The sequence below is a fragment of the Phoca vitulina genome, unplaced genomic scaffold (genome assembly GCF_004348235.1).
Source record: "Phoca vitulina isolate PV1807 unplaced genomic scaffold, GSC_HSeal_1.0 scaffold8, whole genome shotgun sequence".
Lineage (NCBI taxonomy): Eukaryota > Metazoa > Chordata > Mammalia > Carnivora > Phocidae > Phoca > Phoca vitulina.
Genome location: NW_022589711.1, coordinates 56,789,702 through 56,861,076, shown reverse-complemented (window position 1 = coordinate 56,861,076; position 71,375 = coordinate 56,789,702). Strand labels below are relative to the sequence as shown.

The 71,375-nt window shown below is 41.0% G+C and overlaps 3 protein-coding genes across 7 annotated transcripts; all 3 read left to right on the top strand.

The window, feature by feature from the left end:
- Positions 1-11,207: 11,207 nt before the first annotated feature.
- FETUB (fetuin B) lies at positions 11,208-31,222 on the top strand. Of its 3 annotated transcripts, XM_032406178.1 has the most exons (7): positions 11,208-11,710; positions 12,036-12,146; positions 13,645-13,732; positions 15,626-15,789; positions 16,518-16,619; positions 29,786-29,869; positions 30,715-31,222. In XM_032406178.1, the coding sequence occupies exons 1-7, from the start codon at positions 11,480-11,482 to the stop codon at positions 31,096-31,098; spliced, it is 1,164 nt and encodes a 387-aa protein (XP_032262069.1). In that variant the 5' UTR covers positions 11,208-11,479; the 3' UTR covers positions 31,099-31,222. The 3 variants fall into 3 exon arrangements, with proteins under 3 accessions (XP_032262069.1, XP_032262070.1, XP_032262071.1); XM_032406179.1 differs by lacking the exon at positions 12,036-12,146 and having other exon boundaries at positions 11,479-11,710; XM_032406180.1 differs by lacking the exons at positions 12,036-12,146; positions 13,645-13,732 and having other exon boundaries at positions 11,479-11,714.
- A 3,458-nt stretch (positions 31,223-34,680) lies between these two features.
- On the top strand, positions 34,681-44,012 carry HRG (histidine rich glycoprotein). The gene is made up of 7 exons (XM_032406177.1): positions 34,681-34,872; positions 36,548-36,664; positions 37,507-37,597; positions 38,745-38,911; positions 39,875-39,958; positions 41,703-41,804; positions 43,127-44,012. Exons 1-7 carry the CDS (start codon positions 34,681-34,683, stop codon positions 43,970-43,972), a joined length of 1,599 nt encoding a protein of 532 aa, XP_032262068.1. The 3' UTR covers positions 43,973-44,012.
- A 2,196-nt stretch (positions 44,013-46,208) lies between these two features.
- On the top strand, positions 46,209-70,430 carry KNG1 (kininogen 1). 3 transcript variants are annotated; one of them, XM_032406175.1, is made up of 11 exons: positions 46,209-46,400; positions 50,305-50,415; positions 51,389-51,473; positions 52,992-53,164; positions 54,031-54,138; positions 60,230-60,314; positions 61,385-61,557; positions 66,332-66,439; positions 66,557-66,643; positions 68,115-68,192; positions 70,227-70,430. In XM_032406175.1, the coding sequence occupies exons 1-11, from the start codon at positions 46,209-46,211 to the stop codon at positions 70,305-70,307; spliced, it is 1,281 nt and encodes a 426-aa protein (XP_032262066.1). In that variant the 3' UTR covers positions 70,308-70,430. The 3 variants fall into 3 exon arrangements, with proteins under 3 accessions (XP_032262066.1, XP_032262067.1, XP_032262065.1); XM_032406176.1 differs by lacking the exon at positions 54,031-54,138 and having other exon boundaries at positions 70,227-70,307; XM_032406174.1 differs by lacking the exon at positions 70,227-70,430 and having other exon boundaries at positions 68,115-69,267.
- The last annotated feature ends 945 nt before the right edge of the window (positions 70,431-71,375 follow it).

The following is a 71,375-nucleotide window of genomic DNA, read 5'->3' as shown; positions in this document are numbered from 1 at the left end:
GCTGAGATTCAGAGACGGTGAGGAACCCACATTTCCTCACATGACCGATGAGTGGTAGAGCTGGGATTCCAATGCAGGCTTGCTCCAGCCCAGAGTCTGTCCTCTTGGCTACAACACCATATGGGTTCTTAGAAGAAATCCCACTCGCGATACTATAAAGCAGGTTTGCCCTAAGAATATTTTTGATGCTGAAAAATGTGCCTAAACATTCTGAATTTTCTCAAACATGGCCTAAATATGATTGATAAAAGTAAGGGAGAGAAAGAGGCTCCAGATGTAGAGTACTTTAGGAGACAAACCACCAAAAGTTAACAGAGGCCAGTGGGTAGGTTGAGAGGACAAATACCATTCGGTTTATAGAGGAGACAGCTGGAAGGACATGGAAGAGAAACTATGTAATCCACATTTTTAAATTTTTGCTGATTCCTGATCCTACTTCCTTGGGCTCCCTTCCTATCGGGAATACTTTTACTCATCCTTCAAGCCCCAGACAGAATGTCACCTCCTTCGAGAAGCCTTTCTTGACTTCCCCAGCAGAGCTAGTTTCTCCTCCAGTTGCTTTCCTAGTACCCACTCAAGAGGGCCTTCCTTTCCGAAGCCATACAGGCTAGATGCAAACCCTAGCTGTAAGACTTTGGGCAACCTACTTCACCTCTCTGTTCCTCAGTTTTCCCTGTCTGAACCATGAGAAGAATAGCAGCACTTACAGACCTGGGTTGGTTGTGGCCTTGAAATGAGAGAAGGAGCCCACAGTGTTTAGCACACGGCGGGACACATACTGAGAACTCATTAGTGTTGTTTATTATTTATAATGCTGGGCGTTGGCAGCATATGGAACAAACATTCATTCAGTATTTGTGGAAGGAAGAAAAGATACAGGGAGGGAAAGAGAGGAGAGAGAAGAGACCAAGTGGCCACAGAGACCATCTTCAACCAGGGCAGTGCCGGCCTGGCATTTGGAGGCGTGGGCGCCTCCCAGTTACCCTCCGTGCACACCCTGCCCTCTCAGGGCAAGGCTTGGTACCTGTATTTCTAACTCCCCCAGAGACCTAATCCCATGAACTGCGCCTCTCCCAGCTCTGAGCAAACAATGCCTCACCTGTCTGACCTCTTCCTACTCTAGAACAATCACGAATCACACCTGTGTCGGGGGCGGGCGGGCCGGGACGCCTGGTACTGGCCCCTCCTAGCTCAAGGAAAACCAGCCCTGTTTCTCCTAGCCTGGCCTGCTTGGGGGTGACTCTATTCAGGCTGACCGGAACAAGGCGACCAGCAGAGTGGCACGGGATCTGCAGTGCATGAGACGAGGTGAGGACCCCGGGGAGCACCCCAGCACTGATAGCAGACACGGTCTCTGTGCTTCCTAGGGCCCCGGGCTGCACCAAGCACCCTGCACGCACCGGCCCTGCGTCCGCTCCTGACCACAGCCTCAGGAGGTGGGTGCTCCTGCCACCTGCCCTTGACAGGGAGCAGCTCGCACGGCCTAATCAAGGGGCCACAACTGACCATTGAGGCCCTTAACTGAGGTCTGCTGCAGTGTGAAACTGTGGCCACCGGCTCATTCCCAGTTTTTATATTAGTTGCAGATTGAAATGATAGTGTTTTGAATACACTGGGTTGAGCACAATACTAAAATGAATTGTATCTATTTCTTCTTACTTTTTAATTAAAATGTGGCTGCCAGAAAATGTAAACTGAAACGTGGGAGTGGCGGGTTAGGTGATGACCCTAAGCCACAGCCAAGATGCAGACCCAAGTCGAATGTGTCCACGGCCTCGCTCTTCACTCTGATGCTGAAACCAAACTCCTACGCTGATGCTCAGATCATCCCCGCACATGACGGGGACCAAACAGAAGTGTCACCCGGGGTGCGGTTCCTGGGGAGATGAAATATGTTCCCCTCTCTCTCCAAGCGGGTGCGTGTGCGCGTGTGTGCATGGAGTGCTGCTCTTTTATGGAGAAAGAAACTAGATGTTAGGGCATGCCCACAGCATGTGAGGCCCTCCGCCATGCCAAGGGCAGAAGTGGAACTTAAATCCAGGTCTGCTTGCCTCCAAAGACTGGCCTCTTCCCCGCGGCCTCTGCCAGGGCTCCTAGACTCCACAACCTAGAAGGAGGCTGGGCCCAGGTTGTTTGACATGGAGTCGAAACCCAGATGCCATGGAAATGCAATGGCGTCAGGTACAGAGAAAGGCAGGAAGGCCTTCCTGCAGCTGGAAGGGCTCCAGGCGATCCCGTGGCCCCCAAACCCAGTTTCACAGATGAGGAACCCGGGCCTCAGAAAGCTGTGCCCCTCCCTCTTGGTCACACAGCTAAGGGCTGCACCAGGACATCTGGGTCAGAGCCTGCTTTACTCTCTGGTCAGTGCGGCCTCGGATTTTAATCTGGTTCTTGGAGCCCTGCTTTTCATTCGGGTTGCGGTGACGGCCTTCAGCCATGCCCATCTGATGCATTTCCTCAGGCCACGGACTGTCTCCTCCTGTCCTGCGTCCTCCGTCCTTCCCGACCTCTGTCCACACACGGCTCAAGCCCCGTGAATGTTTGTGCACTCGCTGGCTGGAAATCTTTGTTGGACCCCGGAACCTGAGTGTCTAGTTTCCATGCCATCTCCTAGTTTCCTAGTGTTGCTCCTATTTGAAAACAATGCCTAATGCCCAGCTCTAAGGAGCAGGGATCTTTAGATTTGGGTTTGTAAATCAAGCCTCAAAAACTGTTTACTTGCCTGCAGAAATCCGCGAGGGGCTGTATTTTATTAATCTAATTAGTCTGATTAACTCTTGGTTCCAGAAAGCCTCTCACAGTCCCTGGTGTTGTAGAGGTGCTCAGTAAATGCTTGTGAATTTCAAGGAACTATCATGCCCATACTGACAGCGATCGCTCCCACTCTGTGCCAAGTGTGGGTCTAGGCTTCGGTGTGTTTGTAATCTCCTATGAGGGAGAGGTATGATTAGCCCATTTTATAGATTTGGCTACTGAGGCTAACGGGTTAAGTGGCTTTTCAAGTTCATTTAGTTGGTAATTAAAAGAGTTACAGTTAGGCTATTGCTATGTTTGGTCTGATGAAAAGAATTCTATTTTTTTTTTAAGATTTTATTTATTTATTTGACAGAGAGAGAGAGACAGCGAGAGAGGGAACACAAGCAGTGGGAGTGGGAGAGGGAGAAGCAGGCTTCCTGCGGAGCCATGTCTCCTGAGGCGAGGGAAACAAAAGCAAAAATAAGCCATTGAAATTTCATTAAAAAGCTTCTGCACAGCAAAGGAATAATTAACAAAACTAAAAGGCAACCTACACAATGGGGGATGATATTTGGAATGATATATCCAATAAAGGCTTTAGTATCCAAAATACACAAAGAACTTAAAAAAAAAAAAACCTCAACACCCAAAAAATAAATAATCCAATTAAAAAGTGGACAGAAGACATGAACAGATATTTCTCCAGAGAAGACATTCAGATGGCCAACAGACACATGACAAGTGCTCAACATCACTCATCATCAGGGAAGTACAAATCTACAATGACATATCACCTCACATCTGTCAGAATGGCTAAAATCGATAACACAGGAAACAACAGGTGTTGGCAAGGCTATGGAGAAAAAGGAACACTCATGCACTGCTGGTGGGAATGCAAATTGGTGCAGCCACAATGGAAAACAGTATTGGAGGTTCCTCAAAAAGTTAATAGTAGAACTACGTTGTGATCCAGCAATCTCACTACTGGATGTTTACCCACAGAATACAAGAACATTAATTCAAAGGAATACATGCAACCCTGTGTTTATAGCAACATTATTTACAATAGCCAAGATATGGAAGCAGCCCAAGTGTCCATGGACTGATGATGAATGGATAAAGAAGATATGGAATATCACTCAGCCATAAAAAAATAAAATCTTGCCATTTGCAACAACATGGATAGAGCTAGAGTGTATCACGATAAGTGAAAAAAGCCAATCAGAGAAAGACAAATACCGTATGATTTCACTCATATGTGGAACTTAAGAAACAAAATAAAGAAGCAAAAGGAAAAAAAATAAGAGAGAGACCAACCAAGAAACAGACTCTTAATTACAGAGAACAAACTGATGGTTACCAGAGGGGGTGGGCAGGGGATGGGTTAAACAGGTGATGGCTTCCGCAGGAAGCCCGATGTGGGGCTCGATCCCAGGACCCTGGGATCATGACCCGAGCTGAAGGCAGACGCTTAACAACTGAGCCACCCGGGTGCCCCTGATAAAAAGAATTCTGAACTAGAAGATTTCTGTACCACCAATTCGTTTATGATTTTTGTTTAGGCACACCACGTTCCTAAGCCTCAATCGTCTCACCTAAGAAGCGTGCTGGTTAGATTCACTCAATTTCCATTCTGGGCACTTTTCAGTGAGGCTGGATACTACCACCAGGTGACCTACAGTGCCATGATTTAGCTAAGAGCATGGTTATCAAATAAGAAAAAAACTTTTCCATTCAACCTTTAAATAAAAGTTTAAATTTGATCACAATAGCTAATTACAATAATTCTAACCGGCAACACAAATCATTATATTTAAGTTTCACACGAAATTAAAGTTTTAAAATAAACCTAGGTCAATTTAAATGCCTTGCTCACATTTAGTTTGTTGTTATCAGACATGGCTGACCATATCCTGAATTTTGGTTCGGGCCAGAGGGACATTCTTTCAATCCATTTGAAATATCTCCCCTTCTAGTCAAAATCTTCACACCTCTCACCAGTTTCTTAACAGAAAAACTCAGAGATAGCTATCCCTATCTATACATACAGCAATTCCAAACGTGCATTTTGTGAATTATCACTAAGGATTACAAAAACCTCTCTTACAGTCAAGTAAGTATAGGAAACTGGAAAAATAGATTTCTTCACCTCAAAGCTCTGGAGAGCTTTTCACAGGCTAATGTGTGTTTGAGACTCTATGAGACCGAGCTGCTGTGGGTGCAGCAGTTCCTAAAGGTATCTGAGCACAGAATATTGAGGACAGGGGCAGGGGTGGGGACACATTTCAGGCACTAGCTTTCTATGGAATACCTTCTTGTGAAATCCTAATCTAGAAGCTTCCTTCCAGTTTTGGTTCTTTTCTCTTGTAACAAGCTACCTCTAATGTGTGTGGGAGGTTTTTTAATAGAAAGTTTAAAATGATATTTGTGTTTTGTACAGTTTCAATCCGTAGAAACTTCCTGAACCCCAAGCAGAAGCTGCAAGAAACAAAGCAAGAAACAGTGTATTACTGGCTTTCCAGCCCACCTACTAATCATTAGCTGTCTCTTCTTTATTGTTTTATGCTTGTACATGTAAGTTTATTTTTTTTTAATTTAAGTGTTTATTTTAATTCCAGTTTACAGTATAATATTAATTTCAGGTGTACAATATAGTGATTCAACACTTCCATATAACACCCGGTGCTCATCAGGACAAGTGCACTCCTTAATCCCCATCACCTGTTTAACCCATCCCCTGCCCACCCCCTCTGGTAACCATCAGTTTGTTCTCTGTAATTAAGAGTCTGTTTCTTGGTTGGTCTCTCTCTTATTTTTTTTCCTTTTGCTTCTTTATTTTGTTTCTTAAGTTCCACATATGAGTGAAATCATACGGTATTTGTCTTTCTCTGATTGGCTTTTTTCACTTATCGTGATACACTCTAGCTCTATCCATGTTGTTGCAAATGGCAAGATTTTATTTTTTTATGGCTGAGTGATATTCCATATCTTCTTTATCCATTCATCATCAGTCCATGGACACTTGGGCTGCTTCCATATCTTGGCTATTGTAAATAATGTTGCTATAAACACAGGGTTGCATGTATTCCTTTGAATTAATGTTCTTGTATTCTGTGGGTAAACATCCAGTAGTGAGATTGCTGGATCACAACGTAGTTCTACTATTAACTTTTTGAGGAACCTCCAATACTGTTTTCCATTGTGGCTGCACCAATTTGCATTCCCACCAGCAGTGCATGAGTGTTCCTTTTTCTCCATAGCCTTGCCAACACCTGTTGTTTCCTGTGTTTTCGATTTTAGCCATTCTGACAGATGTGAGGTGATATGTCATTGTAGATTTGTACTTCCCTGATGATGAGTGATGTTGAGCACTTGTCATGTGTCTGTTGGCCATCTGAATGTCTTCTCTGGAGAAATATCTGTTCATGTCTTCTGTCCACTTTTTAATTGGATTATTTATTTTTTGGGTGTTGAGGTTTTTTTTTTTTTTAAGTTCTTTGTGTATTTTGGATACTAAAGCCTTTATTGGATATATCATTCCAAATATCATCCCCCATTGTGTAGGTTGCCTTTTAGTTTTGTTAATTATTCCTTTGCTGTGCAGAAGCTTTTTAATGAAATTTCAAGGCTTATTTTTGCTTTTGTTTCCCTCGCCTCAGGAGGCATGGCTAGAAAGAAGTTGCTATGGCCAATGTCAATGAAGTTACTGCCTGTGCTCTCTTCTAGGATTTATGGTTTCAGGTCTCACATTTAGGTCTTTAATCCATTTTGAATTTATTTTTGTGTGTGGTGTAAGAAAGTTGTCCAGTTTCATTCTTTTGCATGTAACTGTCCAGTTTTCCCAACACCATTTGTTGAAGAGACTGTCCTTTTCCCATTGGATAGGCTTTCCTGCTTTGTTGAAGATTAATTGACCATATAATTGTGGGTTTATTTCTGGGTTTCCTATTCTGTTCCATTGACCTGTGTCTATTTTTCTGCCAGTACCATACTGTTTTGATTACTATAGCTTTGTAATATCACTTGAAGTCCAGAATTGTGATGCCTCCAGCTTTGCTTTTCTTTTTCAAGATTGCTTTGGCTATTCAGGGTCCTTTGTGTTTCCATACAAATTTTGGGATTGTTCTAGCTCTGTGAAAAATGCTGTTGGTATTTTGATAGGGATTGCATTAAATGTGTAGATTGCTGTGGGTAGTATGGACATTTTAACAATATATGTTTTTCCAATCCATGAGCATGGGATGTTTTTCCATTTTTTTGTGCCATCTTCAGTTTCTTTCATCAATGTTTGCAGTTTTCAGAGTACAGGTCTTTCACCTCTTTGGTTAAGTTCATTCCTAGGTATCTTATTATTTTTGGTGCAATTGTAAATGGGATTGTTTTCTTAATTTCACTTTATACTGCTTCATTATTGGTGTATAGAAATGCAACAGATTTCTATACATTGATTTTGTATCCTACAATTTTACTGAATTCATTTATCAGTTCTAGCAGTTTTTTGGTGGAGTCTTTCAGGGTTTTCTATATAGAGTATCATGTCATCTGCAAATAGTGAAAAGTTTTACTTCTTCCTTACTGATTTGGTTCCTTTTATTTTTTGTTGTTGTCTGATTTCTGTGGCTAGGACTTCCAGTACTATGTGAAGTACAGTGGTGAGAGTGGACATCCTTGTCTTATTCCTGACCTTAGGGAAAAAGCTCTGTGTTTCCGCATTAAGGATAATGTTAGCTGTGGGTTTTTCATAGATGGCTTTTGTTATGTTGAGGTATGTTCCCTCTAAACCTGCTTTGTTGAGGGTTCTTATCATGAATGGATGTTGTACTTGGCCAAATGCTTTTTCTGCATCTATCAAAATGATCATATGGTTCTTATCCTTTCTCTTATTGATGTGATGTATCATATTGATTGATTTGGGAATATTGAACCACCCTTGCATCCCGGGAATAAACCCCACTTGATCCTGGTGAATGATTTTTTAAAATGTATTGTTGAATTCAGTTTGCTAGCATTTTGTTGAGTTGTTTTTTTTTTTTTTTTTTTTTTTTTTTTTTTTTCTGGATTGTTGTTTTTTTTTTTTTTTTTTTTTTTTTTTTTTGGTGTCTTTATCTAGTTTCGATATCAGGGTAATGTTGGCCTCATAGAATAAATTTGGAAGTTTTCCTTCCTTTTCTATTTGTTGGAATAGTTTGAGAAGAATAGATATTAACTCTTCTTTATTTTTTTTAAGGATTTTATTTATTTATTTGACAGAGAGAGACACAGCGAGAAAGGGAACACAAGCAGGGGGAGTAGGAGAGGGAGAAGCAGGCTTCCCGCTGAGCAGGGAGCCTGATGTGGGGCTTGATCCCAGGACCCTGGGATCATGACCTGAGCCTAAGGCAGACACTTAAGGACTGAGCCACCCAGGCGCCCCATTAACTCTTCTTAAATTTTTGTTAGAACTTGCCTGTGAACCCATCTGGTCCTAGACTTCTGTTTGTTGAGAGTCTTTTGTTTACTGATTCAATTTCTTTGCTAGCAATTGGTCTGTTCACATTTTCTATTTCTTCTGATTTCAGTTTTAGTAGTTTATGTGTTTCTAGGAATTTATCCATTTTTTCCAGATTGTCCAATATGTTGGCATATAGTTTTTCATAATATTCTCTTATAATTGTTTGTATTTCTATGGTGTTGGTTGTTATTTCTCACTGTCATTTGTGACTTTATTTTGGGGGTCCTTTCTCTTTTCTTTTTGATAAGCCTGGTTAGGGGTTTATCAATTTAATTAATTTTTTCAAAGAACCAGCTTCTGGTTTCATTGATCAGTTCTATTGGTTTTTTTAGCTTCTGTATCACATATTTCTGCTCTAATCTCTATTATTTCCTTCCTTCTGCTGGGTTTAGGCTTCATTTGTTCTTCTTTTTCTAACTCTTTTAGGTGTAAGGTTAGGTTGTTTAGGTTGTTTGAGATTTTTCCTGCTTCTTGAGGTAGGCCTGTATTGCTATGAACTTTCCTCTTAGGACCACTTTTGCTGCATCCCAGAGGTTTTGGACTGCTGTGTTTTCATTTTCATTTGTTTCCATGTACTTTATGTCATCTTTTATTTCCTGGTGGCCCATTCGTTGTTTAGTACCATGCTGTTTAACCTCCATTTGTGGTCTTTCCAGATTTTTTCTTGTGGTTGAGTTCTAGTTTCATAGCATTTTGGTCAGAAAATATGCATGGTATGATTTCAATCTTCTTGAATTTGTTGAGGTTTATTTTGTGGACAACTATGTGATCTATTCTGGAGAATGTTCCATGTGCACTTGAAAAGAATGTGTATTGTGCTGGTTTAGGCTAGAATATTCTGAATATATCTGTTAAATCCATCTGGTCCAGTGTGTCATTCAAAGCCATTGTTTCTTTGTTGATTTTCTGTTTAGATGATCTGTCCATTGATGTAAGTAGGGTGTTAGAGTTCTCTACTATTATTGCACTATTATTGGTTAGTTCCTTTCTGTTTGTTATTAACTGTTTTACAATTTTGGGTGCTCCTATGTTGGATGCATAAATATTTACAATTATTGTGTCTTCTTGTTGGATTGTCCCCTTTATTATTATATAGTGTCCTTCTTTGTCTCTTGTTACAGTCTTTGTTTTAAAGTCTATTTTGTCTGATGTAAGTATTGCTACACCAGCTTTCTTTCCACAGACATCTATTTGCATAATAAATGTTTCTCCATCCCCTTACTTTCAACCTGCACGTGTCTTTAGGTCTAAAATGAGTCTCTTGTAGGCAGCATATAGATGGGTCTTTTTTTTTTACCCACTCTGTCACCCCATTTCTTTTGATTGGAGCATTTAGTACATTTACATTCAAAATTATTATTGATAGGGATGCCTGGGTGGCTCAGTCAGTTAAGCGTCTGCCTTCAGCTCAGGTCATGATCCCAGGGTCCTGGGATCAAGTACTGCATTGGGCTCCTTGCTCAGCGGGGAGTCTGCTTCTCCCTCTGCCTGCCGCTCCCCCTACTCCCCCAGCTTGTGCTCTCTCTCTCTCTCTCTGACAAATAAAGTCTTTAAAATAAAAAAACAAAATTATTGATAGATATGTATTTATTGCCATTTTATTACTTGTTTTCTGGTTGTTTCTGAAGATTTTCTCTGATCCTTTCTTGTCTTTCTCTCATGTCTTGCTGATTTTCTTTAGTGATATATTTGGATTTTGTTCTCTTTATTCTTTGCGTGTTTATTAGTGGTTTTAGATAAACAGTTACCATTAGGTTTGTATATAACCTCTTCTTCAAATGGCAGTCTATATTAAGTTGATGGTTGTTCAAGTTTGAACCCATTCTTTTCTCCTCTCCTCCCCACATTTTAGGTATATGCTACTATATTTTATATCCTTTTTTCCCCAAGATTTTATTTATTTGAGAGAGATAGAGAGCATAAGCAGAGGGGAGGGTTGGAGGGAGAGGGAGAAGCAGACTCCCTACTAAGCAGGGAGTGGGGCTTGATTCCAGGACCCCAGGATCATGACCTGAGCCAAAGGTAGACACTTAACCGACTGAGCCACCCAGATACCCCTATATTTTATATCCTTTTTCTCATGTAAGTTCCTTCACTGATTTTTTACAGAAATACTTGTTTTTACTGCTTTTGTGTTTCCTACCTTTATACTGTCATTTTTGGTCTCCTTTCCATTCAGAGAGTCCCCTTTAATATTTCTTGCAGGGCTGGTTTAATGGTCATGAACTCCTTTAGTGTTTAGTCTGAGAAACTCCATCTGTCCTTCTATTCTGAATGATTAGCAATCTCTTCTTAACCATAGTGTTTAACGAGTTTGCTTCCATACAGATCCACAGAAAGAGAAGTAGACTTGGAGTATGATGCAAGAACTATTGATGTATCATTCACTTCTTTTTAAAAAAAATTAAATGAGGCTAAATAGAACACTTTCTAGCCACGTCCCAAAGTGCATTAGGAATGTCACTGATGCTTTATGCAGGTGATGTGAGGTTAGAGCCTTTTCCTGATCTAACAAGAATAATGAACACAGAAAGTCAGGCAGGAAATCTGAACTCACTGAACACCGTTGGGACCGAACACTGGGTTCCAAACTATTAGTGTGGCCCAGTTCATCGGCTGGAGGGCAGGTGCCAGGGGAGAAGGAAAAAGGTGACAGCCCACATATTCTGATTCGTGTAGAGCCCTGGACACAAACCAGAATCCAGTCCTGACCTCCTAGGAGCCTTGACCCACGTGTTTATTATGGTTTCTTAGGAAAAGTTTAGGAGGGGCACCTGGGTGGCTCAGTCGTTAAGCGTCTGCCTTCGGCTCAGGTCGTGATCCCAGGGTCCTGGCATCAAGCCCCACATCGGGCTCTCTGCTCGGCGGGGGGCCTCCTTCTCACTCTCCCACTCCCCCCTGCTTGTGTTCCTGCTCTCCCTATCTCTCTCTGTCAAATAAATAAATAAAATCTTTAAAAAGAAAAAAAAGAAAAGGTTAGGAAACAAATTTGTTTACATGACATGTGAATATGAGATTGCTCCAGGGTCCAAGGTTAGAAACATTGGCAAATCCCATCCAAAGTACTGACTCAGGGAAATCCACATTTAGAATTCAAGGAGATAAAATGGGACATCGTGTTTCAAAACCTGGTTACCGGTTCAGATTGTGATTATAAAACTGTGCACATTAACTTTACAGAGAGAGCACTGTGAGCAGCCTGATCCCTATACCTCTATATCCTGACTCATCCTGGAACTTGTTGCCCACAGAATGGGTCTGCTCCTACCCCTGGTGCTCTGCACACTGGCTGCATGCTGCAGGGCTAGATCTCCACCTATGCCACCTATGCCACCCCTCCCCTTATCTGTCCTCCCCCGTGGCTGCAATGACTCAGATGTTCTGACAGCCGCAGACTTTGCCCTTCAGGACATCAACAGGGACCGAAAGGATGGCTACATGCTGAGACTCAACCGAGTGAGCGATGTCCGCGAACACAGACAGGCAAGTGACGGTCCCTTATCTTGGGCAGGTGCTTACACAAGCTGAGGAGGCCAACCAGGGGATGGGACCCCAGAGACATGTGTTGGCAGATGCTTTCCAAATTGGAAACCCTGCTAAGAACGTTCCTCTCTTCCCTGCCAGGGTGTGCTACGTGCTCTTGTTATTGTGCTAATAGTTACCCTACTCTGACACTTTGTCTAGTGTCCAACAGGTTATCCAAAATCTTCACAAACATCACAGACTTTGGCTCTGCCATAAACCAGAGACTTTTTGGCCAGTCTTTAGGGGTTTCTGCTTCATGTGGGATGTCAACCCCCTCTCACAGGTTGACCTGGGATCTCTGTTCTATCTCACACTGGACGTGTTGGAGACCGGCTGCCATGTACTCACCAGGAAGGCATGGAAGGACTGTGAGATGAGGGAGCTTCATAGATCGGTAAGTGCTTGTGTCCAGGCACTCTGGAGAAGCTAGGTGTTCTCTGACCTGGGTGAGGATTGCTCAATGTGTACCATCTCTTCATTATAATCTCTCGGGCATGGTGCCCATGTGATTATTCCGATACTGTAGAGTTTAGTTTTAAAAGTTTAATCAAAGGAGTTTCTGAGCGTCCCACGGGGAGTCATGACCCCAGAACTGAAAAGTTGCCCCCAAATTGTTTTCTACCTCCAAGACCCTCCTATAGGCTCTGAGCTAGTGTCTGAATTGTGAGAAAAAAGATTTGAGATGTAGTGCTCTGGATGTGTGTCTAAGGAAGACTATAGAAGCAATGGAGAGAGGGCTTCTTTCTTGGTTTTATTTTGCTTTGTTTCAGTGAACACTGATACGGAATGTGAGGCTGGGGAGAGGGAAGGCTTACAGCATGGGAGCTCCCAGAGGTGCCATAGAAGGATTTCCTGGAATCATAGAACCTAAAAGGCCTCAGAATTCAAGCTTTTAAAGGCGACTATTGAAGAAGCTCAAAAATAACATAGTCAGCTGTGTTTTGATTCTCAATTATCCCGAGGTTATGTCCATTCATCAATATGAAACTTTATATTTTGAGTGCAGAACTGTGTTTAGAAATAAACTATGTGATCAAGATATCTTTTCTATCATTTAACCAAATTTGTCAAATTGCACCTATCTGGTTTTGAAGAGCAAAGAGTACTTTGCTCTTTATATTTGTTACAGTGATGCTATAGCTGTGATGATATATACCCTAAGAAGTGTATGCTGATTCCAACATGATAGAAGTTTATTTCTTACTCATGTAAAGTTCAAAATAGAAACTCCTGATCAAGAGGGGGCTTTCCTCCAGAAGTGACTTGGAGCCCCACATTCCTTCCACGTTGTGGTTCTCGACAGCCACCTTCAACTCGTGGTTTCTATGACTGCCATGCTTATTTGCATCAGGCTATGGCAAGAGAAAGAGCGTGGTGGACAGCTCACGTGGAGAAAACTTCATGGGCCACCTGGAAATGGTTACAATCACTTCTCACCTCCCTGTGGTTGCAACTCAATTATACCCACTCACACCTAATCTGGAAGGAGGCCGGGGAATGTAGACTCGCTGTGTCTCAGAAGAAGGTTGACTATTTGTTGATTTGCTGGCAGTTTCTCATACCCCAAACCGCCAAAACTGACTTTAGTTTTTCATTATTTAAAAATAAAGTGTCCAGGGGCACCTGAGTGACACAGTCAGTTAAGTGTCCGGCTCTTGGTTTCGGCTCAGGTCTGTGATCTCAGGGTCGTGAGATTGAGCCCCGTGTCAGACTCTGCACTCAGCGTGGAGTCTGCTGGAGATTCTCTCTCTCCCTCGCCCTCTGCCCCTCCTCTCTCTCTCTCTCAAATAAATAAATCTTAAAAAATAAAATGTCCAATCTAATTTTGGGGATATTTTTAAAAGTCAGAGTTTTTGTTCCACCATTTCATAAAATGTGTGTGTTTGTTCCAGGTTTATGGTCAATGCAAAGCAATATTTTATGTAAACATGCCAGCAAGGATTCTCTACTTACCTGCTTATAACTGTACTCTTCGCCCAGGTAAGAGAGCCTCTGATTTTGTTCATTTTAATAAAATATGGAAAAAGAACATTAAATAGGGCTATGCCTAGCGTATATGGGGTTCTCCCATCCTTACTTCCTATTCATACTAAGGCCATGTTCTTCTATCCAGTATTTGCCTCTCCTATGAAGTTCAACTTGTACCACTCCTCTTCCCACAAGCAATCTTCTTAAATAATCTGCTTAAATCCTTTATTATAGAGGGCTGCATTAAATCCTAAATGTTTAGTCTGATGGAAATGGCTTCATCTCTACTCTGGTCCCCAGGCTCCCTTTCTAGCTCTCTCTGACATTATTTCCCTGACTACACCAACTCTGCACTTTCTGCAACTGGATGGATGCTTCGCTATTTTCTGAGCACACACTGTACTTTCCGATGTCCACATCTACTGTTTGTCTCCTCCTCTGCTAAGGATGCCCTCACCCGACACCCTCTGCCCTTAGAACTTACATTCTTTGAGGACCCTGCCAATGTTGCTTCTTCCATCATGTTCTCTATTCCAGAAAGGAAAGGTGCTCACCTGTTCTCATTCCTATACACATTTAGCCTAACCACAGAACAGAGACAACGCGCTGCCTTGATTTGGGTCTCCTATCTTCTATCGAGCAGAACATGTATTCCTTCTTCTTGCCTGCCAAAGCCCTCCCTCCATTCCTATTAAGTGTAAGGAGTCCGTAGTACTGTTGAATAAATGAACTAAGAATGAGGCTGAAACTAATGGCATTTCAAATAGGCACGTGCATTCGTTCTGGATCCTTATTCGGAAAGCAAATATCCAAGGCATGGGAAAATAGGACGTGGCTGCTTGTCAAACTATACGTGAATGTGACTCCCCTGGTGGATCTTGTTCAAGTGCAGATTCTGATTCTAGAGGTGTGGGGTGTTGCCTGAAAGTCTGCATTTTTAATAAGATCCAGGAGATAACAATGTTGCTGGATCCTTTGGGAGATAAAGCAACAGAGCAAATATTAGCCACCGTTTAAGCTTCCTGGTTGCGAAGATGAGTCTTCATAAATGAACCAGAGAACAACCAACAAGACAGATTGGGATTTAAATGGAAGTCATAGGTAACAGAGGTATGGGAGGTCGGGAAGTGACCTGTGGGGACGATGGTGCCAGGAGTGATAAGCTATGGAAACTGCCTCACAGTATGCCCAAAAACATGCAAATAAACATGCAATTGATCAAAACAATGTATTTGCTCTACAGAAATAACTTCCAGAAAAGTTCCCTGGCCTGACTTTCACAGGACTTTTGCCACCCCCAGCTCCTCCCAATCAGAAATGCTCGCTACACGTTTAGCATAATTATTCTATCCAGTCACACAGTGATTTGACCAATATTTGCTTTCTGGCCCGCCTGTATTTTCTAACTGGGGAGGGTGTGCTTACCTGCTGTATGTCATTCAATAAGCATTTGCTAAGTGCTTACAATGCATTAGACGTTAATGTTATGTGTTGGAAACTAAAAGGTGAATAAGACATGACACTAATGAAATCCCAACATTTTAAGACACTCAGTCCTCCGGACAGAGGCATTGATGGCAGCAGATACTGAGCTAACTGGGGGAAAGGTTTTATATCAATATAACACACAGATATTTTTGGATGCAATTCCTGGGGTAAATACCTTTGTGTGAGGTGAAAAAATCTTGCTTTGATTTTTTTTTTTTTGAATTATGAAAGTAGTACACACTCATTGCAGAAAACTCTCTGCTGACAGCTTTCTTTCTAGATAATGTCTTTTCCATTCATTCCATCCTTGCCAAAATGATTTTTTTCGATCTCTGCCTCTGTTGTGGACGTATGATTTCTGGGATTAAAAATCATTAAGGAGTTTCATTTTTAAACTTCTCTCTTTGGCGTCAACAGTTTCTCAAAGAAGGATTCACAGCATGTGCCCTGACTGCCCCACAGCCACTGACCTGTCAAATCCCAAGGTTCTGGAAGCTGCCCTTGAGTCTCTTGCAAAATACAACAGTGAGAGCACCTCAAAGCAGTATTCTCTCGTCCAAGTCACCCACGCTTCTAGCCAGGTGAGGCTGAAGTGTCATTACACCAACAATGTGTCTCATAACTGTTACTGTCAGTTCCTAAGCTGAGAGGTGAATATCAAGGCATTCCTTTTAATTTGAACAGAAAAGCCTTTTCTTTATTCCCTACTTGGGTAGACCTGATATACATTCAGTCATGTTTCAGTGTCTGAGTTATGCCATGGGATTTCCACCAGAGTTGCGGGACTCCATTTTACTTCATTGGCCTTAAGGTGAGAAGGGAAATAGACTCATAGTCTCCTTGGTTATTCACTATTTGCTGCTACATTCTCATATTTAATTGACCATGGACCATTTAGCAAGTCAATTTCTGCTTCATCTTAAGGCCTGGAATGGATTGTGAGTTTTACAGATTAGGGAAAATGGAGGCTCATTTGTATTTGGATGATGTTGAATCTATTATATAGAGAAAAGCTAATCTAAAAACTAATCTACGGGAGGAAAAATCAGCTCACCCAAGGGAAGGTTTTTAGAGCTCTTTCAAATCCTTAAGAAGGGAAGAAAAGTATGGTGATTATGTTTTTCAAATGACAGAATCACAGTGCATGCTTTGATCTTCGTGGGGAGTATAGGGACAGTAGGAGACCTGTGTTGACAATGACTTTGACTGAGGACGTTTGGTTCTCCTAAATAAAATGCTGCCAAACCTGAATCATTTCTCCATATAGTAAGATTTGATTTTTTATTTCTCAACTCTCATCTCATACCAGTGGGTGTTTGGCCCTTCCTACTTTGTGGAATACTTAATCAGAGAGTTACCATGTACCAAATCCCAAGCCAGCAGCTGTGCCCTTCAGCCCCATGACTCTGAGGTAAGTATTCCTGAATGTCTTCGTAATTTAAGATTTGTGTTCACAAGTCATCTATCGATACTTATTGAGCATAAATTATTACATGAGGTGTTATAATGCATGAGATGCTTTTCTTCCCCTTAAGGAACAACTGACTAAATAGAGATTGTGCGGGCTCAGATGCAATTATAAAGGATTTTATTTTATCATAACTGTAATTTTCATCAGCAATATGATGGCTTTGCAAAAAAAAATTAATCATAGGACACTGTAAAACATAGACGAATCTTCTCAGTGGTTTGTGATGGGTCCTGCTTCTATCTGAACAAATCCAGTTACATTTGGAATACAGCATGGTATTCCATTCCTTGGACCACTCTGTAAGAAGGACAAAGAATTCAAAGAGGCCTTCTTTCAAAGAATGCATTCAAGATGCGCAGGGCACCTTGAAACCATTTGAAACACACCTGGTGGGAAATGTCAATTGACACAATGTCTTGTAGCCCAATTGGGCAAAATGAATCAAAAAGCTTTTTTCTCCTTATTTACTTACTTATACTAACAGCTTCATTAAGTATAATTCACACATCATAAAATTCACCATTTAAGGTATACAATCCAGTGTTTTTTTTCTTTTTCCTTTTAGTAGATTCACAGAGTTGTGCCACCATCACCACTCTGTAATTTTAGAATATTTTCATCAGCCCAAAAAGAAACCCCTCACCCAAGCCCCTGGAGAATGCTAATCTATTTATTGTCTTTATGACTTTGTCTTCTTTTAGACATTCCATATAATGGAATCATGCTGTGTATGGCCTTTTGTGTCTGCTTTTTTCACTTAAGATAATGTTTTCAAGGTTTATCTGTGTTGTAGCATGGATCAGAGCTTCATTCCTTTTTATGGCCAAATAATATTTCATTGCATGGATGCACCATGTACTGTTTACTCATCCATTAGTCAATGGATATTTGGGTTGCTTCCCCCTTTGCGTTATTATAAATGATGGTGCTGGGAGCGTTTGTATACAAGTTTTTATGTATACTGTGTTTTCATTTCTCCTGTATATATAGTTTGAAGTGGGATTGCTGGGTCACACTTTATGTTTAACCTTTTGACTAACTGCCAAACTGTTTTCCAAAGTGACTGCACCAGTTTTATAATCCCATCTGCAACATATGAGGGTTTAGATTTCTCCACATTTTTGCTCATACTTATTATTATCGTTAGCTGTCTTTTTATTATACCTATCTTATTGAGTATGAAGTGGTATCTCATTTTGGTTGTTACTTGCATTTTCCTCATGGCTAATGATGTTAAGCATTTTTAATGTACTTATTGGCCATTATCGTGTATACATTCTTTGGAGAAATGTCTCTTCAGATCCTTTGACTATTTCAAAATTGGACTATTTGTTTTCTTATTGTTGAATTGTAGGAGTTCTTTACATATTCTAGAGACAATCCCTTAATCACATATATGACTGCAAATATTTTCTCTCATTCTCTGGGTTGTCTATTTGTTTTCTTTTCTTTTCTTTTCTTTTTTTTAAGATTTTTATTTATTTGCCAGAGAAAGACACACAGAGAGAGGGAACACAAGCAGGGGGAGTGGGAGAGGGAGAAGCAGGCTTCCCACTGAGCAGGGAGCCCGATGCGGGGCTCGATCCCAGGACCCTGGGATCATGACCTGAGCTAAGGCAGGCGCTTAATAACTGAGCCACCAGGGCGCCCCATCTATTCATTTTCTTAATGATGTTCTTTGAAGTATAAAAGTTGTACATTCAAATGTACATTGTATATTCTACTACATATATTTTTAAAAATTGAAATACATGTTTTTCTAGTTTTCTTAATAATTACACACTTTAAAAATAATTAAATACTTAATAATTACATACTTTAAAGATCTAATACCAACCTGCAACAAAAAAATTACATTTTTAGTAAAAAAAAAAAAAAAGTTTTTAATTTCCATGAAGTCCCTCTTATTTATTTTTGTTCTCATTGAATGTGCATTTGGAGCCATCTCTAAGAAATCGTTGCCTAATCCAAGATCACTAAGATTTACTCCTATGTATTCTTCGAAGAGTTTTGTAGTTTTAGCTCTTATGTTTAGGTTTGTGACCCATACTGAGTCAATTTTTGTATATTGTGTGAGGTAGGAGGTTCAGCTTCATTCTTTTGCATGTGGATGTCCATTTGTCCTGGAATTATTTGTTGAAAAAAACAATCATTTTTCCCCATTTGAGTGTCTTGGCATACTTCTTGAAGATCACTTGACCATAAATGTCAAGGTTTATTTCTGTACTCTCAATTTTATTCCATGGATCTATATAGCTCTCCTTATACCACTACTTCACTATCTTGAATACTATAGCTTTGTGGCAAATTTTGAAATTGGGACGTGTGAGTCCTCCTATTTCGTTCTTTTTATTCAAAATTATTTGGGTATTCTGGATCTCTTGCATTTTCATAATAATCTTAGGATCAGCTTGTCATTTTCTATATCTATTTTAAAAAGGTAGTTAGAAATGTGATAAGAATTGCACTGAATCTGTAGACCAATGTGAGACATATTGTCATCCTAACAATATTAAGTCTTTCAGTCCATGAATATGGATGGTCTTTCCTTTTGTTTAGGACTCATTCAATTTCCTTCAACAATGTTTTGTAGTTTTCAATGTTCAATACTCAGTTATTTGTATATCTAAATATCTTATTCTCTTTGATGCTAAAATAATGTATTTGTTTCCTTAATTTTATTTTTGAATTGTTTCCTGCAAGTGTATAGAAATACAATTGATTTTTGCATATTGATCTTGTATCCTGTAACCTTGCTGGACTCATTTACTCTTTCTAATAGTTTTCTAGTAGATTCCTTAGGACTTTCTACATACAAGATCATGTCATCTGCAATCAGAGATAGCTTTACTTCTTCCTTTCCAATCTGCATGCCTTTTAATTCTTTTTCTTGCCGAATTTCCCTGGCTAGGACTTCCAGTACAATATTGAACAGAGGTGGGAAGAGTAGACATCCTTATCTTATTCCTGGGGAAAACATTGAGTATTTCATCATTGAATATGATGTTAACTGTAGGTTTTTCATGGATGCCCTCTATTAAATTGAAAAAGTTCTATTCCTAATTTCTGAACGATTTTTAATCAAGAAACAGTGTTAATCAAATGCTTTTTCTGAGTTAATGAGATAACCATGGTTTTTTTTTCTCCTTTAACTATTATTATTTTATATAACAATGATTGACTCTTGTATGTTAAAATAATATTGGGGGCACCTGGGTGGCTCAGTCAGTTAAGCATCTGCCTTTGGCTCAGGTCATGATCCCAGGGTCCTGGGATCAAGCCCCATGTCAGGCTCTCTGCTCAGCAGGAACCTGCTTCTCCTTTTGCCTGCCGCTCCCCCCCACCACCCCCGCTTGTACTCTCTCTCTGTCAAATAAATAAATAAAATCTTTTTAAAAAATAAATAAAAATAAAATAATCTTGCACTTTGGAGATGAATCCCAATTGGTCACGGTATGTAATCCTTTTTATGAGTTGCTGAATTCAATTTGCCAGTATTTTTTTATAAGATTTTTCATTTATATTCATGAGATATTAATCTATAGTTTTCTTGTATTGTCTCTGCTTGATTTTCATATGAGTTTAATACTGGCCTCACAGAATGAGTTGGGAAAATTTCCCTCCTCTTCTATTTTATTTTGGGAGAGTTTGCTAAGGATTGGTGTTCATTTTCCTTTAAATGTTTGGTAGAATTCACCAGTGGGCCTGAGCTTGTCTTTGTGAGAAGTTTGGGGTTTTCAAAAAATTATTATTAACAATTCAATCTTTTTACTTGTTATAGTTCTATTCAGATTTTCTGTTTCTTCTTAAGTTTTGGTAGTTTGTGTCTTCCTAGGAATCTGGCCATTTTATCCAAGTTACCTAATTTCTCAGCATACAGGAAGATGTTCATAGTATTCCCTTCTTATTTCTGAAAGATTGGAAGTGATGTCCCCTCTTTAATTCCAATTTTAGTAATATGAGTCATTTTTTTCTTGGTCAGTCTAGCTAAAGTTTTATCATTTTTGTTGATCTTTTCAAATAATCAACTTGCAGTTTTATTTTCCATTTTTGTAATCATCTAGTTCATTTATTTACTCTCTGCTCTTTATTATGGCCTTCTTTTTGCTTGCTTTGGGATGAGGTTTTTTTTCTCCCTGTTTCTTAAGGTAGAAGGTTATGTAAATGATATGCAATTTTTTTTTCTTTTTTAACAATAGCATTTACATCTACAAATTTCCTTCTAAGCAGTGCTTTAGCTAATCTCATAAGTTGTGCATGTTTTGTTTTGGTTTCATTCATCTCAAAGTATTTTCTAATTTTCTTTGTGATTACTTCTTTGACCACTTGGCTATATAGGAGTATGTCATCTAATATTTGCAAAATTCCCCAATTTTTTTTTTATCCATTTCCAATTTCATTCCATTGTGGTTGGAGAATATGCTCCATATGATCTCAAGTCTTCTAAATCTATTGAAGTTTGTTTTAAAATTTAACATAAGGTATATCCTAGAAAATGTTCCATGTACACTTGAGAAGAGTGTATATTCTACTATCGTTAGGTGGAGCATTCTGTAATGATTGGTTTATAGGGTCTTCTGTTTCCTTGTTGATGTTATGCATAGTTGTTCTATCCATTACTGAAAGTGAGGTTTCCAACTATTATTGTTGACTTGTCTTTATCTCCTTCGAATTCTGTCAGTTTTGCTTATGTTCTTTGGGGCTCTGTTGTTAGGTACATATATATTTATAGTTGTTGTGTCTTCCTAATAAATTGGCCTTTTTATCATTATAAAGTGTTTTTCGTTGTCTCTACCAACAATTTTTTCTTAGAGTCAATTTTGTTTGGTATTTGTATAGCCATTCCAGCTTTCTTTTGGTTACTGTTTGCATTATATATTTTTTTCCATCTTTTTACTTTCAACCTATGTGCGTCTTTGAATCTAAAGTGTGTGTCTCAAAAGCCTTGTATAATTATTCAAGTGAATTTTCTCAAGGAATAATTGGGAAACCATTTTCACCCTATTCTGTAGGATCTCTTCTTCTTGCTTATCAATAACATCGTGGGCAGATCCCATAGCTTTCTGGTCATTTTCAATAATAAGAACAATTTCACTTAGGTAATTAAGATTCACTTGCAGGTCTGAAAAAAATCTGTTCAATCAATTCTGAATCAAAACTTGTTTCTTATATCCAATGCAAAGCTTTTCTCTCTCTCCATAGCTTCAACCTAACTCAAAGTTTAGGACTTCCTGTGAGAAAGGGGGTCAAGGTCTAGTCTTTCACTCTTTCTCCCCCTTCTGTAATCTTTTGCTTAATTCTTGCTCTTCCAAGTTCCAAGAAGAATGAAAGAGGAGAAGAAAGAAGAGTACAAAGTCTGTTTTATATAACTGCAGTTGTAGTTTTCTCTTGGTCTACCCTGGCCCTCCATAAGACAGGTTCCAGTGCTGGTTCTCTCAAGTGGTACAGGTGTTGGTTCATCCAGGGGTCCTTTCCTGGCAGGATGATGTATTCTCTAGCTGAGTCCTTGCAACCACTCCTTCTCAGATTCAGCCCCCACAGATTTTCACTATCACATGCCCCTTCTCTGGAAGATTGTCCATTGGGTAGGTACTTTCAAAAAAGCCTTACCTATGGCATTTGCTTGTCCCAAGGAATTCACACATTTTTACTATTCCAAACAGTGGAAACAGTGTTCCCTTTCCTGCCCTTTCTCCTTACCCTACCATAGTAGACCCTTTTAGCCAAGACACTGCCTTCAGAATGCTCTGAGAGAGAAGCAGATACCAATCTTCATAGCCCATACATCCCCAAACTCTAGGGTTCACATGTTAAGCTTGCTCACAAACTCCCTCTTCGTGGTTCACCCTAGATTCAGCATGAATTAGAGTAGCTCAGCAAATCCTAGTCAGAGTGGGAGTAGCCAGGCTCTACTTGGTACAGGTAACTGCAGTCTCTCCAGAAGGTTCTCTTAGAGAGTGTCCCCTATATGATTTGGTGAAGAATTGGAGAAGGAAGAGGCTGAAGCCCCATTCTCCAAGGACTTTCCAATTGGACATGGATGATACAGTAATATTCAGGCAGTCTGTTTAGCCACATTTTAGTAAATTCCATGTGAATATTCTTAAGAGTTCTTCTTTAGAAATTGAGGCAGCATTTTATTACAATATTCTATTTGCACTTGAATATATGTACACTCTATGACTCTAAAATTCCTCTTCTAGGAATTTACTCTGAGAAAGTAACTAAGAACTTGTTAAATAATGCAGAGGAATATTAGTTAGTGATTATAAAGAAGATCACAGAAGACTAATGCCATTAAAGGATTTTCACAATAGATTATTAAGTGATGAGAGAGTTATAAAATAATATATGTAATATAAGCCTATTTATCTAGAAGAAAAATATATATGCATAGGAAAAAAGGTTAGAAGAAAAGAAATCAAATCATTGTGGGAAACAGTTACCTTTCATGCAAGTACAGGTCTTTTTATTTTCTTTTTGTTTATCCATATTCTAAATACTTATATTTGTATTAAGAAAACAAAATTATTTTATTTCTAAATAAAGAGAAGTTGAAGGAACTGAGAGGAATTTTGTCTGAGAAAGGAAAACTCAGGTGGAACATACACAAAAGGCCACTACTATGTGAGAGATGAGAACAGGTTTTCAAAATGACCCAAAGGAAGAAGTAAGACCAAGAGGTAGATGTTCTATAGACACAGATTTCTGCTCAATACAAAGAATTTTCTAATGGTTTGTTCCTCAAGAAATCCTGAGTTTAGGGGCCCCTGAGTGGCTCAGTTGGTTAAGTGTCCAACTCTTGATCTCAGCTCAGGTTTTGATCTCATGGTTGTGAGTTCAACCCTGGCATTGGGCTCTGCACTGGGCATGGAGCCTACTTAAAAAATAAAAATAAGTTTAAGAAGTAAATCCTGGGGAGGGGGGAGGAAAGATGGTGGAGGAGTAGGGGACCCTATTTCAACTGGTCCCTGGAATTGAGCTGGATACCCACCAGACCACTCTGAGCACCCACAAAACCAGCCTGAGATGTAAGAAGATCTGGATCTCTACAAACAGAATATCGCAGGCAGTTGGTTTTGAGGTACGAAGCGGGGAGCCGTGATTCCGCGGGCAGATATTGGAAGATAAACGGCAGCGGGAGGGTGCCTGGCCATGGGGATCCTACACCGCCAGTGAGTGACAGCCTCGCGCGCTGCGGACGGGCACAGACTCGCAGACCGGTAGCGTCGGGGAAAGGACTTTAGGGCAGTCCCCGGGGTGGAGGACCAGACCGGCGGGTCGCGCCTGCGAACTGCAGCCCCCAGGGTGGAAACCCGGAGCGACCGGTCCCGCGCCCGAACTGGGAGCAGCTGGCGGTTTTAGAAGCACAAAGGGCAGAGACGTGCCCCGACCTGGAGGCAGGACTGGGAGCGCTGCGGAGGGGCGCACAACCCAGGACGTTGCAGTTTATAGTAGCACGGACAGAAACGGAGACGGTGTGGCCTGGAGAGCTCACTGAAGAACAGACTGCGATCTCTCTGCTCTGAAGCAGAGGGTTGGAAATGGTCTCTTCTGCTCTGACTTGCGGAAGAGACGGGGAAAGCCGCCAGAGAACAAAAGCCCCAAAGACTGATTCCCACTGAGCCCATCCCCCGCCACAGGGGCGCAGGGCAACTCCGCCCAAACAGGGTTGCCTGAGTAACAGCGCAGCAGGCCCCTCCCGCAGAAGACAGGCTGGGAAGACAAGAGGCCAGCAACCCTAAGGTCCCAAGAAAACAGGTGCATCTTGCTTGGGTTCTGGTCAATAATTTGGACTCTATACATTCCCTCAAACACCCATCAACAGAATGACTAGGAGAAGGAGCCCCCAAAATAGAAAAGACTCAGAGATTATGACTTATGCTGCAGATTTACAAATGGATGCAGATATAACCAAGATGTCGGAGATGGAATTCAGGCTAGCAATTATGAAGACAATGGCTAGAATGAAGAAATCAATTAATGGCAACATAGAGTCTCTAAGGGCAGAAATGAAAGGTGAATTGGCAGAACTTAAAAATGCTATCAATGAGATCCAATCCAATCTAGATAATCTAACAGCTAGGGTAACTGAGGCAGAAGAGAGAATAAGCAACCTGGAGGACAATATAATAGATAAAAAGGGAAAAGAGGAGGCCAGGGAAAAACAACTCAGAATCCATGAAAATAGAATCAGAGAAATAAGTGACACCATGAAGCATTCCAATGTCAGAATAATTGGAATCCCGGAGGGAGTGGAGAGAGAGAGGGGACTAGAAGATGTTTTGAGCAAATCGTAGCTGAGAACTTCCCTAATCTGGGGAATGAAACAAACATTCGAGTCCTAGAGGCAGAGAGGACCCCTCCCAAGATCAAGGAAAACAGGCCAACACCCCGGCATGTAATAGTAAAACTTGCAAATCTTAGAATCAAGGAAACCATCTTAAGGGCAGTTAGGGGGGAGAGATTCCTTACGTACAGAGGGAGGAACATCAGAATAACGTCAGACCTATCCACAGAGACCTGGCAAGCCAGAAAGGCCTGGCAAGACATATTCAGGGTACTAAATGAGAAGAACATGCAGCCAAGAATACTTTACTCGGCAAGGCTTTCATTTAGAATGGATGGAGAGATGCAGAACTTCCACGACGGGCAGAAACTGAAAGAATATGTGACCACTAAGCCGGCCCTGCAAGAAATATTAAGGGGGGTTCTATAAAAGGAGAAAGACCCCAAGAGTGATATACAACAGAAATTTACAGGGACAATCTATAAAAACAACGTCTTCACAGGCAACATGATGACAATTAATTCATATCTTTCAATAATCAGTCTCAACGTGAATGGCCTAAATGCTCCCATAAAATGGCGCAGGGTTGCAGACTGGATAAAAAGACAGGACCCATCCATATGCTGCCTACAAGAGACTCATTTTGAACCTAAAGATACATCCAGACTGAAAGTGAAGAGATGGAGATCCATCTTCCATGCCAGCGGACCTCAAAAGAAAGCTGGGGTAGCAATTCTTATATCAGACAAATTAGATTTTAAACTAAAGTCTGTAATTAGAGACACAGAAGGACACTTTATCATTCTTAAAGGGTCTATCCAACAAGAAGATCTAACAATTGTAAATATCTATGCCCCCAACATGGGAACAGCCATCTACCTAAGCCAACTGTTAACCAAAATAAAGAGTCATATTGATAACAATACGTTAATTGTAGGAGACCTCAATACTCCACTCTCAGCATTGGACAGATCATCTAAGCAGAAAATCACCAAGGAAACAAGAGCTTTGAATGATACATTGGACCAGATGGACCTCATAGATATTTACAGAACATTCCACCCTAAAACAACAGAATACTCATTCTTCTCGAGCGCACATGGAACTTTCTCCAGAATAGACCACATACTGGGTCACAAAACAGGTCTCAACCGATACCAAAAGATTGAGATTATTCCCTGCATATTCTCAGACCACAATGCTTTAAAACTGGAACTCAATCACAAGAAAAAAATGGCAGAAATTCAAACACTTGGAAGCTAAAGACCACTCTGCCCAAGAATGTTTGGGTCAACCTGGAAATCAAAGAAGAACTTAAACAATTCATGGAAATCAATGAGAACGAAAACACATCAGTCCAAAACCTATGGGATACTACAAAGGCGGTCCTAAGGGGGAAATACATAGCCATCCAAGCCTCACTCAAAAAAATAGAAAAATCCCAAATTCACCAACTAACTCTACACCTTAAAGAACTAGAGAAAAAGCAACAAATGATGCCCATGCATCAGAAGAGAAATAATTAAAATTAAAGCAGGGATCAACCAGAAACACAGTAGATCAGATCAACGAAACTAGAAGTTGGTTCTTTGAAAGAATTAATAAGATCGATAAACCACTGGCCAGACTTATCCAAAAGAAAAGAGAAAGGACCCCAATTAATAAAATTATGAATGAAAGGGGAGTGATCACGACTAACACCAAGGAAATAGAAACAATTATTAGAAATTATTATCAACAACTATATGCCAATAAACTGAGCAATCTGGATGAAATGGAGGCCTTCCTGGAAACCTATAAGCTGCCAAGACTGAAACAGGAAGAAATTGACAACCTGACTAGGCCAATAATCAGGAACGAGATTGAAGCAGTGATCAAAAACCTCCCAAAAAACAAGAGTCCAGGGCCTGATGGATTCCCTGGGGAATTCTACCAAACATTCAAAGAAGAAATAATATCTATTCTACTGAAGCTGTTTCAAAAAATAGAAACAGAAGGAAAACTTCCAAACTCATTCTATGAGGCCAGCATTACCTTAATCCCCAAACCAGGCAAAGACCCCATCAAAAAGGAGAATTTCAGACCGATATCCCTGATGAATATGGATTCCAAAATCCTCAATAAAATCCTAGTTAATAGGATCCAACAATACATTAAAAGGATCATCCACCACGACCAAGTGGGATTTATCCCCAGCATGCAAGGGTGGTTCAACATTCGCAAATCAATCAATGTGATAGAACACATTAATAAGAGGAGGGAGAAGAACCATATGGTCCTCTCAATTGATGCAGAAAAAGCATTCGACAAAATACAACATCCTTTCCTGATTAAAACTCTTCAGAGTATAGGGATAGAGGGAACATTCCTCAAGTTCATAAAGTCCATCTATGAAAAACCCACAGCGAATATGATCCTCAATGGGGAAAAGCTGAGAGCCTTTCCCTTAAGATCAGGAACACGTCAAGGATGCCCACTCTCACCACTATTGTTCAACATAGTACTAGAAGTCCTAGCAACAGCAATCAGACAACAAAAAGAAACAAAAGGTATTCAAATTGGCAAAGAAGAAGTCAAACTCTCTCTTTCTGCAGACGACATGATACTTTATGTGGAAAACCCAAAAGACTCCACCCCCAAATTACTAGAGCTCATACAGCAATTCAGTAATGTGGCAGGATACAAAATCAATGCACAGAAATCAGTTGCTTTCTTATACACTAACAAAGCAACTGTAGAAAGAGAAATTAGAGAAACGATTCCATTTACAATAGCACCAAAAACCATAAGATACCTCGGAATAAACCTAACCAAAGAGGTAAAGGATCTATACTCTAGGAACTACAAAACACTCATGAAAGAAATTGAAGAAGACACAAAAAGATGGAAAAATATTCCATGCTCATGGATCGGAAGAATAAACATTGTTAAAATGTCTATGCTACCCAGAGCAATCTATACCTTCAATGCCATCCCGTTCAAAATTCCAATGACATTTTTCAAAGTGCCGGAACAAACAATTGTAAAATTTGTATGGAATCAGAAAAGACCCCGAATCACCAAGGAAATGTTGAAAAAGAAAAACAAAGCCGGGGGCATCACGTTGCCCAATTTCAAGCTATATTACAAAGCTGTGATCACCAAGACAGCATGGTACTGGCACAAAAACAGACATATAGACCAATGGAACAGAATAGAGAACCCAGATATGGACCCTCAACTCTGTGGTCAAATAATCTTTGACAAAGCAGGAAAAAACATGCAATGGAAAAAAGACAGTCGCTTCAATAAATGGTGCTGGGAAAATTGGACAGCCACATGCAGAAGAATGAAACTCGACCATTCTCTAAGACCATTTACAAAGATAAACTCAAAGTGGATGAAAGACCTCAGTGTGAGACAGGAATCCATCAAAATCCTAGAGGAGAACATAGGCAGTAACCTCTTTGACATCGGCCACAGCAACTTCTTTCAAGATACATCTCCAAAGGCTAGTGAAAAAAAGCAAAAATGAACTTTTGGGACTTCATCAAGATAAAAAGCTTCTGCACAGCAAAGGAAACAGTCAATAAAACAAAGAGGCAACTCACAGAATGGGAGAAGATATTTGCAAATGACACTACAGATAAAGGGCTGGTATCCAAGATCTATAAAGAACTTCTCAAACTCAACACCCAAAAAACAAATAATCAAGTCAAAAAGTGGGCAGAAGAGATGAAAAGACACTTCTCTGAAGAAGACATACAAATGGCTAACAGACACATGAAAAAATGTTCATCATCATTAGCCATCAGGGAAATCCAGATCAAAACCACACTGAGATACCACCTTCCACCAGTTAGAATGGCAAAAATGGACAGGGAAAGAAACAATAAATGTTGGAGAGGTTGTGGAGAAAGGGGAACCCTCTTACACTGTTGGTGGGAATGCAAGTTGGTACAGCCACTTTGGAAAACAGTGTGGAGGTTCCTCAAAAATTTAAAAATAGAGCTACCCTATGACCCAGCAATTGCACTACTGGGTATGTACCCCAAAGACACATATGTAGTGAAAAGAAGGGCCATATGCACCCCAATGTTCATAGCAGCAATGTCCGCAATAGCCAAACTGTGGAAAGAGCCGAGATGCCCTTCAACAGATGAATGGATAAAGAAGATGTGGTCCATATATACAATGGAATATTACTCAGCCGTCAGAAAGGATGAATACCCAACCTTTACATCAACATGGATGGGACTGGAGGAGATTATGCTAAGTGAGATAAGTCAAGCAGAGAAAGTCAATTATCATATGGTTTCACTTATTTGTGGAACGTAAGGAATAGCATGGAGGACACTAGGAGAAGGAAGGGAAAAATGAGGGGGGGTGGGGAATTGGAGGGAGAGATGAACCATGAGAGACTATGGACTCTGAGAAACAGGGTTAGAGGGGAGGGGGAAGGGGGGATTGGTTAGCCCAGTGATGGGTATTAAGGAGGGCACATACTGCATGGAGCACTGGGGGTTGTATAAAAACAATGAATCGTGGATTACTGCATCGAAAACTAGTGATGTATTGTATGGTGAGTAACATAATAAAATTTAAAAAAAAAGTAAATCCTGAGTTTCACATCTTTGGAGGAAATTTAGCCTAGTTTGGGTGATTATTTGGTAAAAATGATCTAGAAAGAATTGGCTCAGAGCCTACCCATAACATGGTAGGAACATAAAAATGTTGATTGGCTGTGTGTCTACACAAGCAGAAAGCAAGTTGATTTCCATTTATAATCACTGATAATCATAATACTCACAGGATGTTGTATTTTCTCTGTTTTTAGCCTGTTGGTCTTTGCAAAGGTTCTGTGACTAAACGAGAAATAGAAAAGTTTGTCTCCGTGACTTGTGACTTCTTTGAACGACAGGTATTTTTCAATCTAATTGTTTGTCTTCTCATGAAGAAGAGAGCAGATAATCTAAATCCTAACCGCCCTCTCCTTTTAATTTCCTAAAATCTGTGATCACCACTTTATTCAGGTTGCCCCAAGGTCACACCCACAGGGCGGCTGGTTAAAGACCGGTCATACTTTTTTTTCTTTCCCAGGTACAATGGGGTCCTCCAGAATAAGTAAGACTCCTTCAGAAACAGAGATATCATAGCTCGGATGGCTCAGGCCTCTGAAACATTAAATCCAGTGTCCCAAAGACCCTTACCCTTTCCAAAAGTATTTATTGAGTGTTTACTATGAGGCAGCCAGCTCTAGTTGAGAGTGTTATTGAGACAGGCCACCTTGTCCCAGTCCTGCTCTGCCACCCGTGAGGTGTGTGACTCTGGGCAAGTTCTTACCTCTCTGAGTCTTGGTTGCCTTGTCTGTAGAATGGGGTTGCAACACCGACCTTGTTCAGATCCCTGTGGGAAACAATGAGAGAAACCGGATGAAGGGCCCTGTGTGGGGCCTGGCAATGAATAAGCCCTGAATAAAAGTGGCTATGTCCGCACTACTGGGAGTAGGGTGACAGCGCCCTGGGGACTTGGAAGGAATCATTTAACCTTTCCAAACCATTGTTCAGCTCTGAATTTGTGAGACTTGCAGTCAAGCTTCTGTTGTCTGCTTTTGCTTTTTAACCCTTTAACCAGCAGTCCATCCCTCTAGCTGGTCTCCCTTTGAGACATTCCATCAAAAAGTCCCAGAACAGTTTAGCTTGGTACTAGTCATGGCAGGAGTCTTTCCCGGGAATGTTCCCCTATTTGCAAATGTTCTTATTTCAGGTTCCTGCCCCCGGAGGGGAAGACCCTGCTGTTAACCAGGGACCTGCGCACCTCCCCGGGCTGGAAGAGTCCCAGCAGAAAATCGTATGCCCTTCTCCCAACTTGCCCCCCAAGGCTGTGCCTAAAGGATCTGTCCTATACCTACCCGACTTGGTTGATGAGAAGCAGCCTGAGGATGCTGAGGAAAACAGCCCTGTTGAGGCCTTTCCTGTGAAGCTGGATCTCACCACAAATCCTCGGGGAGAAAGCCTGGATGTGTCCTTCCTTTTCCTGGGGCCTGGGGAGGAGAAGCTGGTTGTCCTGCCTTTTCCCAAGGAAGCACAACGCTCTGCTGAGTGCCCAGGACCAGCCCAGCAGGACAACACTCTTATTCTCCCACCATGAGAACCACATAGAGGATTCCATGGGGGTGTAGTGCTCTGCAGGAGAAGAGAGGTACTGGGGAAGGGGGCCAGAGAGACAGCTCAAATGTAGAAGAATGACAAATAAAGTATATCTTTTGACTCTTCTTGGTCTCATCATGTTATCTGGAAGTATAAATAATAAGACTACACTGTCTACTTGTACATGGGGCTGTCTCTTCTGAACCATCCAAGGCCTCATACCATGGACAGATGCTCTCTGCCTCCCCTGTCTTCAGTCTCTCCTGCCGTACTCTTACTGACTTTTAGCTAAGTCTCTGATATAGGGCCTGCCATACTTAGGAATGCCCTCCTCTTTCTGGGCAAGAGCACACTGTGATTCTTTTGATCAAAATGAGATGAAAATTGAAGGATATCAAGAGACTGAGATCCACCGGAATGTCATTCTCCCTTTATTCCATAATTTTTTCAACACCAAGTATTGGTCAGATATTGTTTGCACAGCCTTCAATCTGAGGGCGGAATTTTGTGTTGTTTTCTGACCTGTCTGAATAGTCTCCGAGTCCCAGAACTTGATAAACTCACCTATCAATAAGGAGTAGTTGGAAGATACAGCTGCCTGTGGCCTGTGGTGGAGCCTGGGGAGAACCAAACATTGCTCCAAGTTGGGGAGCTTTCTGACTCCTATAATAGTTTTGCTCAGAGTAGAAATTAAGAGCCTGTTAACATTCATCCCCAATTTTTTTCACTTAAAAAATAATAGATATGTATATAACGTATATTATATACATATAATGTACAGGTATATAATGTATATAAGATATATATATAATGTATATGTATACACATGTATGTGTTTGTGTACATATATTTACACAAATATATGTAATACCTGCATATACATATACACACATGTCTTTTGAAATTTGACAGGTGTTATGGGTTGAATTGTTTCCCCACAATTCATATACTGAAGTCGTAACCTCCAGTATCTCAGAATGTGGTTGTATTTGGATATGTCTTTAAAAAGGTGATTTAGTTAGAATGAAATCATTAGTGTGGGCCCTAATACAACATGGGCCCAGATGAGCCCATGGACACAGATGAGCACAGAAGTAAGACCATGTGGGGCACAGAGAGAAGGTGGCCAAGGAGAGAGGCCTCAGAAGAAAGTAACCTGCTGACACCTTGATCTTGGACTTCCAGCCTCCAGGACTGTGAGGAAATTAATTTCTGTCGTTTCAGCCACTCAGTTTATGGTACTTTCTTATGGCAGTCCTGGCAAGCTAGTACAACAGGGAATTTGCAGGTGTAACTATTGTGCTCCAACCTAGCAGCTGTTTCTTAGAAGAGGTACATAGGCCTTGACAGCATTTAAGAGCATCAGACAATATTCACACACTGTTACTCTTAGCTGCTTCCTATAGGAAGGAAAACGATTAAGTAGGGGCATCATGCCGAGTCTTAGACCCTGTCTCACTCAGAGTCCAACAAGAAACACAATGCATCACTAGCACTGTATTGACCTTGAAGGTTCAATGAAGGAAGGGGAAGAGAATGCACGGCTTGTATGAGCACCCCTAAATCTCAGCAAAGGAGGAAAAGCTTATCTTCATCCTGGGAGCCTTCCCATCCCCTGCCTTTCCCTCCACCAGCATTTAGTTCCCCCCCACAGGCACTCTGTATTGGGTGTGGCCAATACAGCAAGAATAGAAGGCTTCATTAAGGAGCTCAGCTCATCAAAACATGTAAGTTTCTATGTTCATTTATAGTTTTCTCCATGCCCCACCCCAGGTTCGAGCCCAGTAGTAACACGTTGGCCAGATTCCACACTATTCCTGTCATTCTAAATTTCATTGAAGAGGTCCTATTTGGGTGTTCAAAAGCTAGTGTTGCTAATACTAAAAGTTCAATATCAAGCACAATTCAAAACGTGTGTCTTCCATGTTTAGCACTTGCTAAGCCAACCTGTGACTCTGGGGAGTGAGGCCTGCTTTTCATTTCCCCTCCCCTTTCCTTTTCTCTTCCAATTCTTTCCCTCCCTTCGGGGTCTGTTTAGAGCCCAGTGGTTCTCAACTGTGAATGTATATTGGAATCACCTGGAAGTTTTCAAAGTACCAATACCTGGGTCCACCCCCAGAGATCCTGATTTAATTGCTCTGGGGAGAAGCCTAGATATAAGGATCTTTAAAAGCCCATCAGGTGATTCTCAGTAGTATGAGAACCACTGCCATGGCCTTTAGAAATACTCACTGCCGAGAGAGCAGGAAGTGGGGAGCTGTTGTTCAAGGGACTGGTCATGGGAGGGAACCTGGGCTGATTCCCTCTGGTCCTTTCTGATGCTGGCCACTGCTGATGGGAAGAGTGCCTACAGCTATATTGTTTCTCGAGAAGGGTGGGGGTGGGGTATCAGCTTACTCCCAGGTCTGCCCCCCATGCTGAGCCCCTCCTAGGTATAGTCCTCCTAACCCCTTTTCTGGGATGGGCATCAAATTACTTGACTCCTACCCTCACCACAATTCTCTTCCACATAAACCAATTTTCTTTAGCACACTTTAGGGGCCACGGAGAACCGGAATGATATGGGGTGCCCCTAACTTCTCGTATACACTAGTGATAATGATAACAAGAATACATAGCACCATTTATTCAACACCTGAATCTGTGCCAAGAATTGTACTAGTTACTTTATATGTGTTTTCTTATTTAAGTATCACACAATCCTGCCAAGAGTTGTGAATCTCCATTTTATAAATGAGAAAATTAAGAATCAGAGAACTTTTACAGCTTACCCAGCATCACACAGTAAGAGAACAGGGCAAGTTTGAAATTCAGATCTGACTCCCAAGTAACAGCCTTTTAATCCTTCTATTTTATTCAGAACTCAGTTCCTTTTCTGGTGTTAACCATTTAATGTGTTACCTCCCTTAAACAATGCAGCTAACATTCTACTGAGGACGTTGGGCGCCATAATCAAAGCCGGGAGTGATGGTGGAGATTTCCGGTGGAGACGGGCAGGCAGATGGAGGAGAACTGCTTTCCTTCTAACCCCACCCCACACACCAATGTAGGCAGTGCTTATGGTCAGAAACACTCTCTGAATTTGGTACTACTAGAAAAATCCAGATTTTGTGCAGATCACAGGTCTACCCACTCACCAGTGGCGTGTCTCGACTTTCTGTCCCCAGGGATCCACTAATCATTTACAGCATGTTGACAGATGTTTTAACCAGGGATCAAGGTGATTCCCTGATTACACAACAGAAATGTATAAAGACTTTGTTTAATCAATTGTGTGTGTGTGTTTATGTGTTTTATTTTTTTTTCCAAAAGATTTTATTTATTTATTTGACAGAGAGAGAGAGAGAGATCGCAAGCAGGCAGACAGTCAGGCAGAGGGAGAGGGAGAAGCAGGCTCCCCGCTGAGCACAGAGCCCGATGTGAGGCTCGATCCCAGGACCCTGGGATCATGACCTGAGCCGAAGGCAGATGCCCAACCATCTGAGCCACCCAGGCATCCCTGTTTATGTGTTTTAGAAAGCCTTTATAAAATTCTCTGCTGTGATAAAACTATAGCAAGCGTTGGTGTTCACATTTTAACGAGATGAGCGCCTTCAGAGCCGCACTGCTCCTCATCCCTTTAATTGCGATGCAGAACTCCGGCGCTGTGAGTCCCTCACACTGCAACGCTACTGAGCCCTTTGCTGGGAAAGTGCTAGACCAGCTCAATAAGGGACGGAGGCAGGGCTACCTTTTCCAGTTGCTGCGGGTCGCTGATGCCCATGTGGACAAAGCGGTGAGGAATCGGCAGGGCTGAGCTGGGAGACCAGGAGCCAGGGGAGGGGGACAAGGGGCGGGGGAGTGATTCTGGCCCCAAAGCTTACTGCTATGCAGGATGGAGTGGCCTTGGCTAGGGTTTCCCGTTCAGTTTCTGCTGCTGATTTACACTGTTCTTTTTTCCTTCAAACTGACATTTGCTATTTGTATATCCTTTATTATGAGTCAATCTCTAAGTACTTAGAAGCAGTTATGCCGAGCCAAGTCAAATGGTAAGTACGGTAAGAGAAGACTTAGAGTAAGCTGTGGGCAGGGCCTCAAGGAAAGAATCATTGGCTCACAGACACACACAGGCAAACTGGGTAAAATAGGACACATTCCCGTAGCCAAGTGAGTGGTATAGATGCTGAAGCAATCTAAGGAAAGGATGTCTATTAAAATTGGATGGGAGAAAGATGTGGGTAGGGAATCAGGAAGGAGGGTACCAGGGAGTAATTGCACATAAGCAGAGGGGTGGGGGGGTTCCAGAAGTTTTATGTGGGCTTTGGAGCTATCAGGTTGGAAGAGAAACTAGGCTTATCTTGAAGCAAAGAGAGCCTACTGCTTTCACTTAATAATAAGATTATATGCTCATCTGGAGTAGACTTGAAGGCTTGATAGAGATTATGGAAGAAGGCTTCCCTCCCTGCCCCACCCCCAAAATAACCTACCCTTTGGTAGAACCGCCAAAATCAAGGAGGCCAGACCATGGAGCGCCATAGAAGACACGCAGAGGAATTTCTACTTGTTACAAGTATTAGAGACGGAGGCACTACATGTTGCAGAGAGCAAGACGGATGGCAGGAATTTAGGATTCAACCAGCAATTTAGTGACCGTTAGTCCCATTTCAGGTTCTCTGCCACATGTGTAGGGCACGGGATGGCTTGGCACAGTGCTACCTCCGAGCGGTGCTAGGAGGGTATGTGGGTGGGTAAGGCAGGGGCACAATGTGCCTGGGGAGATGGAGGCAGGTGACATGAACTAGGAAGCTATTTCATGGGTTCAGGAGGGAGGAGATGAGGACCAGCCCCAGGCAGTGGGAATTAGAGCAGGGAGAATGAAGAAAAGACACGAGACATTTCAAAGAAAGACCATGGCGGGCCTGGCGCCTGGATAGTAAAAGCAAAGGAACAAAATCAAAGTTGATCTCCTGGTTCTAAGCCAGAGACTAAAGCAATCAATAATTAATGATGCCTCCGACAAAAGGCAAGGGAAGTTGAGAGAGGGAGCTGGTTTGTAGGAGAAGAAAGTGGTTTCAGCTTTGGGCAAGTTGAAATCAAGGCAAGCAATCCGAGTTCAGGAATAGAGTTGGGTGAGAGGACATAACTGCACATACAGATTGGAAGCTGTCATCACTTATAATTCTGGGCTTGCACCTTCAACACCTCCACCCAAACCCACACTGCTATTTAGTGGTTGCTTTTTAAAGCTTGTGGGCAGAAGCAACATCATGACCAGTTAAAAAGAACATTTGGAAGTAACTTTTTGAAGCTATTTATTCAGAATAAGTAGATCAAATGACACAAAGGTAGGACATCTGTGATGATTTGGAGAGGAGCAGGAATTCTGTTTCAGAAATAAAGAGACTGCTTTTATTGAAAAAGCACTGGGCTCCCACATGCTATTCACCTGTTGCTCTTTTGGCATTCCTCAGGAATCTGTGGCTGTCTATTACTTAGTCTTGGATGTGAAAGAATCCGACTGTTCAGTCCTATCAGGGAAACACTGGGATGACTGTGAGCCCACTCTTTCTAAACGTGTATCTGATATAGTAAGTAAGCAAGGTACCATTCTCCTTCTTCTATCGTTCCTGACCTCTGTCTGCTCTGCTTACTCAGGGTGGCCGCATGCCTGTGCTAACACAATGAGAAAGGAAGAGCAGATTCTACCTCTTGACCCATGAAGACTATGTTGACCTTGAGGAATAGTCTCTTGAGAGCCATACCTGGGATCCTGGTTCAAGATGAGTCAGTGGGGATTGCAGTTCCATGGGATAACATGCCCAGCTGTGAGCCCCTGGGCAAATCACCTGAAGTTGCTAGACTTTGGCCTCCTCCACTGTAAGATAAGAGGAGGGGTTTAGAGTAGCTGGACTTCTAAGGTCTACTCTAGGGATCTAGGAACCTCTGAACTTGTGAGTGTGTCCTATAAAGACCAGCCCCATAGGCAGGAATAGCCAAAGCGATTTACTGCAGTGATCTTGAGGAATAGGGTCTTGTTTTACACATTGCTCGTGGGCACTCAGACGCTAGAATCTCCAGCATGGGAAGAGAACACAGAGATGACTAAGCATATACATAAGATTTCACTTCTAGAAAATAAGATGTTGACATACCTAGGACTTCCGGCACTTTTTCCCCTTGAAAATGTTTGGGATATGGTCATGATCTGTTTAAACCATTTCTCCCTGGTTCTCATGAGGGTTTTGGATGTCTACAGCGTCCAGCTCACAGAAACAGACTAAGAAAATAGAGGTGGTGAAAGAGGATTTGGTGAGAGAAAACAAAGATGAATTCTCAATGGATAGTAGGAGTAGGTCACATCACTTTTTGTCCCCTCACATTCAACCTGAGGAAAGCAGTTTGCAATGACATGAACCCTTTTCTCTTACAGGTGATCGGACAGTGTAAGGTAATAGCAACACAATGTTTGAATGACTCTCAGCATTTCCGAGTGAATGACTATAACTGCACCACAAGTTCTGGTATGGTCATCTGTGAAAATGCTAATTCTAGATTAATATTGTGGTATTCATCATATAATGCCAAGATGTACATATCAGAAATGGCCTCTGCCTTCATGGACTCAATTATTATTTGCGCTCTTCAGAGGAAAAGGGAGAGGGTTTTCTTCTGTTACTAGTATGCCTTCTCTTAAAGAAATTCAACATATAAGAATAGAAATCTATGAGAGGTGGGACAGTGTCATTGTAGAGAACGTAGGCTCTGAGGTCAGATTTGAGTTTGAATCCCAGCTTCCTCACTTATTAGTTGTATCGTCTTGAGGGCAAGTTACTTAACCTCTTTAAGCTTTCCTCCTTTGTAAACTAAGGATAATAATAGTATTAGCCTTCTGGATCCTTCTTAGAATTAAGTAAGATGCTCTACATAGTGCACTTTGCAGAATACTCAGCACTCAATTATTGATTTCAACATCTAAAAGTTATGTATTATGGTAGAGTTCACAAAGCGGTTACATAGATTATCCCATTTCATCTTACAACAAGACCATATGAGGTAAAGATTATGATACTTTCTATTTTAGAGATAAAATAACTGAGGCTCCAAGAGGTTCAATGCCTTGGCCTTGAGAACACAGCCAAAATGTGAAAGACATGATCCTATTTCACCAGTGTTGACTCTAAATGCCATGCTCTTTTTATTTTTTCCAAAAGAATTATCACAGAATTCCTTTAAAAATTGTCCATTTCAACATGATTCAGTATACGACAAGTTAATAGCCAAGCAACTCCTTCAAGAAGTCACCTTGAAGAAAGGTTGACCTGTATCTTCTCTCTCTGGGCAAAACTCTGTTAATGATGCCCCTCCCTCCTTGGAGAGACAGGAGGAGTTTAGTGAAGTATTAACACTTTGTGAGTGACGGGAGGGGTGTCTCAATGGGGTCACAACAGAGACTTAAGCATCAGAAGGATCTGGGTTTAAGTTTAGCTCTGCTGCTGACTGGCCGATTTGATCTCAAACAAATCACTTAGCTTCTCCAGCCCTCAATTTGCCCATCTGTAAAATGGAAGCTCTGGTTACTCTTGCCACCATGCTTATGTATATTAAATCCCGGCATTGACATTGCTGTTTCCAAACTGGTACTGCAAAATTTCCATCTTCTTTCTCCAGTCTCTTCGGCACTGGCCAGTACCAAAGACAGCCCCCTACTCTTCGACTTCTTAGAAGAGCCTGAGCTTTACAGAAAACTAGCCGACAAAGCCCTTGAGAAGTACCAACAAGAGAATGGAGATTTTGCCTCTTTCAGAGTGGACCACGTGGAAAGAGTTGTCAGAAGGGTGAGTCTCTACTCACGTCAGCTAGCGTCTGAGGGCCCAGCTCCAACCTGGCAGGTCCAGACTCAGTGGCACTGGCCCTCTCCCCCGGCCTCACATGTCCAGCTCCTTTCTACCTGAGGGCCCTCTTGCAGCCTCAATAGAAAGGCAAGAGATACCAAAGAAACTGTTTTCCTGCAGTTTTTATTTTTTGGAGTTGTGGGGAGTAGAAATATCTACTGAAGAGGAGGGAAAACTCAGACAGGAAAGACGGAAAGACAGAAGAGCATATTAGGGTTTTGTGAGTCATTAAAAATCATCCCATCCTAACCTCCTTGTATGATGATGGGAAACTGAGGCACAGAGAAACCGTCTCGGCACACCCAGTGGTGTGGCTGGGGCAAGACAGCTCCCCTGCCTTCCAGTCCAGTGGCCCAAGTGCCTCCCACCCAGAGGTGTCTTATAAAGCAGCTCTTTGATATCTATCTTGCATTTTGAAAATGCCAAGTTAAATTACGGTGTGTACAAGTCATGGAATGAATACGGCACAATTACTAGAGAGAATATGCACGGGGAAGAGTTCCTAAGGGGAAAAGCAGGTTAGAGAACGATACTTAGACTCTGAGCCCATTTATGTAAATTAGATATGTGTGTATATGGGCAACATATTTAGGGAAAGGTTAGGAGAAACACATCAGATACGTGGTAGTGGTACCTCTGGGAAGAAGAGATCAGGTGCAGGAAGGGTGAGTTTTCACACTGTGCTTGGTTATGTCTATATTATTTGACCTTTTCAATGAAATAGTATTTACCTTATCACTTACGTGATGAATTTTTAAAAGGCAGCGGCCATAAGAAAAAGGGCACATATTGGTGCTTTTGAATCCCCGTGGTGCTTTACAGTCTACTGGGTAGTAGGTATCTACTGCCTTTTTCTTTTTTTAACTTTTTATGTCCCTGAAACTGCTTTGATCCAATTTGTTCTAGAGAGGAGAGGAAAGAACCAACTACTATGTGGACTTCTCCGTGAGGAACTGCTCCAGGAGACGCCATTTTCCCAGGCACCCTTATGTGAGTATAATAAACGTCTCTGAAATACCAGGTAACGTTTAGAGACCGCCCCCCATGCGTCAGGCACCCTTCCAAGTGCTGTACACATACATTATTAACCCCACCACCACCCTGTGAGGAAGATATTATTTTTATCTCTCTTAGAGATGGAGAAACCAAGGCACAGGGAAGTTAAATGAATCATAAGAGTACGATTTTATAATAGGCGCAATAAATACCTAAACTTAACACTGAGATTTTTTTGAACCCACTAGGGTTAAAGACTTAGCTAAAACTAACAACTGGCTTGCGTTAAGAGCCTACACCCTGGGTGCCTTTGTTCACTACATCTCATTTACTCTTCACGGTGACCCCATGTGACAAATACGGAGTAACTGAGGATCAGCAGAGCGTTTTGCCCAATGTTCATAACCAAGCTGAGATTAGAATCCGGTTCTCCTAATGCTTAGTCCAGTAGGATTTTCCCCCTAATCACTTATTAATTGATACTCATGTATCTGTAGAAAGATTTTATTAATAAAACTCAGCATTTGTAGGGTGACTTAGAGTTTACAAAACATCTCCACGTATATTCTTGCCTTGTTGGATCCCTGTGACAACCGTGCTGAGGAGAAGCAAATGTCTGCCTCCATTTCCATGGGACAGAAGGGCCCAGAAGTTTAACCACTTGCCTAAGGGCACTTAACTAGAAAGTGTTACGACATCGGATTTTAACAGTGGCCTTCTGATTTCAAGTTCAGGATAACAACACATTCTCGAGAGCCAGAAGAGAGGAAGCATTCATTAGTTCCTTTTCTGGCTGGTCATTGTTCCTACCTGAAGCAGTTCTAGAACCCTGCTTAGTGGCCACCAGAAAAGCTACCTCCATCTCCCCCTCCCTCCTTCAACAAATCCTTAACAACTCAGTGCAGACACATAGCACCTGGAGAAGGAGTCTCAGTGCTGAGCGTTTTTGCAGCATTATCTCATTTAACTCAGCCCTCCCACAACCTGAAGGTAATTAGAAATTTCCTGTAACTTGCCTAAACTCACACAACTAGTAAATGGTGAAGGCAGAATTCACAGAGCTCTGTCTGACTCCAAAACTGTTCTCAGAATCTCAGTGCTTAACTGTTGCTTCTGGAAAAGCATTGTCTTCTTGTCCTAGTCTGACTTTGACAGCTGGGTGTAGGAGCCTCTGCGGCATAGGGATGCCAGCCAGTCATATCCCCTGTACTTGAGGTAGGGCCCTAAGTCACTTTGACAGGGTCCAGCAAACCCATTTTCATACCGGTTTCCTCCTTTCCAGCACTTTCCTTCAAGGGTCTGGGTAAAGTTGTACAAATCCCTCTTCTGCACCACTCTTCATTCTCTCTAGGCACAGGAAACTTGGGTCTTCCATGCAGAAGGGTTGGACGAAAGGCAAGGTGTCAGTGATGTGGTATTTCTCATGACCCCCCATGGGGTGACCCCTGGTGGTGACCCCTCATGGAAGAGAACCACAGCAACTTAAAGTGAACCACTTTGGAAACTGCACTTTCTCCAAGTATTGGCTGGGAAAGATCGTTAAATAACTAGCAGAGATATTTGACAATATTACCCTGATTTTTCTAAAGCTCATCTTCTTTCCCAAATGTATAAAAGTTTACAACTCTAGCTGTGCACATTCATACCACCTACACACACACACACACACACACACACACACACACACACCCATACACCCATACATACACACACTAACAGGCTTCTCTCTTCTTTATAGGTCTTTGGATTCTGCAGAGCAGATTTGTCCTATGATGTAGGAGTCTCTGACTTGGAAACCCCAGAAGACATTGCCATAAACTGTGAAGTCTTCAATTTTGAGGTGGGTTGCTTAAGTAGTCTTTGTTATGAGCAGTGCCAGACTAAGAGATATTTTCATACACATAGTGTATTTTGTTCTTATAGCTCTGGGGGTGGTGGGGAGATAGAGAGGCAGAGAGATGAGAGGAGGCTGAAAAGAAATACAGAGAGAAGAGGCCCCTGGGGAACGAATGGGGTGCAATTGCTGATATGATACAAAAAGTATAAAAAAATTCCAAGTGGGGAGACGTAAGATTTGTAAAGTAAAATCAACTGATTCAATCAACCTTTAATGAATTTGAAAATGGTCCTTGTAGCCAAGGCTCCAGTCCTGAGACTCAATTCCTAGCTTTTATTATTAAGCATAGAACCTAAGGGGAATGAATTAACCTCAAACACATTATATAAAGGTACACAAAATAAGGCACAAAGCAATATTTCACATCTGTCCCAGAAAGCTTTGTTCTGTACCAAGATATTCATCACAGTATTTTTCATGTCAGCAAAAACTGAAAATAATCCAAATGTCTATGTGCCAAACCATAAAACAAAGAGGGGGAGGGGCAAGGCAGGTTTATCACCATGAACATGGCTCCACAGATTTTTTTTTTTTTAATTAAAATCTGAACAAGAAGGAGAGTGAAGAGATGAAGTGCTCATCCTTTAGGAGTAAGAGATGATTATACCATAAAGCCTCAGAACTCTGTTGAAGATATAAATTATAAGGCACTAGTTTTCCAAATGTTGGTCTACAGATAAGTACCATTCTACAATATAATTTCACCATTTTATGTTGAAATGAGAAAAGTAGGGATAAGTAAAGTTTTTCATAATACAACATTTATTGCATCTAAAGAACCACGCTTTACTCTGAGATATCTTTCTGACTCTTGTATTATCAAAATATTGTTCCGATTGTGAAATAATGATGGTGGCAGATGATAGTTTTTGTATTTAATTTTATTTTTTTAAGATTTATTTATTTAAAGAGAGAGCACACACAAGCAGGGCAAGTGCAGAAGGAGAGGAAGAGAGAGGATACTAAACAGATGCCCTGCTGAGTGTGGAGACTGATGCAGGGCTTAATCTCACAACCCTGAGATCATGACATGAGCCGAAACAATGACCAGACGCTTAACTGACTGAGCCATCCAGGCGCCCCACTATTTGCATTTTAAATGTCAATTTGGCTGGGTAAAAGTTTGAGAGCCCTTTTTTGCTATCCTATTTTTAAAATTGATTTGTAGAATCCAAAAGTCTGGAAGCTATTGGTCTAAATTGAGTTGCACATCTAACTTCTTTTGTGTTATATAATAATATTCACTTTTCTGTATCCTTTACCAGGAATGTAGAAACATTAGTGGTGTACCACACCATTTTGGCCATCCCCACCGCTCTGGTAGGCGTGAGCATTCTCTTGCTGGCAAGCCTCCATTTAAGCCTGATGAATTTAGAGATCACCATCATCCCCACAAACCACATAAATTTGAATGCCCACCTCTTCTAGAAGACAGACCACCATTTCAGGCAGGAGCTCCTCCTGTATTGCCCCCTCTAGGGTCAAGATGTCATCACCCCCATTTTGGCACCAGTGGGACCCATGGACACCCTCATAATCATAGTTCCAGTGAGCACCATCCCCATAGACCCCCTCATCATGGATCCCCTCGTCATGGACCCCATCCTCAAGAACCCCCTCCTCACGGGCCCCCTTCTCATGGACCCCCTCCTCATGGGCATCATCACCATGGCCACCATCCCCATGGCCACCGTCCCCATAGGCATCATCCCCATGGACACCATCCCCACAGACACCATCCCCATGGCCACGTTTTCTTTGACCATGGGCCTTGTGACTCACCACCCCATAGCCAGGGTCCTGAAGATCACCATCGCCGGGGACATGGCCCACCATCTAGGTACTCAAAAGTAAGAGGTCCAGGTAAAAAACCCTTTCCCTTCCACTGGAGACAAATCGGATATGTTTACCAGCTCCCTCCACTAAAGGAAGGTGAAGTTCTTCCTTTTCCTGAAGCCAATTTTCCCAGCTTCTCATTGCCACGCGACAACAATCCTCTAAAGCCAGAAATTCAGCCCTTCCCTCAATCAGTTTCTGAATCATGCCCAGGGACATTTAAGAGTGAGTTTTCACATGTCTTGAAGTTTTTTGCATACTTGCTTCCAAAATAAAATCTGATTTCCTCGATGGCGTAAAATTAATATTCTGACTTAAACCATAAATAAAATATGATCAATAATGAATACAAAATTCATGTATTTTTATCTTACTTTCATATTCAGGGTAGGGCAAATGTGGGTGGGGGAGGAGATGGCATGAGAAGAGAGAGACAAATGGAAAGGAGAGGAAAGACGTCAGTGCTACAAGTCAGTCACTGACCACTAAATCTTTGCAGCAAATCTCTGATCCTCTTTCTTTCCTGGACTTAACTCCTTTAATTCTAGGGTCTTTCCTCACTGAGTACTTACGCTGTAGTTGGGCATACCAAGAAGGTATGTTTTATCAGTCAAGGGATTATTCTTCTAATCTAAAATTCAAATTCCCTCCTACTTGTTATTTCTAGTCCTCTACATTTCCCTTTGGAAAGAAATAAGTTCTAAATTCAATTATGATGCAATCAAGGCTTGGGCAATGAATTGCAAAGAACGTTGCAGGTACAAATCATGACCATAAATTCAGGTGCACAAGAAATATCACTTTATTTTCAGAACAAATTAATTTCCATTTCAGGCTGCCATCCTAGTCGGTTAATAGAAGACTTAACCTCCGTTCTTCTTTGAGTTCCTTCACCCTGCTACTCCCCACACAAAGTTGTGCCACAGTTATAGAATTTCATGTGGTGCCAAGGTGTTTGGGTGGTGGGCATGAGAAGGAGGTCTGAGTCTTCATCTTTGGTCCACTAGGTTCCCTCCTGCTGAGGGATACTTACTACCCTGTACACATCCCTCTTTGGGTTTAGTTTATCAGCTACCTCTGTATCACCCTGAAGGTATAAGAGTCTCTGCAAGACTGCTAGTGAACATATCTGCCCTGGGCTATTCTCCCTGAGATCTTGCTGCCTTCCAGGCTACATGCCCAGAAAGCAGGGCAGAGGTGTTCTCTGCTTCAGGACACCCAGAGACATCGTTCTTCTCATATCTTGCCCCCCAGGCCAGGGGTGCTCTAGTCTCAGGTAACTTCTCTTTATTCAGTTTTGGTCCAAGAGGACTCTTTCTCCACAATCAAATACTCTTTCTTTTCCCTTCTTCCCAAGTCAGGGCTCAAACATTTAGACATAGGCTAATAAAGCTTTGGGCTCGCTACCTGACTTACTGGAAGCAATTGCAGGTACATAGTGATGGCAGAAGGTAGATTCGTGTGCGTCTGTGTGTGTGTGTGTGTGTGTGTGTGTGTGTCTGGGGCGGGGGGGGGGGGGGAGGTTATAGGGGAAAGAAAAAAAAACTAAGGCTGAAAGAGATGTGGGTAAGTTGGTTGTTAGGCTGGGAAAAAGGAGGGGCCCACAAAGAGGCAGAAGGTGAAACTGGAAGAGAGAGGAGATGTCTAACAGCGCACAGTGCAGGAGGAGTTGGAATCAGATCTTGGGGTTTATCAGAAAGGTTCCTTAGGTTTGGTGAGTAGACACCCAAATCCACCACACCGGAAACAAGATGCAAGGATGGGGGACACAGGGCTTCACTCAACACATCTCTTCTTATGCTTGTCTCCTGTCTCCTCCACCCTGGGGAGCATTTTCCTTTCTAGAACCAATACAATTGAGTGGAGAGAGGCTGACTTGACCAGAGACCAGAGAGGATGCCCATATTTTACTTTTAGTTGCACCGGCGTCCTGGTGTGGGACTCCCGGCATGCACTGTATCCCTGTGCATGGGCTCCCCAGGCGTGCAACGTGATTGGTAGCAGCCTGCTTTTCTGCAGCTAGATATCTTGCAAAGAAATGATTAAAAGGTATCTGTACATTGTACTCATTGTCACATTGTTGTCCCATGTAGTGACCTTCATAAAGGGCTTTGGGAAAGTCATTTGGGAAAGGGAATAACAGGTGATTGGTGTTTTTTTCCTCCTTCTTTAATAGTTTCTGTTCTGATTTGTTATACAACATTGTGCAATCACCTGGAAATGTGCTCTGTGCTCCCACGTGCTTTCTGAATGCAAACAAGCAGGTTAACAACCCCAGTGTTGTAATGTTTCAGCCTGAAATCTGCTTGGATAACCCAACAGAGCCATTTGTCCTTTGGAAATAGGGTGAATTGCGTATGGCAGGCAGGAATCCACCAGATTTGGGAGCGCTGAGGCAGAGAGACGCACGTACAGAAATAAAAGGCTGGGAATAGCTAAAATCGGCATCCAAGTTGGTGCCCGAATCTTGGTGAAACCATCCCTCGGCTTCTGGAGGGAGACTGCTAAATCATGAAATTACTTGCCTTGCTTTTTATCTGCTCCAGGCTGCTACCAAGTTTAACCCAGGAGTCCTCACAAGAAATCGACTGTGATGACGAGGACTTATTTAAGGCGGTGGACACTGCGCTGAAGAAATATAATAGTAGAAACCAAAGCGGCAACCAGTTTGTGTTGTACCGTGTAACTGAGGTCGTCAGGACGGTGAGTGAGCTGTGTCTTACCTTGAGGCCATTTGAGATGTGTGCTGTCACTCGGAGCCCAGCCCCTCCCCCACCACACACACACACACACACACACACACACACACACACACCCCAACACCACCACCACCACCACCAACAACAACAACAACAATCACCAAAGAACCGAGAAGCAAAGGTAGAAGCTTACAGCTCTTAGAAAAGATCAACACCACTCTTTGGCCCCGGGGGTGCAGGGCAGGGTATGACTAGTCCTCAGGCGGCCAAGCTTGGCTTCCTGGGTGATCAGGAAAGCAGGGTGTAATGAGACAAAGGTAGATGGAGTCATTTGAAAGAAACTATTCAGAGTGGGAGAATCCAGGAACTCAATGGGACCGCAACAAAAGGACTTACTGGGTGACCAGCCCTTAGACTGGTCACCCATTAGAAAATATGAAGACCTCCAGACCACAGGTGGGGAGGGAATGCTTATGTCTAACAAATACTGCGTGATCTCACTTATATGTGGAATCTAAAAAAATGTCTAACTCACCGAAGCAGAAAGTAGAATGGTGGTTGCCAGGGGCTCAGGCTGGGGGAAACGGAGGGTGCTGGTCACAGGGTACAAACTTCCAGTTATAAGACGAGCAGGTCCTCGGGATCTAAGATGCAGCATGGTGACTATAGTTAATAATACTGTAGTGTATACTTGAAATTTGCTATGAGACTAGATTTTAAGTGTTCTCACCACACATACGCACCCACAAAAGGTAACTATATTGGGCGATGGATGTGTTAATCAGCTTGTTTGTGACAATCACTTCACAATGTATGTGTATATATGTATATATATCTCATCACATTGCAAACTTTTGACATATGCAATTTTCATTTGTCAATTATACCTCAAGAAAGCTAGGGGGAAGGGAGAGTTACATCTAAGAGGAGGCAGAAATGAGATTAGCATGCGTTAGACAAAATGTCGATCAGTCCGTATGGCTGATGCACCAAGGGTAACAGTGACGTTCTAGATGGTTTTTGATATTTTTTATAACTAATTGATGCACACAGGTTGGAGACAAATCCTGACAGTATGTGTGATTTCAAAAAATACTAGTCTTTCGATAGTTTGTTTAAATGAGTTTCACTATAAAACTCTGTGCCTATCATAGTAAAGTAACTGTTTACTTTGGCAGAGGAGAAAAGTCCGGTCATTTGACATGATCAGGATAAAGAAAAAAGCCCACGGGACATGATTTTTTTTTTTTCCTGAAAGTAAAATTGAGCCATTCTGTTTCACAAACTAGCGTAATGATGTAGACATTTGGTCCTGGTCCTCTCAAGCAACAGTTGATTGGTGTTCTCTTCGTTGGGTGACATCCATGACAAATGTGCTTTTTTGTTCTAAAATGTCCATGGAATCATGCTTTACTTTGCCATATGGGCACCATCTATACCACTACTGCCTACTTCTTTATCAAAATCTGAGACCTAGAAGGAACTTGGGAGACCCTGTTGTTTGACTCAATCATCCCAGATGCAAATAAAGTGATGCAAGCAGGCTCTGAGAGTCAGGAGACTTGGGATCTGGGGCCAGTTCTGCCTTTTCAAGGTGTGCAGGCTGCCTCAGCCCTGCCCGTCTACTTGGGGCTTCCTTTCTTTCACCTGCAAAGTGATGGGCTGGACAACATCACCTCTCTGGTCCCTTGCTGTTTGAATGCCAGGATTTCCCATTTGGAAAGCTCACCTAACTCAACACCTTTGCACTTTCTTTTTTTTAATTGAAGTGTAGTTGACACACAAAGTTACACTAGTTTCAGGTGTACAACATAATGGTTTGACAACTCTATATGCTATACGATGCTCACTACAAGCGTAACTCCCCTCTGTCACCATACAACGTGATGACGGTATCATTGCCTATATTCCCTAGGCTGTGTCTTTCATCCCCGTGACTTACTCATTCCATACCTGGAAGCCTGTAACTCCCTCTCCCCTTCACCCATTTTACCCATCCCCACCCTGGCAACCTGGTTGCCCTGGCAACCGTCAGTTTGTTCTCTGTATTTAGGGGTCTGTTTCTGCTTTTGGTTTGTCCATTTGTCTCATTTTTTAGATTCCACATATAAGTGAAATGATATGGTATTTGTCTTTCCCTGTCTGATTTATTTTACTTAGCGTAATACCCCGTAGGTCCATCCATGTTGTCATAAATGGCAAGATCTCATTCTTTTGTATGGCTGTGTAATATTCCATTATATATATATGTATACATCAAGGTGTATATATATATATATACACACACATATTCTTTATCCATTCATCTATTGATGGACATTGGAGTTGCTTCTATATCTTGGCTACTGTAAATAATGCTGCAGTAAACATATGGATGCATATATCTTTTCACATTAGTGTTTTTGTTTTCTTTGGGTAAATACACAGTAGTGGATTGCTGGATCATATGGTATTTCTATTTTTAATTTTTTTTAAGGAAGCTTCATACTGTTTTCCATGATGGCTGCACCAGTTTACATTCCCACTGACAGCGCAAGAGGGTTCCTTTTTCTCCATGTCCTCACCAACACTTGTTATTTCTTGTCTTTTTGATTCTAGTCATTCTGACAGATGTAAGGTGATATATCATTGTGGTTTTTAATTGCATTTCCCTGGTGATTAGTGATGTTGAGCATCTTTTCATGTGTCTGTTGGCCATCTACAGGTCTTCTTTGGAAAAATGTCTATTCAGGTCCTCTGCCCATTTTTTAATTGGGTTATTTGTTTTATTTGGTGTTGAGTTGTATAAGTTCTTCATATATTTTGGATGCTAACCCTTTATCAGATATATCATTTGCAAACACCTTCTCCAATTCAGGAGGTTGCCTTTTCATTTTGTTGATGGTTTTCTTTGCTGTGCAAGAGCTTTTTATTTTGGTGTAGTCTTAATCATTTATTTTTGCTTTTGTTCCCCTGGCCTGGGAAGACACATCTAGAAAGATGTTGCCAAGGCCAATGTCAGAGAAATTACTGCCTGTGCTTTCTCCTAGGAGTTTTATATTTTCAGGTCTCACAGTTAGGTATTTAAAGTGCCTTGCACTTTAAAAGTTTTATTTATTATCTCATGTCATGCTAGAAAAAATAAGGCAAATAAAAATACTGAAATTACCAAAAATTAATCCACCATCCAGAGATAACATTTTTTTGAAAATGAGAAGTGGCCTCTTATTTGTTTCCTCACTGTAAAAGAAATATGTTTATTTTTTAAAAAGACAACTCACAAACATTTGTTTAAAGAAGTGAGCAGCTGTACTCCCACCACCGAAAGACAAACATTTTAATAGCTTTGCTTCATAACTTTCCAGACTTTTAAGAATCATACATGTACCTATAAATTGGTTTTTACAAAAATGGGCTAATACTATAGATACCACTTTGTAACTTACAAATATGTATTTATAAATATATTATGAACACTCTTCCAAGTAAATATTTATAACTTTCAGTATTTTAATTTTTTAAAATTAATTTAAAATATTAATTGAAAATATTTTAAATTTTAAATATTAATTGAAAATATTTTAAATTTTAAATATTTTAAATTTAAAATATTTAAAATATTTTATTTATTTATTTGAGAGAGAGAGAGAGCACAAGAAGGGGGAGGAGCAGAGGGAGAGGGAGAAGCAGACTCCCCGCTGAGCAGGGAGCCCAACACGGAGGTCGATCCCAGGGCCCTGGGATCATGACCTGAGCCAAAGGCAGATGCTTAACCGACTGAGCCACCCAGGTGCCCCAACTTTAAGTATTTTTAAGAAATGTTTCGGTCTCACTGAATTAAATCAAGATCAGATACTCATATCTGCATTAGATCTCACTCAAATTATTTGCTCTTGGGTCAGTTATATGTCTCTGGTTGTTTTTTTCAGGATGACCCTGACACGTTTTATTCCTTCAAGTACCAAATCAGGGAAGGAGATTGTTCTGTTCAAAGTGGCAAAACCTGGCAGGATTGTGACTACAAAGAATCTGCACAAGCTGTAAGTGGGTTGATGGTTCCTGAGCCCCCAGTGTTCTCTGTCGAGACTGTCAGATTCTGTCACCAGAGCTGGAGATGGTTAGTATTGTTAGGCCTCTTTGTAAGGGATGCGCATAAACCCTCAATGCGTAGAAAAGCCAAGGCTCGGCGTCCGTGTTCTCGTTCTCTATGTCAGAACACGAAGAGGCCAGCAGTGAGACATAGAGAAAGCCCTCTCAAGAGACGGGGACTCTAATGAGCAATTAGGGCAGGGGACGGGGTCCCAAAGAGACCACAGATCAACATTTGGGCCGAGATCGAGGGCTGCTGAGGAGACAGCATGGGTGCTTTCATTGCATAGGCTCTGCTTCCCACTAGCTGACACCCCAGAACCTCCCTCCGTGTTGCCTCTTCAAGGGGAGATAACATTGACCTCATCAGGTTGTTGGAGGATGAAATGAGACACGTATACAAATAACCTTCTTTTGCTGGCAATGCGTACCTTAACCAAACGCCTAGCACGTGCCTGGCCCAGCACAGCTGGTTGTTTGCCTCAATGAGGGGCGAGTGCGGACGGCGTCTGGCCCGATGGAAGCCGCTCTTTCCCCAGTCCCGGGATCCACGCCTGCGTGTCACAACACTGGCCTCCTGCCCGCGCTTTCAACACCGAAATTGAAAGGAAAATCAAGAGGAGAGTCTAGCAGCCTCGCTCTAAGGCACTGCATCCATTTTGGTGAAAAGGAAACTTGTTTTAAAACCTCGCCTTTTTTACTGCCCCTCCTCCAACGTCTCGTGAAATCAGTGCCTTGCCAAAATAATCATGAGGCTACAAAAACTTTCATTCTTGCGTCTCAAAACTCTGTTTAAAAAAATCTTGGCAAGTTCAAAAAAAAAAAGGAAAAGCTATATTGAGCCATAGTACTAGGTGGACTTCTCCATCTGAAAGGTGAAGGTAAATGGTCTCGCTCTCTCCTTTTTTTTTTTTTTCTTTTTAGGCCACAGGAGAATGCTCCGCCACGGTGGGGAAGAGAGGGAATATGAAATTCTCCTTGGCTACGCAGACCTGCCAGATCACTCCAGGTAGCCCTGGGGGACAAGGAACCTGTTCTCTGTGGTGTCAGGAGCACAGCCTAGAGGAAGGCCCCGTCCCCGTCCCCGAGGTGGCACCAGCAATGCCTTGGGGGTGGGGTGGGGGAGCGGCAGAGTCCTAGATCAGGGCCGAGCTCAGGCCAATCATCCCCTCCGCGCTCTCCCGACTCTCCTCCTGACTGCGGCATTGTAGCGGGCATGTGCAGACGCTCTGAGAAGGGACCAGAAGACACAATAACTGCCTTCAACTGTAGACCAAGAGGGAGGGAGAAAAGCACAGGCTTTGAGGTCGGACTTGGCCTGGAATCTTTCCAAATTCCTCACCTTCTCGGCTTTCCTCTTATCTCTAAAAGGGGATAAGGGATAACAACGATTTCTGCATCAGAGGGTTGTTGTAGACTGCAACTGGAAGATGTTTCTGAAGGTCCCATCGTCATCATCTAGTAAGGCTAACCGGGATACAAGTGATAAGAGCTAACATTTACTGGGCATTTACTGCCCGCCACAGTTCTAAGTGCTTCACATATATTAACTTACTTAATCCTCCCAACTCTAGGAGGTAGGCATTAATATCCCCGCTTTACAGGTAAGAAACTGAGGCCCACCGCAGTTAGGTATCTTGCCTGAGATCCCACAACTACTAAATAGCAGAGTTGGTATTGTAGATGCTGAATAAACACAATTCCTTTGGGATCTAAGGATGGAGCAGTGGCTCCTTATTGGCTCCTTTCCGAAAATGGCAGAGGGGCCAAATCATATTGAAATGATCCATCTGCAGTTCTTTGTCTCTCACTTGACTTTTGCCCAACTGCTTCACAACAGCCACCGTTACTAACAAATTAGTGTACCCACGGAGCCTAGCTCAGCGCCTGGCGCGTGACAGCGGATGCAAAACATGTTGGTTGGATTGAATTGATACAAAATGTATTATACTCTGAACCAGGCTTTGAGGAGCTTTAATTCGTGCTAAAAAAAAATAATAATAATTTATCTATTATGTTTTACTTTTTCAAAAAAGATTTATTTATTTAGAGAGCGTGAGAGAGTGTGTGGGGGGGGTGGAGGACACGGAGGGGCAGAGGGAGAGAGAGGATCTCAAGCAGACTCCCTGCTGAGTGTGGAGCCAGACCCGGGGCTCCATCTCACGACCCTGAGATCATGACCTGAGCTGAATCAGGAGTCAGACGCTTAACCGACGGAGCCACCCAGGCGCCCCAATGTTTTACTTTTTGTAAGCGGATAAATCCATGTTGCTTCTATAATTTAAAATTACTTTTAAATAAATTTAAAATAACTATGCACACTAGTATGTGTGTAAGATGTTCCTAAGCGAATGAGAGGTTTATTGTTCTGGCTAGAGAGCAGTTCTGCATCCTCTTTTTTTAATGCATACTAGGATTTACTGGAAAGTTTATGAGGGCTTTCCAAATTATCTTACTTATTTAGGGCAGTGTATCTAAACGCAGGTCTCACTCATTAATGCTGCCCCTTTGCCTGCTCTTTGTCAAGCCGAGGGCCCTGTGGTGAGAGCTCAGTATGATTGCCTTGGCTGTGTGCACCCCATCTCGACTGCGAGCCCTGACCTGGAACCCGTTCTAAGACATGCCATTGAACATTTTAACAACAACACGGATCATTCCCACCTCTTTGCTCTTAGAGAAGTGAAAACGGCCCACAGACAGGTTTGTTCTTTAATTGTTCATTTTGCACCTGTAGTCGGTATTACGTATTCTTTGCAGAGACCGTGAAATGGAAAAGTTATTCTGTCCTTAAGGCTTTAAGAAAACTGTATCATTACCCACCTATCATGAGTCAAACATGGCTCCAAAAATTAAGTTATACCTAAAAATTCTGGATATCCTCTAAATTCTAGGTTCCATATCATCAGGGGGGAAAAAAAAAGTAAAAACTTGTAAATCTGGTCTTTTTCGTTGCCTCAGTTCACTAAGCCTCTACTGACAGTTGACTAGGTCCTTTGTATTTCCGCCTCTAATTATGAAGGACTCACTCTGGTCAGTAACATGCCCGGCTTTTAATAGACCTTCCGATTTGCTTTCATGCGAGACCTGCGTTCTGCTCAATTATGTCCGTATCCAGCTGTATCAGGGTGCAACTAGTCCAGGATGAAGCAGGAGAAATCTTCCTGCCTGGCAGTCTGGGAACCTGACGCTCTACCAGTAAAGGTCAGGCAAGCTCGAAAGTTTCCTTTCGAATAGCATTACTAATATTTCACAAATTCAGTGGAAGCTTTTCTTCCTGCTGCCTAGCGAGGAAATACTGCTAGGTCTTACTTAGGGAACTAGAGTAACTCCACATGTATATTGCTTTCTGTTGTTAGATGTGTGGGGGTGCAGGGTGTGGGGGTTGTGTGGACAGAGTGAGAGTCATAAAGTGTTTGCTATTTATTCAGAAATGACTTCTGCCTAGTAATAATCATCGTTCATATTTTTGAGCACTTACGATATGCCAGGCGACATTCTCTGCGCCTCATAATGCTGTCAATGATGTTTAAACTGCCTTTTAAATATTTGCTCCAAAACCGTTTCAGGTGGTGGCTGGATGGAACTATGAAATTACTTACTCAATTGCGCAAACGAATTGTTCCAAGGAGAATTTTCTATTCTTAACTCCAGATTGCAAGTCCCTTTTGAATGGTGTAAGTAGGCAAAAATCTAATTACAAAATTCTTAGCACTTTGTGTCCAGTCTTTCCAGGTGAGGGAACGCTCAGCTGTGTAGGAAGTCTCAGTCACTAAGATGTTAGATGACATTCACTGATTCACATTCCCTTGGGAACTCCAGGCTCACACACTGGTCAAGCTGCCCTTCCCACCTAGTCCGGGAATCTGCACACCAGCAGAGCACTTACAGATGTAAGCAGGGACTAGGAGAGCCTGAGACTAAGTGGCGCCATGATTAAGTCTGTCTTTTCATGCCTTCACTCTCCTGTCTCCTTTTCTTCCCCATGTGCTCCATATCCTTACTCCCAAGCTCTATCCAGAACAGTCCCTCTCTGCTTGTTTTCTCACCTTTCCTCCCCTGCCTTTATCTCCAATAAACACATCCCGAGTCTCTATCCCTTAGTGACCCTTTTTGGGATGATATCCCATTGTCTGAACCAAAATTATGTTAAAAGAGAGTATCTCGAGGTGGCAGTCATTAGTGCATGTTAAGATGGCCAAGGCATGGTGACTTCCCCAGGGATATTGGCATAGTAGCAGAAGACTATGCTTTAAGCAAGCCCTTTAACCTGGGAATTCAACTTCTAGAATTCTGTTACATGGGAAGAAAATGAGAAATCCAGACAGAAGTAATTTCAGCATTATTATTAATAGAAAAACATTGGAAGTGACATATCTTCAACAGTAGGGAATGGTTAAGTAAATTACAGTATATCTGTGGTAGAATATGTGCAGCCATTAAAATTACATTTCTAGGTTTTAGTGACTAGTAAAATGACTATAATATGTTAAGTAAAAAAAGGGAACAAAACTATATATACAGTCATTCAAAAATATAAAGTAAATGTAAGTATAAAAAGTGATGGGAAACTAATATGCCAAAACATAAAATGAGTTAATTTTCAGTTGGAAATTTAGGTGCTTTTTCTAATTCTTCATACTTTTGGAACTCTTCAGTACTTCTCAAGGTCTCTGATGAAGCATGTGTTTATTTCATAACCGGGGAAAAAATTAAAAGGATGGCATTAAGAGAGTAAAAAGACAACCCACAGAGTGGGACACAATAATCCCTTATTTGATAAGGGTTTAGTATGAAGAATATATTATTAAAACCCCTACATTGCAACAACAAAAAGACAACCCAATTTAAAAATGGGCAAAGGAGGGGCATCTGGGTGGCTCAGTCATTAAGCGTCTGCCTTCGGCTCAGGTCATGATCCCAGGGTCCTGGGACCGAGCCCCGCATCGGGCTCCCTGCTCAGCGGGAAGCCTGCTTCTCCCTCTCCCACTCCCCCTGCTTGTGTTCCCTCTCTCACTGTGTCTCTCTCTGTCAAATAAATAAAATCTTTAAAAAAAAAAAAAAGAATAGCAACACCTGTCTCACAGAGGGATTAGCATCGTTCAAGGACATGAAATAGAAATGAAATGTTTTGCCCACAACTGCTATAGTCTGAGGCACGCTATCCAAAGTGTATTGCAAGGAGCAGTGGTGTCAGCATCACCAGGGGGCTGTTAGAAAAGCAGGAACTCAACTCCACCCCTACCTACTAAATCAGAATCTGCATATTAACAAGATTCTCTGGTGATTTATTTGCATGCTAAAGTCTGAAAAGCACTGATTTGAGAGGTTTCATAAATAGTTTTCTCGGGTCATGTTGCATATTAGAATCACTCAGCTAGCCTTAAAAAACTGCCTATTCCCAGGCCATCCCCCCAGATGTTCTGATCTATGATGTACACCTGAAACTAATAGGATATTAATTATACTTCAGTGTTTTTCTTTTTTTTTAAAGATTTTATTTATTTATTTGACACACAGAGAGAGAGCACAAGTAGGCAGAGCGGCAGACAGAGGGAGAGGGAGAAGCAGACTCCCCGCTGAGCAGGGAGCCTGACGTGGGGTTCGATCCCAGGACCCTGGGATCATGACCTGAGCCGAAGGCAGATGCTTAACTGACTGAGCCACCCAGGCGCCCCAAACTTCAGTTTTTTCAAAAAGCTCTTAAAACTCTTGATATATATAGGTTGTTTGCTGAATACATCAATTTATATTCTATCAGCAATGTATACCCCTGATGGAATTCAGTATTAAAAAAAAACCTTAGGGGTGCCTGGCTGGCTCAGTTGGCAGAGTATGCGTCTCTTGATCTTAGGGTCATGAGTTTAAGCCCCACCTTAGGGGTAGAGTTTACTTTAAAAAAAAAAAAAGTAAAAAAGTCATGAGATTAAAAAAAAACTTAGCTAATTTCGTAGACAAAAACCTTTTTAGTTTTCATTTTATCAGTCAACAATGTAGTTAATATGCATTTATTTAACCACTATATTTTCATATCTTGTTAGAAATTTATGGATTGAATTTATAAATTGTCTTCTATATTCTTTGCCCATTTCTCTTTGGAATAAATCTTAAAAGATTTGGAAAATCATATTTCTATAGTAAAGGTATCAGTGCTTTGTCATATTTTCTCAGGGGTTTCCTTTTTAGTTTTCATTATGGTATTTCTGACTTACGAATAGTTTTTGTTTACAGGTTGCCAAATCTACCAATATTTTCATTTGAATTTTTCCACCATTTGCTCAGCAATCGCTTTATTTTTTTTCTTCTAGTTTGTCTACGGTCAGTATTTTATAATGTAACTTTCGATCTTATCTGGAATTAATTTTGATGTATCTTGTGATTTTTTTTTCAATCTTTTAAAGAGAATAACCAGATATCTCAACAGTCTTTCCTTCTACATAAATTCATGACAACCTTCGTTCCATAGTAATCTCTTCCAAAAAATCTGTTCTCTGTTTTTGTACCAATACCACCATGTTTTAGCAGTCATAGATTCATAGAAAGTTTAAATATGTGATTTATTATCCAGTGTCTATATCTTCAAAACCAAACTTAGAAAAAGTTTGTGAGAAAAACTTATATTGTCACATAGATTGGGATTCCATGACATGTCTAAAGTAATTTGAGGAGAAGTGGCATACATACTCTTATTTAGTCTTTTTAGTCAAGAATTTGGTATACATCTCTATTTAGACAAGTTTCAGTTTGTATTTCTAAAATTGTGGGATTTTTCGGGGCGCCTGGGTGGCTCAGTCGTTAAGCGTCTGCCTTCGGCTCAGGTCATGATCCCGGGATCCTGGGATCGAGCCCCGCATCGGGCTCCTTGCTCAGTGGGAAGCCTGCTTCTCCCTCTCCCTCTCCCCCTGCTTGTGTTCCCTCTCTCGCTGTGTCTCTGTCTGTCAAATAAATAAAAATAAAAAAAATCTTTAAAAAAATAAAAAAATAAATAAAATAAAATAAAATTGTGGGATTTTCTTTATATATACCCAGAATATTGCTCACTAATGATATTTCTAGGTTTTGTTTTGTTTTTTTTTTTTGTTTTTGGTTATTGCTATCAGGAATTAAATCCTTTTGTTTTTATTTTCTTTTTAATAAGTTATTAGATACAAATGTATACTTTTTTGTGCATTTTTCTTACATTCAGCAACTTCACTGAACTCTTATTAGCTCTAACAGCTTTTCATTGATTCTTTTGATTGTTCTAGATATGCAATAATATCTTATGTAAAAAATACTTTTATTTTCTTTTCTGATGCTCATTTTTTTTGTTCTATGTTTTAATGAATTGACCCAAACAAACAGACATAATTTTTTAAATAACAGTGATCATCACACACCATCCTGTTTTATTCCTGATTATATTGGGAAAGCCTCTAAGATTTTGTCATTATGCATAATATGTGCTGTGGGTTCCAGGTAGACATTCTTTGTCATGTTAAGGAAGCATCCTTACATTCCTGTTCTTTAAAGAGTTTTATTCTTTTCATTTTGTTCTTAAATAAGGAATTGGTGTTGAATTCAGGAAATGGTTTAGAACAGATATTAAAGTATCTATTATGTTTTCCTAATTTAATCTGTTATGTTGTTTTGACAGCTTTCCTAAAGTAATCTTTAGGTTCCTAAACTAAACTCTATTTGTTTAGTTTAATTATTCTTTAGATATACATTTGGATTCTATTTCTAGGTTAGGAATTCGACATCTATATTTATAAGTGAAAGGTGTTTAATGGTTTTCTAGGTGTGTGTTTGTATGTGTATTCTATTTTTTCAGGTTTTGGTATCAGGGTTATAATTTTATAGAATGAAAATAGTTTGCCACTATTTTATTTATTTTATTTATTTATTTTTTTAGCTAATAGATTTTTTTATTTTATTATGTTATGTTAATCACCATACATTACATCATTAGTTTTTGATGTGGTGTTCCATGATTCATTGTTTGCGTATAACACCCAGTGCTCCATGCAGTACGTGCCCTCTTTAATACCCATCACCAGGCTAACCCACCCCCCCACCCACTATTTTATTTTTTGAAGTTTATTTTTTTTTTTGTAATCTCTACACTCAATGTGGGCTCGAACCCACAACCCTGAGATCAAGAGTTGCATGCTCTACTGACTGAGCCAACCAGGCACCTTTGCCAATATTTTCTATATTCAGAAATATCTTATACAACATGAAATATATATACTTCTTTAATTTTTAAAATTATTCTTCCATAAAATATCTATGTTGTTTGGAGGTGAGAAGTGGAATGAAGTTTAGAGTAGGAATAGCATTTTCTCCTTCTCCAGTCATTGATCCATTCAAGTTTTCTTCTTGTTTTTAAGTCAGTTGGTTATTTATAATTTTCCAGAAAATTATCTATGTCTTTGGAATTTAAATTATCATAAACTTGTTCATAATATTCTCTTATATTTTTCTACTTCTTTGTATACTTTGCTATGTTGCCTTTTTTATGCACTTGATTTTTTCCTCACCCCAAGAATGATCTTTTGAATTTATTTTTAACGTTAGTGCTGTTTTCAAACTTCTCAGTTTTGCTTTTACCTTCATTGTTTTCTCCTTCTTATTTTCCTGAAGCCTGTTCATTATTCTTTTCTTTAACTTCTTGAGATAAACACCTAGTCTTAGGGATGTTTTGTTTTGTTTCTTGCCTCTCTCCTTAAATTACAAAAGCATACAAAGCCACGAGTTAACTCTAAATGGTGCTCTGGCAATATGATGTGGAATTCTCATTTTTATTTTGTGTATTTTTTTTTCCTTTTCTAAGGAACCCTAACTATTTAGGCAAGTGTGTTTATATTTCCAAGTAGTTAGTTTTTATTTGTTTATTTGTTTAAGCATGTAAGTAATGTAATATTAATTTTCAGGGAGGTTTTTTTTTCTTTTTGGTGCTGAGGCCAAAGAACATGGCCTATATTATTTCTGATTTGATAAATTTATTGAGACTTTTTTATGACCTAGTGTGGAAGTGATTAAAAATTTTGCATCATACTTATGAAAGTGTCATTTTAAATCATGTGTGTCATATGAGAATACGATTTAAATAAATATTATGTTATTCAAGTCTCCTATGACCTTATTTATTTTTAATCCACCTGGTCTGTCTTAGATATATAGTTGTATGTTAAATTTCCCACCACAATGATTTCTATCCATTTCTATTCCTATATGTTTTCTGCTTTATGTATCTTGATTCTGGGCTTCTAGACTATATCTTTTATATAAATAAAATAATCTTTATTACTACCTTTGTGAGTTTTTTGTTACCTTGATTTTTACTTTTTCCAATATTAATAATACTTTAGCTCCTTTTTGTCATATTTGCCTCATATAGCTTTGCTCATCTATTATATTTAAACCTTTTTTATTATAATATATTATACTTGAAGATGTAATACATTAATTTTGTTTTTAGCTTAATCTACAAGTCTTTGCCTTGCTAAAAGAAAATTTTATCTGTTCACCTATATGGTTATTATTTCTATACTGGGTCTTCTCAACATCCTGTTTCACGTTTCTGTGGGTTTGCGCCTTTGTGTTTGTTGGAGATGCTGTTAACTGTCTTTTATTCTCTCTTTGCAATCAGACTATGTTTTGTTTTCATTTTCTATGTGATGATTTGTAAAGTCAACATCCTATTTTTAGTTATACTAGTTGTTTATTTTAAAGGTTCTTAAAAATGTTCTTACTTTATGTACCTATATACTTTTTAAAAACTAGGATATCGGTGAATGTACAGATCACGCCCACATGGATGTTCAGCTAAGAATTGCTTCTTTCTCGCAGAAGTGTGAGCTCTATCCAGGTATGACATGACCCATGTTGGTCCCTGGCAATGGGCTAAGTCTTTTCACAGGAACTGTGCTTTGGTTTCCACGATCGGCCACAAAGTCTGTGTGATCAGCGGACCTTCCCGAGATCAACTTACCCCGTCTCTGCCCAGCTGTGCGGTGGCAAGTGCGGCTGAGACTGCTCTGGAAGTAGCCAGAAGGGAATATGGTGACTACAAGGGGAAGTGGCTGGCCTCTGGGTACAACACCAGCTGGTCTTCCCTGTGTGCAAGATGTCCTTATGTCAGGTGCTGTAAATTGGGAAAGCTGCATCTCATTTTTAACCACTTAGAGTAAAATCCTTTCTTTCTTTTTTTTTTTAAGATTTTATTTATTTATTTGACAGAGAGACACAGTGAAAGAGGGAACACAAGCAGGGGGAGTGGGAGAGGGAGAAGCAGGCTTCCCGCCGAGCAGGGAGCCCGATGCGGGGCTTGATCCCAGGACCCTGGGACCATGACCTGAGCTGAAGGCAGACACTTAAAGAATGAGCCACCCAGGCGCCCCAAGTAAAATCCTTTCAATTAAAGATTGGGTTTTCTTTTTTTACCCACATGTTACAATGGGAGGGAAAGGGAAATACTGTAAAATTATGGTCAAGTCCTTATTTCTTATACCAAGAATTGGCTTTTCTCATTCTTGGAAGATAGTTGTATGCACTCCATGATGAGAAGCATTACTGAAGCTGCCTGCTCACCAGAATCATAGGACTTAAAATTTTCCCACTAGAGAGTCATTCCTTTAAGTTAAGCACTGCTTTTTACAGGTGGTTCCATCAAAAATGCAAAAACTTAGGAAAAGTACAGCATATTGATTGAGACACTAATACCTACTGATTGAAGGTTTTCCTTAACACACTTGGTTCTGAGAAGAGAAAAAGAGAGAGGCCTTAAGGTGAAGGTCAGATAGACAACGTCTACACACTACTGAGCCTTGGGCTGTCACATGGCCCTCTGTAAAGGGATGCCAGATCACGTGCAGGAGAGCTACTAAGCTAGACTTTTCCTTCCCCTGCACACGCTGACTTAAAACCTGTTTCTTTCAGGGGAGGATTTTGTACAACCACCTTCTAAGATTTGCCCTGGCTGCCCCACAGATATACCGGTCAACAGCCCAGAGCTGGAGGTGGCTCTGAATCATTCCATCACAAAGCTTAATGCAGAGAATAATGGAACTTTCTATTTCAAGATTGAGAGTGTGAAAAGGGCAACAGTACAGGTCTGTAAATTACACTACAAAAATAATGATATTATAACCTAGGTGTGAACTGCTGACTAATTGTGCCATTGTCTTTGGCTCTGCATTGGGAACCAGCATACCCAGGGAATAGGATTTGGGAGATTTGAATTTCAAGTGCCAACCTCACCGCATTCTTTGTGTGTGATCTTGGAAAAGTCCTTTAGAACACGTTCTCCATTTTCTATCTGTAAAGCATAGGGGTGAGGATCAAATAAGAACATATATGTCAATCACTTTTCAAACTCCAAAGTGCTCTGTAAATACTAGCAACTATTATATAATTAACAAAATTCAGTGCTAGGAAAAGCAAGACTTACTCTCTGCGTTTCTAGAGTCATTTTCATTGTAGCATCGCTTAGTGCCTTGGGCTCAGCCCCTTTGGTCTGTCATTGTCCAGATTCTTCACTCTCACCTGCATGTCGTTTCTCCCCTGCCTTGGGTGCCCTTCCCTCCTACAGATGTACCCTCTGGGGATTCATCTCTCTTTCCATGCCCTGTCAGTCGAAGCTAAGGAGTGTTCTATTCTGGGGGTCAGGAGACCCAGCTCTACCACAGCACCACCACTGTCCTGGGTGACCCTGGAGTCACTCAGACTCACTCAGCCCTTGTGGCCCCATCTGAAAAAAATGAGTGGCTGGATTAACAGAGCCCAGATTCCTTCCACTCCAGCAGCCTATAACCAATGTATTCATGGACAGAGTCCTACGATAGACCTCAAAACTGGCTTCCCTAAATACAAGCTAAAGAAAAGTAATCAAAAGAGAACCAAACTGGTACAGCACACCAACATGATCTTTATAATCTGGTGAAAGAAATAGCACTAAAAAAATTCATACTTTTGGCTCAGTAGTGAATCAGATTTCTAATTTCTAGAAATATAAACTAGAAGGAGTCTTTATATACAGTGATATTCACTGTAGCTTTAACTATATACCCCCCCCCAAAAAAAAGTAAACTGTCAAAATGATCAATAATCTAGAAGTGATTTGATATATCTGGCTTATCCATACAATGGAGGATTAAGCAGCAATTTGAAAGCATCTTTGTGAGGCATTCTTGGTGTGGGCAATGACTCGTGCTAAAATATGCAGGGAAAAACAAGAAGCCGTAAAACCGAACAATCATTCTGTCCTCGCTTGTGTTATTAAAAAGTACAGAAGACATACTAAAAAGAAAGAAATGCCTTAGACTATTCACAGTGGTGGTTTTTAGGTGACGGCACAATAGGCTATTTATGCTCATCTTTCCAATTTCCTGTTCGAGTTTTATGACTGGAAGAAAACCTCTAAACAAACAGTGTTAAAGTAAATCAAACCTGACCCTCTGTCTCCTACTCAGGCGCTTGTTCCTGTCCCCGAGGCTGGCCCCCTCTCCCTGGTCTCTCGGGCAGGGGACCGGCATGGGGCTCCCTCCTGGAAGACGCTAATCCATGCTACTCCTGTTCATCAACTCTTCTTGGCCCCCACCTCTCTGCTTTCTTCCCACCGTCCCTTGTTCTTAACGATGCAGGAGTTGTGCAGCGCCCTGCCATTTATTACAGGTCCAACATTTGCTGTCAGGAGGAGAACCACGCATTCCCATGCATGAATATTTAGTCTCCTTGGTAGTTCCAGTTCTCTCTGTAAATTAGTGAATCAACTCTCTAGAGTGTGTGCGTGTTTGTTTATGCTAAGGAGGCCAGGGAACCACAGGAGGTAACGCTGTGAATGGAAGGCAACTTCCATTGCCAAATCAATCTGGAATATTGTGAAGATTTCAAACTTACTTTTAAGAGATAGATCTTTACTGATGCTTATGTTTAAAGAGAGAGCCGTTTGACTGATCCGACATAGATATTCAAGGCAGCCTTGGTGGAAGCGGTCCCTTTACCAAAACTCAATTTATCATGAGATGAATTTGCTAAGAGCCAAGCTCCAAATGACCAATCTGCCAAATTGCTAAAGATTTCTTTTACAGTTTTAGTCTTGCCTTGGCTTTGCGTGTTTAGTCCTGTGTGGATGCATATCTATTCCTATTTCAGAAACCGTGAACTTCTTAAATCCTCCATTTTTCGCACATGAATGGTTGCTGTTTGCGTCACATGCCCCTTATTTGGCCCCGCCCCTGCTGCTGCTGTCCCCCCTTCTGTCAGCGTTCCTCCCCGCCTCTGCTCAGATGAATATACTTCAAGGATCTGTGTGTGCGCATTGAGGAGCTTCTCCTCTGACAAAATCTTGGAGATGTCAAGGAATATGTATATGTCTAAGACTTAGTGCAAATGGCCAAATTACAAAACTATTTGCAATTATGCCAATTTACATTCACACCAACTGGGTATAAGACACTGATTGATGATCTCGTATTATATTCCTACCAGCAGTGATCGAGGCTGCATATTCCCCACATCTGGCCAACAGCAGGCCTCATCACTGGCTTCCGTCTTGGCCAACATGAAAGATTAAAAATGATGTTGCATTGCTTTTTTAATGCATATCCTTGGTTATTAATGAAGTAGACTTTTTTTTTCCCAGGATAAATGATCATTTTAACTTCTTTCCTGAAATACCTGTTCATGTCCTTTGCACATTTGTTTTGGCATTAGACTTTTTATTGATCCTATGTCATATTTTTTCCAAATTGCCTTGCTACTTTACTTACTGTGATTTTGAGAATAAGTTTTCATTTTTGTCTAGTCAAATTTAGACATTTTCCCCTTCCTTTAGGTTTCCTTCCTCTGCTCTTCCCCTAAGAAAGGCCTTCCTCATCCTCAGGTCTGATGACTATTTACATCTGTCTAACTCATTGATTTTAATTTTTAAATGCCATTAGAACTTATATTGCTATATAGTGTTCTCCATTTTAAAAACAAAACTTGGACAGGGTGGATTTCAGCAGGGAAGACTTCTGATAAGAATGACACTTGATGATGATGGTGATATATGGATGTGACCTTGAGGCCCTCAAACAGAAGATGGTATGAGGTCTCTTTCATTTCTCTCCTCTGGACCCTGAAGAGAGCTGTCAGTTACATTATATGTTGTCAACTTTCTTAAGCAACATCACATTGATCAACTCTAAGGCCAAAAAATTGGATTAAAGTATACCCTGAAATGAGCAAGAAAATTTTTGATCACCGAAGTATAGATGCTAAAACCCTCTTAGAAACTTCCTCTCTACTTACACATACACTTGGAGTTTTATAAGTTAATTATTATATTTCTCTTAAGATTTTAACCATGCTTACCCAGCAAGACAATGCCAAGAAAGAAGGAAGAGGAGCTTAGTTCTTCCTACAACTCTGCTTTCCTCATCTGCCTCTCATCAGGCTTTCCCCATGTTTTTACAAAGTATAAAGAGATAGGGAAGACTGTTAAGGTTTGCTTTTATAAAAATGGGATTGTACTATCACCCTATAACTTCATTTTTTCAATAATGGTCATCCTTCTAGGTCAACAGATATGTATGATGTATTCTCTTGACAGCTACATAATCACTCTCTCCCACTCTCTCTCCCTCTCTCCCTCTCTCTCTCTCTCTCTCTCTCTCACACACACACACACACACACACAGTCGGCTTAGACTACCATAGCAAAATATCAAAGATTGACTGATTTAAACAACAAGAGTTTGTTTCTCACATTGCCTGAGGCTTAGAAGTCTAAAAGCCAACCAATTTGGTTCACCGGTGAGGGCTCTCTTCCTGGCTTGCAGATGGCCACCTTCTTGCTGTGTCTTCAACTTCAGAGAGAGCGAGCTCTGGTCTTATAAGACCCTTCTAAAGACACTTCTTATAAGGATGCTAAGCCTATTATGAGGGCCCTATCCACATGACCTCATCTAAATCTAACTGCCTCCCAAAGGCTCCACCTTCCAATACCATCACATTGGAGGTTAGGGCTTCAATATATGAGTTTGGTGGGGGACATAGTCAGTCCATGACACACACACACACACACACACACACACTTAAATCCTAGAATTAAATACCAAATAACTTGGTTTAGAAACCACATCAACTTTTTAATACATAATTTAAAAACATTTTTATCAAGTGTATTTTTCAGGGTGTAAGAATTATAAGATATGGCATTTTTAAATGACTTAAAAAGCCATCCCTGGGATTTTGTTGAAGTCAGAGTAGTTTAAAAACATGAGCTAATTTCTTAAATAAATAAATGAGGTGTGTTTCTTCTAGACCAAAAAAAAAATTGGGCCACAAATTGCTTAATGGAAGACAGCATTGTGTAATGATTACGGTTGTTGCTAGAGATTAAAGCATATTCTTAATATAAAAAAGAAATAGAAGCAGGCTCGAAAATCCAAATAATTTTTTTAATCACATAATTTCTATAGTGGTACCAACTCAGTATTTCTCGACCTAAGATTTGGCAGGATGATAAGGCATTTCAAAAAAAATATTTAACTTTTTCTTCCCACTTTTCTTAGATTCTATTACAATTTGAGCCCTTGAATTATTCGTGACTTTTGCAGCTGTTAAACAATAAAACTCAGGAAAATATAAAAATAGAAATTATAGCTTGCTTCCACCCCCATTTTGAAAAGGAAATGAGGCCAGTCATTAGCCAAATATTATTCACACTCACACAAATTGAAAGTTTTGTTGTCAAACATTTGTACTTTTCTGTGTAACTCGCATTTGTTCAGTATATAATTAAAATGTCAATATTCTACCCAAAAACTTCTTAGAGTGAAAACATATGATTTATTATACAATATTAATTAAGCTCCTACTTTGTGCTAATTAATTATCCAGGTGGTGGCTGGAGAGAAATTTTCTATTGCGTTCATAGCCAGGGAAACCATGTGTTCCAAGGAAAGTAATGAAGAGTTGGCAGAAAGTTGCCAGATCAATAAACACGGAGTGAGTAGTAACGCAACTGTGTACTTGCTCCCTGGAAACCTTTTTGATATTTTATACTTGTTTAAGCATCACATGAACAACACTGTTCTTTCTTTTGGCTTCTGTCTTCATGGATAGCAAATCCTAGAATGTAAAGCCGAAGTTTTTGTGATACCTTGGGAGAAAAAAATTTACCCTACTGTCAACTGTCAGCCACTGAAAAAGGTATGATTCTAATTGCAGTCAGCTCGGGTCAACTTTGCTCATTCTGAAAAGTCATATTTGAGGGTTGAAAGTGAACTGTTATTTAAATGAATTGGGAGACTATCTTCTTAAAATGGGGAAGAACGCTCACATTTCTGTGCTGACCTCTTTATGGCTAGACATGAGAGTAGCAGTCCTTGTAATTACTTACCATGCCTTGTCAGCATCCCATTGGCAGGGGGCCCTCGCTTGGTGAAGTGCAGGCCCTGCTGTGGAGGCCCATGCGAGCCGTGCACCTGCAAGGTGTGCCTGAGGCGAGGCCCTGCTCTCCCATGCTTACTGCTCACAGCCAAGGAGCTCGGGAGGAATGCAGATCTCAGCCCCTACTCCACATCAGTTGACTCAAAATCTGCATTTTTAACATGATCCCTGGGGCGGGGGGGGGGGGGGGGGGGAGGAGGTCATAACCATGTTCAAGTTCAGGAAGCATTAGTTTGCATCATTTTTTTTTAATTTTTAAAAGATCCCTGGGAAGTAAGTAAGACTTTCCCCATTGTCAAGGATGACATCCTAAAAATTACAAAGATGCTGAGGTCCTAGGGTGAATAATAACATTACCAAGTGTACTCTCTGTCCCAAGCACTGTACTGAGAGCTTCACACATATTTCCCTCCTGATACCTCTATGAGGCAGGTGCTGTTACTATCCTATTTACAGATGAGAAAAGTGAAGCCAGTGATGCTCGGATTCAAATCTAGATCAAATCAGAGCCCACCCTATTTGCTATGATGCTGATTCCTAGTAGGGTCTGACTTGTTTGACTCTCCAAACCATGTTCTTTGTACCACCAAACACTGCCTCTGACCATCACATTCTCACAGGTAGTGAAAGTGTAGGTGGAAATAACCCACAAGACCGTATCTTCAGTGCAATTTGCCTCTTCTTACTTTTTCCTGATTTACATTTTTGCCATGTGTCAGTATGTACAGAGTCTAATAGAAACATTATACAAAGACTGCGTTTCAAGCTGGTGACAATTCCTAATGTGTTTCAATTCAACAAAGTAGTTGTGGCTATATGCTCCCTAGATATTCAGCTCATAAAGCCACTTAGCGCCTTTTAGGATAAAAAGAGTAATTGTGCTAATAGAAAGAGTATCAATGAATAAATAATATGTCATGGCTTTACATAACCATGGGCTTAGAAGGTACCCTAGAGATTATGTAGTACCACCACCCAATTTTTCCCAATGAAGGAAAAACTCTCCAGCTTAGAGTATTAAGAACAATAATCAATAACCACGAATTATAAAATCAACCAAAGAGGAAAAATATTCATTATCATCCTCTCTGGAATATTAATATAGTATTTAAAGTCTGATAGATTTGCCCCATTGTAAACAAAGATAGCATTGCCAGGACTCAGTCCCTTCTTTCTTCATTGATAGTATGGTTTTCATAGTAATGCATTCATCTTAATATTTGCTGTTTAGATCATATTGATGAAAAGGCCTCCAGGTTTTTCACCTTTCCGATCAGTACCCTTGGAGAAAACAGAAGAAGGAACAACTGTAAGTCCACCCCACACTTCCATGGCACCTGTACAAGATGAAGAGCGGGATTCAGGAAAAGAACATGGACACACTCATGGGCATGGCTGGGGCCATTACAAGCAAATAAAACATGGCTTTGGCCATGGCCATAAACATGAGCATGACCAAGGCCATGGGTACCACAGGGGACGTGGCCTTGGCCATGGACATCAAAAGCAACATGGCCTTGGACATGGACATCAAAAGCAACATGGCCTTGGTCATGAACATCCACAGGAGCTTACCTATGATCTTGAACACCGAGGGAGACATGGCCTTGGCCATGGACATCAAAGGGAACATGGCCTAGCCCATGGACATATACATGAACATGGCCAAGGCCATGGAAAGTATAAAAATAAAAGAAAAAACAATGGAAAGCACAATGGTTGGAAAACAGAGCATTTGGCAAGTTCTTCTGAAGCTAGTACTGTGTCTTCTGCACAGACACAAGAGAAGACAGAAGGGCCAACGCCCCTCCCTTCCCTAGCCCAGCCTGATTCAGCGGCCGCTGTGCCTGACTTTCAGGACTCAGATCTCATTGCAGCCGTGGTGCCTAAGCCACCAGCTCCCACAGAGAGTGATGATGATTGGATCCCTGACATCCAGATAGAGCCAAATAGCCTTTCATTTAACCTGATATCTGACTTTCCAGAAAAAACCTCCCCCAGATGTCCCGGACGCCCCTGGAAGCCAGTTAATGGAATGAATCCAGCTGTGGAAGTGAAAGAATTTCATGATTTCGATCTCACTGATGCTTTGTTTTAATTTATGCCGCCATGAGTCTTTAACACTTCATCATTCCTCTCCCCATTGTCTAAATATCCTGATATAACACAACAAAAGCCCTGAAGCTTCAGAACAGCTTAGAGAGAAGGGGTGAGACTCCCAATGGGGACACCGTCAATCTCTATGGACGACGTAAAACTGTATGCAGAATCCTAAATTCCCTCTGGGTCTTCCTCGCAAGTTTTCTGATCTAACACAGAAAACGGACAAACTCATGTGCCTTGTGGCCTATTGCAATTTGCTTTTCTGACAACAAATGTGTACCTTAAAATGTATGTCATGGACTTTCATACAATTATTGACATTCTGAATGAACTTTGGCATGTGGTCCCTGAACATGTGAAAATAAGGGAAGTCAAGAGACTGAATGCTGAATTTCTTAATGGGAAAAGAAATAATAAAACCTCTAGAGGTTAAAGAGGGATAGCAGGAAAGAAAGACAGATTGGCCCAAGAGAGGACAGGGGGAAGTAAATTAATTGACTTTCAGTTTCCAGAATGACTAGTATATCAAATAGTTACTCCCACTTGACAAAGCTGTCCTGATAATTCTCTTTCTAGGTGAGAGGGTTTCTTGTAAGTCAGTCATTTCCGTTTACTCATTAAGTACCTTTTGCAACAAGGCTTTCAAATGGGAGTTCTCCGTTTGTTCATTTGTTGCCCACTCTATATTGAGTAATCCTGAGCTTTCAGCAACTCTGAGTTTAATGATAAGGACGGAAAGCAGAGGAAGTAATATAGAGGCAGTTTTGCCAAGGAAAACGTTTTTTAAATAATTGACAAGGGAATATCATGGGATGTGATGCAAATTTCATTCAGAAATTTTATGAGGAAATTCCTCTCTAACCTCACTTTATGATCATATCGTCTTTTTGCTATGACATCGAAGAGCACTGGTTTTTGCAAAAGAGAATAATATGATTGTCTTTAATTGCCTTATACATGAGGGAGGTGTGTATTTTATAACCCTTGCTGCGCTTTTGCCTAGGGAAACAAGATAGGGCTTTAAACAGCTACACTTACCTGTGGATGAATGTGTCACTGCTACTTCAGTTTATGGGACGCATTTGAACCTCTGAGTTTTTATTTCATTTCAAATATTTTCTATACTTTTAAATAAAGAACCAATTATGTCAGGAAAAAGTCTCATCTTGTCAAATGGTTGCTTCACTCTTCTTTTATTGAATGATAACAACAGATTAACAGAGTTTTACTATACTTACAGAGGCACCTATCGCCCTGCGAGTACAAGGGCCGACCTCGGGAGGCAGGGGCAGAGCCAGCATCTGAGAGCGAGCTCTCTTGACCAGTGGGCAGACTCTTCATGCCTGCCACGGTAACCCCAACAACATCTATCACCAGCCCTGCTTGGAAGGACAAGAAGAAGGGATAAAAGTTAAAGAGAAGAATGCCATTCTACTATTCTGTTGCTGGGTGAAATAAAGTTCAGTCTTGATGCTCTCATTCATGGTGAATTCATGGTGGTCTTCTTTTGGCCACACCCATCCTACAGCAAAGTCCAGTAGATCAGAGAGCCAGTGCTATGGCTCTGTCATGGAAACTCATAGCCCAGCTCTAGAGTGCTCTTGCTAACCAAGGCAGGAGTTAGGTTCCTTACCACCAAGACTTCATCATGGGTGTTAGATTAACGGTTAGTGGGTCATGTTTCTACCAGCAATCTAGGGACTCTCTACCTTCCCTTCTCCCTTCTCTTGATTCCCAGCCTAGACTGAAGACTAATTTGTCTTATTCTTGTTTTTTATGATCCAGATAGTCACCAAAAAGAAAAAAATCTTGTGTTAATGGGATGTCTACCAACTTCTCATTATTAGAAAATATCTAACCACAAAAAAAGTTTAAAAAAAATTTTTAAATTAACTTTCTGATCTGGGTAAAGGAGATAATAGAAATCCATGGAGCACTGGCTGTTGCATGAAAACAATGAATTGTGGATCACTGCCTCAAAAACTGGTGATGTATGGTACGGCGACTAACATAACATAATAAAATAAAAGAAAATAAAAGAAATCCAGGAGAAGAGAAAGTGATAGGGATTTTAAATTTTCTGTAGTAAAACACATGAATTAAATGCCTATGATAGCCATTTACTGTGCTAAACAATTTCCTTTTGGTGTATAACTTAATCCTCACGACCACTCAGAGGTCCCCGTGATCACCTTTCTTTTATAATGAGGAAACTATAGCTCTCAGCGCCCTGCCCAGGGTCACACGGTTAATATGTGACAGAACTGGCATTCAAACCTTTTGAACTACACTATGCCATTTTATAATGAGGCTTTGTTATCAATGTTGTCATTACAAAAAACACATCAAGATAATTTCTGATTCCAAGATGATCATTATCTCGAGCCAA

Bases quoted from the DNA above. Each gene is read 5' to 3' on its own strand.
- FETUB (XM_032406178.1), top strand. From the start codon at position 11,480: ATGGGTCTGCTCCTACCCCTGGTGCTCTGCACACTGGCTGCATGCTGC. The intron at 15,790-16,517 runs GTGAGGCTGAAG...ATCTCATACCAG, and splicing joins TCACCCACGCTTCTAGCCAG to TGGGTGTTTGGCCCTTCCTA. The intron at 29,870-30,714 runs GTATTTTTCAAT...TTCTTATTTCAG, and splicing joins GTGACTTCTTTGAACGACAG to GTTCCTGCCCCCGGAGGGGA.
- KNG1 (XM_032406174.1), top strand. From the start codon at position 46,209: ATGAAATTACTTGCCTTGCTTTTTATCTGCTCCAGGCTGCTACCAAGT. The intron at 51,474-52,991 runs GTAGCCCTGGGG...CTCTTTGTCAAG, and splicing joins GACCTGCCAGATCACTCCAG to CCGAGGGCCCTGTGGTGAGA. The intron at 54,139-60,229 runs GTAAGTAGGCAA...TTTAAAAACTAG, and splicing joins GCAAGTCCCTTTTGAATGGT to GATATCGGTGAATGTACAGA.
- HRG (XM_032406177.1), top strand. From the start codon at position 34,681: ATGAGCGCCTTCAGAGCCGCACTGCTCCTCATCCCTTTAATTGCGATG. The intron at 34,873-36,547 runs GTGAGGAATCGG...GGCATTCCTCAG, and splicing joins ATGCCCATGTGGACAAAGCG to GAATCTGTGGCTGTCTATTA. The intron at 36,665-37,506 runs GTAAGTAAGCAA...TTTCTCTTACAG, and splicing joins CTAAACGTGTATCTGATATA to GTGATCGGACAGTGTAAGGT.